The sequence below is a fragment of the Oryzias latipes genome, chromosome 14 (assembly GCF_002234675.1).
Source record: "Oryzias latipes chromosome 14, ASM223467v1".
In the NCBI taxonomy this organism is placed as follows: domain Eukaryota; kingdom Metazoa; phylum Chordata; class Actinopteri; order Beloniformes; family Adrianichthyidae; genus Oryzias; species Oryzias latipes.
This window is the reverse complement of record NC_019872.2, coordinates 10,777,652-10,849,740: the sequence shown is the minus strand read 5'-3', so window position 1 is coordinate 10,849,740 and position 72,089 is coordinate 10,777,652. Positions and strand designations below refer to the sequence as shown.

At 43.6% G+C, this 72,089-nt stretch overlaps 1 long non-coding RNA gene across 1 annotated transcript; it reads right to left on the bottom strand.

The window, feature by feature from the left end:
- Positions 1 to 27,588: 27,588 nt before the first annotated feature.
- On the bottom strand, positions 27,589 to 36,480 carry LOC111948655. The gene is made up of 3 exons (XR_002874615.1): positions 36,285 to 36,480; positions 33,650 to 33,733; positions 27,589 to 27,650 (listed from the first exon to the last, which is right to left on the bottom strand). It is a non-coding gene; the product is annotated as an uncharacterized LOC111948655 (long non-coding RNA).
- Between the last annotated feature and the right edge of the window lie 35,609 nt (positions 36,481 to 72,089).

Below are 72,089 nucleotides of genomic sequence, written 5' to 3'. Positions count from 1 at the left end.
CGCAGCCGAAGCGGGTGACACCCAGAGCGACCGGGGGCTCCGAGAGGGTTGTCCCGTCCCGTCCCAGAGCCAGGGAAGGGCCGATCCCAGCCCCAGGTGCAGATGGGCAGCCCACCCGGCGCCGCTGGGCCCCCCCCCCCCGAGCAGCGCCCCCCGCCAACCCCCCCCAGCACAGGCAAAGGGACCACCCCCCCAAGCCAAGCCAGACCACCACCCCACCCCCCCACCACGCACCCCCACACCCAAGCCCAGAGGACCACGCAGCGCCCCAGCCCGCCCCACCCAGGCACCGGACCTGACCCCCCGACCAACGGAGCCCCCCACCGCCCCCGCCGGACCGGAAGCCCCGACCCCCGCCCCAAACCACGGCAGAAGGGCAAGGAGCAGCGACGACCAAGCCCCCCACCCCCTAAGTCATGGAGTCAACCACAGGAGACCAGAGAGACTGAATTCAAAGCCCAAAGCTCAAGTTACTTGAGCTTTGGGCTGACATTTTTTCCAAGCTGATATGATCAAACAGCAGATTTCTGTGTTGACTTATGTTTATATTTTTCTTGTTTTTCCAATTTATTAAAATAGTTTTTTTGGCAATACAAAGAGTTATGAAAATGATTGATGCTAATCCAAGCACACAAAATGACGGTGAGGCCGTGATTGAAACCTTAAGCCAGACTGATAGATCGGCACATACCTGCTGCCAGAGAGCCTGGACAGGAGTGCAGAACCACAGTGCGTGCATGTAGCTGTCGGGTAGACTATTATCACAGTGCTCGCAAATGTCTGAGTTACTGAGACCCATCTTGAACATCCTCTGTCCAGTGTAGTAAATTCTGTGAAGAGTTTTGAGATGGATTAGCTGCAGATTTGGACTTTTTGTCAGTTTAAAGGTGTTTACACAGAGTTCTGACCAGAAGCTTTCATCTGTGCTGATGCTCAAATCTGCATCCCATTTTTTTGTTGGAAGTGCAATATTGTTATCTAAATTACATAAAAGTTTGTATATTTTGGAGAGAGTTCTATTCATTGAAAAATTAATCAGAGTGGTAACTACATCTGCTAGCTTTAAATCGTCGTCTTTAAATTTATGCTTTTTAGTAATACTTGATTTAAGTTGCTGATATTCCAAGAAGTTATTTATTCCATATTTGTCTTGAAGTTCCTGGGGAGTTATGAATCTTCTATCAATAATTACGTGCTCTAGTTGTTTTATGCCCCCTGCTTGCCAAGCTGGGAAGTGAATCATTTTTTTGTTAATAAGGATGTCCGGGTTGTTCCAGATGGGTGTCATTTTGCACGGTTGAATTGATGATTTTGATATTTTGAGAAATTCCCACCAGGCTGTTAAAGTGGCATTTATATTAATGCTTTTGAAACAATCCTGTTTTTTAACTGTTTGGCTAATAAATGGTAGCTGTGACAGGTTGATCTTCCCACATAACGCCTGTTCCAAGTCTAACCATGAGTTGGTTTCTGGATTATTTTTTAACCATTTTAAGATATATTGTAATCTATTTGCAAGAAAGTATTTGTGGAAGTTAGGTAATTTTAATCCTCCACAGCTTTTTGCAGATTTTAAAGTTTTTAGACTAATTCTTGCAGGTTTGTTGTTCCATAGAAAGCTTGATATGGATGAGTCTAATGTTTTGAACCATTTTAATGGCGCTTGTGTGGGAATCATTGAGAAGAGATAATTAACCTTGGGTAAGATTTTCATTTTAACCGTGGCTACCTTGCCCATAAGGGACAGAGGCAGGTTGGTCCAGCGTGTTAGATCGTCCTGTATGCTTTTCAGTAATGGGGTGTGGTTTAGCTGCACCAGTTCTGATAGTTTGGGGGAAAAGTAGATACCCAGATATTTGATATTTCCTGTTTTAACTGGAATTGTGAGTCTTTGTTCCATATTCCTGTTGAGTGGTAATAAAACAGACTTATTCCAATTAATGGAATAGTCTGATATGGAGGAGAATTCATTTATGATCATTGCTGTTTCATTTACAGAATGTAAATTCCTTAAAAACAGTAATATGTCATCCGCATAAAGACTAATTTTATGATGGCTGTGTTTGGTTTTTATTCCTATAATGCTCTCATTCTGTCTTATTGCTGCAGCTAAAGGCTCAATGAATATAGCAAAAAGAGAAGGAGAGAGTGGGCAGCCCTGTCTGGTTCCTCTTCCAAGAAAAAACCTGTTTGAAGTCTGTTTATTAGTTCTAACTGATGCATTGGGGTTGTGATATAATATTTTGATCCAATTGATGAATGCTTCTCCAAAACCAAACTTATGGAGGGCGGCAATAAGGAACTTCCAATTTACTCTGTCAAAGGCTTTTTCAGCATCAAGCGATAGTACCGTCATTTCCTGGTTTTCAATGGTGGCAAAGTCTATTATATTAACTAGTCTACGGACATTATCATCCGAGTGTCTGCCTTTGATGAATCCAGTCTAGTCGAAGTGAATTATGTGAGGAGTGATTTTTTCTATTCTCTGTGCTAGTGCTTTGCAGATAATTTTTACATCTGCATTGATTAAAGAAATAGGGTGATAGCTTGAAGGACTAGTGGGATCTTTGTCTGGTTTTAGAAGAAGAATTATGTTGGCTGAGTTCATGTTAGGTGGCATTGATTGGCTCTCATTAATAGATGTGACCGTTTTATAAAATGTTGGTGCCAGTTGTTCCCAGAATTCTTTATAAAACTCAGCAGGAAAGCCGTCAGGCCCTGGTGCTTTACCATTGGGCATAAGTAACAGAGCTTCATGAAGTTCAGACAGCGAGAGCGGAGAATCTAAGTTTGTGATTTGATCCTCATTTAGCCTGGGTAGGTTTACATTATTAAGAAATGAGTCAATACTTTGCTCTGACGGATTGATCTGCGGTGTGTACAGGTTTTTATAAAAGTTTTCAAATGCGTTATTAATCTTGACCGGGTCATGAGTGACATTTCCTGTTTGGTCCGTAATAGTGGTGATTGATGATTTTTCTCTATTAATTTTAAGCTGATTAGCCAGAAATTTGCCAGATTTATTAGAGTTTTCAAATCTTTCAAGTCGTAGCCTTTGTATTTGAAATTGTGTTCGTTTATTAATGATGTCATTTAACTGCAGCTTTAAATTTTTCAGATCTCCCAGAATGTGTTCCTGTGCAGAAGCAGCATAAGCAGTCTCCAGGGTTTTGATTTTATTTTCTAATTCTAATAAATCTGCTTTCTCTTTGCGTTTTTTGTGCGTTGAATAAGAAATGATTTTCCCTCTCATGACTGCCTTTGCTGTTTCCCAAAGAATGCACGGTGGGATGTCTGGAGTATTGTTGAAGTCTAAGAAGGTTGCCCACTCTTTTTTAAATAATTCAAGAAATTCCTGGTCCTTTAACAGAGACGTATTAAACCTCCAGGTTGTACCAGAGGGTGTGGATTTTTCCCTAGAAATATTTACAGAGACTGGTGCATGATCACTGATAATAATTGGATGGATATTGAAGCTTTGAATATTTTTTAAAAGAGAGTTACTGATTAATAAATAGTCTAAACGGGAGTGTGAATGGTGAACTGGAGAAAAAAAGGTGAACCCTTTAGTGCTTGGGTGACATGAGCGCCACGCGTCGCAGAGACCCAAATCATTCATGTACTGCTTTAGAATACTTGCAGACCGCCATGTACGCTGATTTGCTGCTGTGCTTAGTCTGTCAAGTTCAGGGTCCAAAACAAGGTTGAAGTCTCCTCCTATAATGATTGTGGAGTCAGAGTGAACTGAGAGTGAGGTGAAGAATCTGTGAAAGAAGGAAGAGTCGTCAACATTAGGGCCATAAACACTCGCTATACAAAAGTCCTTATTCTGAATGGATATATTAACGATTACAAATCTGCCTTCTGGGTCAGTAACTGTATCCTTATGAGTAAAATTAAGATTTTTATTAATTAAAACAGCAACTCCTCGTTGTTTGGAGTTGTAACTGGCAGAGTATATAACTGGAAATTGTAAGCAGCACATAAGGTGATTCAAAGAATTTGATAAATGGGTCTCCTGTAGTAGAGCTATATCTGCTTTTAGACCATCCAGGTGATTTAACACTTTCAGTCTCTTTGGGCCAAAGCCAAGTCCACGCACATTCCAGCTAACGATGTTAAGACTGTTCATAACTGCTCTAACTGAAAAGGTGTAAAGCTAAGTAGTGCTTGTGTACCAGTCCATGTGCGCGTGCCCGCATTGAGAAGCGCTGTGCGCGTGAACGTTTTCTGGCTATGTGAGCTGCGTGTCGCGTGCGTCCTATGAGAGCCTGTGTGAGGTGATTGCAGTATGTCGGCGTGTGTGTGCGGGATCGCATGTGCACGCCCCTGTGTGCGCTTGTGTGCGCGCGCGCCCGTTCCGTGCATAAATAAATACTTACCGAGGATGAGTTGCTTCCAGGTGATTTACATATGATGAAGGGGGAGAGGGGGGGAGGGGAGAGTAAAGGAAAGAAAAAAAGAGATAGAAGGGAAAACGAAAACAGCAACAAAACAACAATAGACACATGAGTGGGACTGAGGTGGAGAAGAAAAACAAATACTGTTTTCCTGAGATCGAGGTGTGGATTATTGATGATCCGGTTTTCCATTAATTGAAGTAAGTTTAGCGGGTTTCTTCTGGGCAGCGCAGATGTTCTCAGCGCGGATCTGAAAGCCTTCAGCACAGCAGGGGGTGATCTCCGGGTCCCGGAACAGCCGGCCGTCCACGTAAAGTTTGTCAACGGCCACAATCGCTCTCGAACCAGCAGCAAGATGCTTCCTCCTCAGCGGGAACAGGATCTTCCTTCTACGGAGGATTTCTGCCGGGAACTGATCATTAACGCTGTAATGCGTGCCTTTTAGTTCCCGTCCGCGGCCCTTCACCAACTCCTTCTGTTTGAAATGTTCGAATTTAGCCACAATAGGACGCGGGCGCTGGTGGTCGGACCTTCTTCCTCTGAGGCGGTGAACCCTGTGGAAAGAGATCTTCTGCACCTCCTCCTTGGGGAGCTTCAGGTGGACCTCTAAAAAGGATCTCACGGTGGCCTCGGGGTCTTCTCCTGCCTCCTCTGGAACCCCCGCGACCACTAGATTGTCCCTCATGCTCCTCGACTGAAGATCCAGGAGGGTTTCCTTAATGGATCGGTTCTCCTCGGAGAGACGGGCGGTGTCATTGCCCAAGATCTTGACGGTCTCTCTGAGGGCCTGGTTCTCCGCTGCGAGCTCCCGCACCTGCTGCTGGCTGAACTCCAGAGACTCCCGCAGACCTTGAAATTCTCTATGGAGGATCTCCAGCAAATTGAGGCGGCAATCAAAGCTGGAGAGCTTTCTGTCAATCGAATCCAGGATATCGCTCACTCCGCTGCCTGGAGAGGACACAGCCCCGGGAGAGTCCTCAGGCCATTCACGCTTGGCGGAGGGGGTGGTGGTGGCGGTTCTGGGCTTCACCATGTTGCAGGTATTAAAACACTCGTCAATGAAATTCTCCAGGTCCTCCAGGCTGACAGAAGCTTAATACTCTTAACAGGTTATGTTAGTTAGCAGGAAATATTTGAATATGGCGGAAAAATGAAACAAGATCGAAAATGTTTGTTCAAATGCTTACGCACCGCCAAGTCGACTCACCACACTCGTCTCGCTGGGTCTCGCGATACTACAGCATCACGTCATCAAAGAAGTATTATTGACATTGATTATAAGTATTTGGTGGTTTAGATCCGGACTCCCTTACAAAGAATCTCTACAATGTTTATTTTAGTTTGTCTGTTTGTTTTAATCTTTCCCAGATTACTTAGGATTGTTGTGAAGTGCACTGCTGTGAATGAGAAGCGAATGACTGGCGGTTCTGTTTGTTTGAATCATAATGAGGAGTATTTGAAAATTGTTATCAGAAATAACAGAGAATGGTAAAAGGACAAGGTAAAGAAAAGGGAAACGTGTGGTTTTTGAGGATATGGAAGGATGTGGCAATTTAGAGACAAGAAATATAAGGTAAAAAGCAGTGAAGAAAAGGAGAAATGAAATGCATGGGAAGTGATATAGAGGATCTGTGGACACGGAAAGGTATGCTAAGGTAACAGGAGGTGCAGGTTCTGGTAGAACAGAAGAAGGGGGAACATGAATGTTATTACTAGTTATAAAAGATTCATTTCAGTGAAATGGTTTATTTTGTTTATGTGTAAGGTACCTCATTTGTTGTGTTATGTCTTTTGGTGTGGTTTTGAGAAAACGGTTAAAGGTTATTGTCTGCGTATTGATTGTCTGTGTTTTAACAAACCTGTTGTGGTTTAAAGTGTGAATTGAGTTTTTGGTTAAATAAGGAAAAGCCTAGATTGTGGGATTTTGTTGCTTTTAGCACTTCTCCAAATTCTTTTTGTAGGACAGCGAGTCCTTAATGGTAAGTCAAAACAATTAGTCTTTGTTTCTTGATTAGAAGTGAATGATTAGCTGCCAGAATGCATGTAAGACAATATATTTTTCAAAGATTTTGCTCCAAGTCCGTCATATCGGTCAAAGAAAAATTTTAGGGATTTTTCCCTTTGCTAGCTTTCATCACTGATCAACTGACTCTTGCAGCCACGGCGTTGGCGACGGTGAAAACTGAACATGACACTAATACATTTTCTAAATATCTTTCCAAGCAGCACATAGCTTTAATGTCGCAGGAAAGGCGAAGAGCAGACCCCTCCCGAGACCTCATAAAACTTTACGCAGAAAAACCCCCTCTGCTTCGTGGGTGAGTGACAAAAGGCGCAGAAGTTTACCCATCCCCCACAGCTCTCTACCTTCACAGGAGGGGGCCGAGTCAGGAGTGACTGACCCTCAGCTCAGCTCCTCTAATCAATTGAAGGCATGACTGTACGCATGACAAAGAGGGAGAAGTTGAACAACCGGAAAAAAAAATTATTTACACTGCAGGAAAAATCCACTCGGGATAATAAAGGTGTTTAAAAAAACCAAAGCAAATAACATGATGAGTTTAAATACCCTCAGGACCTGCAGCAATGATGTGGCAAGTTCAGGTTTTCCTAGGCCGGGGCAGGACAAGTGGTGGAAATCCTGGGAGACGAGTGCCACCCAGGAGACCCCCAGCAGCAGTTGGAAATGGCATCTGTGGCGCTCCGAACCCTTGGGCATGTGACTGCCCACAACGAGGTACCCAACAGCAGAATGCACAGAGGGCGTGGCGGAAATGAAAAGTACCCACGACCGCTCCAAGCCCCTCCTCCACAGTGGCGAGGACCACATGGGTGGCAAGTCAGACAATACCACTTGGTGATGCAGGAGCCATGGTCCCTTTCAAGCTCAGAGGTAACTCCATGAATGGACACTGGTGCAACATGTTCCTTTATAAATTGCCAGTTACCTCCATCTGCTCTGACAAATGAACATATGACTCCTCAAAACCTGCAAAAGACCATCCGACTGACTTTGGACCAGATGATGGAACATTCATTTGTGCATTCACCAAACACGCCTGTGAATCTGTTGGGACGGGAAATTCTTGTCAAAACAGGAGCCAGCATTCTTTCAGACTGGATGCCATGCCACACATCACAGCCAACCCCCACTGCAGACATCTGCTGGATCCAGAGGCCCCTGAAACGCCAGGTGTGTTCCATGAATTTCAGGTATGGAATCCATGAATCCTGTCCTTAAAGCCACATTTTTCCACCTCTGATGACCTGCACTGCACACTCTATTATGACAGAGAGGATGATCAACTGTACCGGGAAGCATTTCATCAGGTAGAAGGCCATACGTGGCAATTAAACCACAATGACATATATTGGTCCGGTGGGTGTAACAGTTTATTTCGCATTCACACACTCACAAATGCAATGGTAAACAGCTGTACCTCACTTAGAATTAGCACTCCCCCTGGTCACGATGCTCGGCAACTCGGACCCATGACTAAAAGGGGCGATAACAACACAAACTGTAAAAATTGTGTTTTTTCAGGTGTTCACTTTTCTCCCTCAATAAAAATGTACAGGTTAACCTTGCCTCCAACGACTAACTCCCAAGTTCTACAGCATTTCTGCATTGTCAGTCATCGCAACAGAGAGAAGACAGATCATGAAGATGCAGAGGCAATGTTAAAAACGCTCTCTGATGCTTCATGGACCACAGTAGATCCCTGCGCGGGACTATTTTTCTCATCCCGCCCGCGCCCGCTGAATTTCTGACCAATCCCGCCCGCTCCCGCAATATGTATGTCTACTCCCGCCCGCACCCGCAAAACTCTGAGAATTTTGTCCCGCACAGTAATAGAGATGCATTGATTTTGTATCGTCTCCCGTCCCGCAGGGAAAAAAACACGTATTTGTATTGATGATATTAAAGAGATTCGTGTCCCTCCTCCAGCCTCATCTTTTCATGCATTCCTCTTTTGTTAAATTTGCAACTTAATTATTAAATATATTTTTACAAATCCTGTTCTGTTAAAAGTGTGCGTGTGTTCGCGCATAGACAGACGGCCTGAAGCGCTGAACCAGCTGGTAAAGATGCAGGTCAAAGTCATTTGAATTTATGGAGGAAAAAAAACATTAATGGTTCAACAGAGCTGAAAATCTATGAATTAAATTTTCCTGACAGAAAAATACTTTTTGCTTCAGCCTTTTCCAGATTTGCTGATTCGCAGATCTGAGAACCATGCGTGACTCACGATGAACCTCGTTTGAGGTTCTTTTCTGCTTCATCCATTGACATGTTCCTGCCAGGTAACCTGCTCCATCCTTATCCGCGCAGTGTTGCCAGATAGATTGACAGCTCTTTCATCCGTGTGCTGCGCTAGAGCGCCCTGACTATCGTGTTAACCTACGATGACCGTATTTTGCGCTGTCTGTGTAGAACAGACTGAGGAGCGCGGGGGAAACAACTCTCAGCTACAGAGGATATGAACAGGTGAACAGGTAGAGAGGAAAAGCAGGTAGAGAGGCGGGGGAGGGGCTTTGGCTTCAAACTCTGTCAGAGAGATGGAAACATAGGCGTCATACAGCTTTCACTGCGGGAGTTTTCGCTGGGATGATTTTATGAACTCAAACATGGAAACATGATTACCAAGTAGAACTCTTCAAAATAATAAACCTGATCTCTCCACATTCTTCGTGTCTACCATGCATTTATGCACACATCGCTCCATGCAGCGATCAGACCATAACCTCTAGCTGGTAGCTCCGCGTACACGCGGTATCAGGCTTTAAAGAACACACTAGGAGGCGGGGCGGGGCGTTGGACACCCCCAACAACAGGTTAGATGACAGAGGTATTGGGCGTCTCTACCTGGTGCCTTCACGGAGCTTCAGTACATAAGAATCCAACAGCTGCACAGCCTAACGTAGTCCGCTTGTCATGATTTCACAAGGATGAGGAACCCAGATGCTGCAACCCAGAAGGAAGACAGGTAAGTGGAGGATGAGAATGGATTTATTGTTTGCTCCAGATGTGAAGATGGCTGGTTTGAGGAGTGTCCAGGTTAGACGTGGCTGTGGCGTGGCTGGAGGGTCTTGAAGCGGTTAGCGGCTGCCGAGAGTTTCCGTGCTCCTGAGGCGTAGAATGGAAGGTCCGTGCTGCCGTCACTCGTGAGCGGTAGGATCCTGAGACAGGGAGCAAAGAATTAGTTAGAGCCAGAGACTTGGAACAAAGCTGTAACGAGGCTAGAACCAGAGCAGTCACCATAAGGGGTAACAAACTGGCGTCGAGTAGTGGCGTTGATCTCCTTTTGAATCCACAGAAGATGATCAGGAGAGTGATGGCAGCTGGTGGCAATCAGGAACATTAGGGCAGAGCTGGAGGGGGGAGGAGACCGCCAGGCACCGTGACAGTACCCCCCCCTCAACGACCGCCTCCAGGCGGTCCGGGACGCCGATCCGGGTGGGCACGGAAAAAGTCAGCAAGGAGGGCACGGTCCAGGATCAGGGAACGGGAGACCCAAGAGCGTTCCTCCGGACCGTAACCCTCCCAATCCACGAGGAACTGGTGGCCGCGACCCCGGCGGCGGACATCCAAAATCCGACTGACCGTATAAGCCGGGGCACCATCGATGAGCCGGGCGGGTGGAGGGGAGGCGGATGGCGGGCAAAGCGCGCTGTCAACGACAGGCTTGACCTGAGAGACATGAAAGGTGGGATGGACTTTGAGAGCCGCTGGGAGGCGGAGGCGGACACAGGTGGGATTGATGACCTTTTCCACAGTATAGGGACCGATGAAGCGGGGGGCGAGCTTGCGGGAGGTGGCCTGAAGAGGAATATTACGGGATGACAACCAGACTTTCTGACCAGGGTGATATGTAGGACCCACCACACGATGACGGTTGGCCGTACGGCGATTGGTCTCCTTAGTCTGGAGCAGAGCAGCCTTGGTCTGATGCCAGATGCTCTGGCATCGGCGGAGATGGTCCTGAACAGAGGGGACAGCGAGGTCTAACTCGTGGGAAGGAAACAGCGGAGGCGGGAACCCCAGAGCATCCTCGAACGGGGACAGGCCTGTGGCAGAAGAGGGGTGAGTGTTGTGTGCATATTCGGCCCAAACCAGATACCTGGACCAGTCAGAGGAGTTCCGGTCGGCGAGACAACGCAGTGATGTTTCGAGCTCCTGGTTAGCTCTTTCAGCTTGGCCGTTAGATTGGGGATGATAGCCTGAGGACAGGCTGACTGTGGCCCCCAAGGCCCCACAGAAAGCCTTCCAAACCTGGGAGACAAACTGGGGGCCCCGATCCGAGACAATGTCCACAGGAATACCATGGTGACGGAATACATGCTGGACCAGGATCTCCGTGGTTTCGGTGGCCGTGGGCAACTGTGGGAGCGGGATGAAAAGGACAAATTTAGAGAAGCGGTCTATGACGGTGAGGACGACCGTGTTTCCCTGAGAAGGAGGGAGACCGGTTATAAAGTCCAGGGCAATGTGGGACCAAGGACGCCCGGGAGTGGACAGCGGATGGAGGAGACCAGACGGTGGTGAGTTGGAGGTCTTGGAGCGGGCGCAGGTGGTACAGGCAGCCACATACTCCTTAACGTCCTTAGTCATGGAGGGCCAGAAAAAACGCCGACGGAGGAGGCAGAGAGTCCTGGTGACCCCGCCGTGACAGGCAAGACGTGAGGCGTGGGCCCACGTGATGACGTCGGACCTGAGAGATCGGGGTACATAAAGTGTTCCGTCAGGAGGTTCTGGGTGATTGGGTTCCTCACCTTGAGCTTGCATCACTTTATTCTCAATGTCCCAGGTAACGTTTCCAACGATGCAGGTGGAGGGAATGATGGGGTTCGTGGTGCCGTCCTGGTCATCAGAGGAGCAGTACTTCCGTGAGAGGGCGTCGGGCTTAATATTGCGGCTTCCTGGTCTGTAGGTTATGGTGAAATTGAAACGGTCAAAGAACAGGCACCAGCGGGCTTGACGGGAATTCAGTCTCTTGGCGGAGCGAAGATATGAAAGGTTCCTGTGATCAGTCCAGACAATAAATGGATGAACCGCACCCTCCAGCCAGTGTCGCCATTCTTCCAATGCTAATTTAATAGCGAGAAGTTCACGGTTGCCCACATCATAGTTGCGCTCAGCAGGGGTCAGTTTCTTAGAAAAGAAAGCGCAGGGCTTCAATTTGTTGGAGGACTCTTCCCGCTGAGATAATACTGCCCCGACGCCTGAGTCGGAGGCGTCAACCTCGACCACGAATTGTCTAGCTGGGTCGGGTTGTATTAGTATGGGGGCTGTTACGAAGAGGTTCTTGAGAGTGTCAAAAGCTTCTTGGGCATCCGAGTTCCATTGGTAGGCCCGAACAGTGGAAGTGAGTCGCGTGAGGGGAGCCGCGATGGAGCTGTAATTTCTAATAAACCGCCTATAGAAATTAGCGAACCCTAAAAATTGCTGAAGTTTCTTACGCGTGGTAGGGGGTTCCCACTTGGAGACAGCCTCGATTTTAGCGGGGTCGGGTCGAATGCTACCTGCCTCGAAGATGTACCCTAAGAAGGGGACGACGGTGGAATGAAACAGACATTTTTCGGCTTTGACAAAAAGCTGATTTTCAGACAATTGTTGGAGTACCTGACGAACGTGGTTTCTGTGCTGATCAGGATGTTTAGAGTAGATCAGTATGTCGTCAAGGTAGACAAAAACGAAGCGGTCGATAAAGTCCCGTAGAACGTCGTTTATGAGGCGCTGGAACACGGCAGGAGCGTTTGTTAACCCGAATGGCATGACGAGATACTCATAATGACCGAGAGGAGTTTTGAAAGCGGTTTTCCATTCATCACCCTCCTTGACCCGTACGAGATGATAAGCATTTCGTAGGTCAAGCTTGGAAAAGATACGGGTCTCCTGAATCGAGTCAAAGACAGAGCTGATGAGCGGAAGGGAATACTTGTCTTTTACCGTGATCTGATTTAGTTCTCGATAATCTACGCACGGTCGGAGGGTTTTGTCCTTCTTATCGACAAAAAAAACCCCTGCACCGACAGGGGAGGAAGAAGGACGAATGTGCCCCGAGGAAAGTGCCTCTTGAATATAAACCTCCATAGCGGCTTTCTCGGGGCCAGAGAGATTGAACAGCCTACTTTTAGGGAGAGGAGCGCCGTCCAATAAAGTGATTGAACAGTCGTAAGGCCGGTGGGGAGGTAAGGCACCAGCCTTAACTTTGCTGAAAACGGTGTGAAGATCGTGGTAGCAACTAGGCACGTTAGACAGATCGATCTCCTCAGGAGATTTAACGGAGGCAGAATTAGCGGGTGGAACAGCGGATTGCAAACAGTTAGCGAGGCAGAACTCGCTCCAACCAATAATACGACGATGGACCCAATCAAATTGCGGGTTGTGGTGACGAAGCCAAGAGTACCCCAGAATAATGGGGTTCTGGGGGGTTTGAGTTACGAAGAACCGGGCGAGTTCTCTATGATTACCAGAAGTAATTAATAACACCGGTTCCGTACGGTGAGTAATCACCGAAAGGTGTTGACCCCCCAACCCAGCGGCTCTAATAGGGGAAGGAAGGGACTCTGTAGGCAGGGACAGGCGAGTAACTAGGCTGTGATCTATAAGATTCTGTTCAGCGCCGGAGTCAATCAAAGCGTGGAGATCCAGAGTTTCAGAAACATGACTTAACTTGACAGGAATGCGGAGAAAATCTTTAGAAGATGACAAGACTTGACCCGCCCGCGGCCTGTCCTCTAGCGGGGGGTTTTGGAGTTTAAACGCAGGCTACATTGGTGTACCTGGTGTCCTGGTTTCCCGCAGTAAAAGCATGCCCCTTCGATCCGGCGTCGCTGCCTCTCCTCTGCGGAAAGCTTGGAGTGTCCAATCTGCATGGGCTCGTCGGTCTGACTGCGAGAGGTTTCAGACTGGGTTATAGGAGAAATGTGTGCCGCCGTACCTTGTGGTGGATTAGCAGGACTTCTGCGTGGAGGCTGAGGTCTTTCATGCTGTCGTTCACGTAAGCGGGTGTCCGAACGGAGAGCCGCCGTGACGAGCTCCTCAAAAGAGTGGGTTTCTGGTTGCGAACACAGGTGGTCCTTAATGACTTCATTTAAAGACTGATAGAAGACCCCTCTCAATGCTGGATCCGTCCAGCCGGCTTCCACCGCCAGGATTCTGAAGTCTATGACGTGGTCGCTCACTGAGCGACTTCGCTGCTTAAGAGCCAGAAGCTTTCGTGAGGCTTCCTCCCGCTTACGGGGTTGGTCAAAAACCAGCCTGAATTCATTAATGAAGTGCTCGTACGATAGGTGGGTGACAGGATTGGCGGCCAGGAAAGCCTGAGCCCACTGCAGCGCTTTATTGCGGAGTGAGTTTATGATCAGGGTAATCTTGCTGAGGTCGGAGTCATAATACCTCGGGGCTTGCTGGAACAGGAGACTACATTGCAGCAGGAACCCTCCACAAGCTTCGACGTCGCCGAAGAATGGTTCCGGCTGCAGTCGGTAGTTTTCAGGTGACGGACCGGAAGCGGAAACTGCGGCGATGCTGGAAGCGGGAGGTGATGGTGCGGGGGTAGCCCCCTGGACAGTTAAATTCATCAAAGTTTGCGTTAGACCATCCAGGCGCCGAAAAAGTTCCTGTTGGGCAGAGGATACTTGCGACAGAGCGTCGGCTTGGCGGCCCAGGGCGATGCCTTGCTGGCTGACGGCAAAACGAAGTCCCTCTGGATCAGCTGGGTCCGGAAGTTGGCCAGTTTGTTCTGTCATGATTTCACAAGGATGAGGAACCCAGATGCTGCAACCCAGAAGGAAGACAGGTAAGTGGAGGATGAGAATGGATTTATTGTTTGCTCCAGATGTGAAGATGGCTGGTTTGAGGAGTGTCCAGGTTAGACGTGGCTGTGGCGTGGCTGGAGGGTCTTGAAGCGGTTAGCGGCTGCCGAGAGTTTCCGTGCTCCTGAGGCGTAGAATGGAAGGTCCGTGCTGCCGTCACTCGTGAGCGGTAGGATCCTGAGACAGGGAGCAAAGAATTAGTTAGAGCCAGAGACTTGGAACAAAGCTGTAACGAGGCTAGAACCAGAGCAGTCACCATAAGGGGTAACAAACTGGCGTCGAGTAGTGGCGTTGATCTCCTTTTGAATCCACAGAAGATGATCAGGAGAGTGATGGCAGCTGGTGGCAATCAGGAACATTAGGGCAGAGCTGGAGGGGGGAGGAGACCGCCAGGCACCGTGACACCGCTAATATATATTCATGAGATATTCATGACAGCACTGATCCCGCGGGTTTTTTTTTTGCCGCCCGCTCCCGCCCGCAGCACAATTGAAACCGCCCAATCCCGCGAGATTTGGGTTGGGTCCCGCGGGACCCGGCGGGACCCAATCCCAATGCAGCCCTCTAGATCACAGGTTCATTTGATGTTGGTTCATGCTTCACCGTCCCCCCCGGTGGTGATTGAAATAACTACAGGAGCACAGGTTTTTAGATCTCAGTGCAGCTGGGAGAAGGATGCAGATGAAGGGATGAAGGAAACTCAGTTTGGGCTGTGGAACTATGGTGTCATTGAATATTTGTATTCTTCGTGGTGTACTCCTTTGAGTCCGGTTTTAAAAGCAGATGGTGAAACTTATCGAATGGCATAAGATTTAAGGGCTGTTAATGACATCACCACTATTCTAGTCCTACCCGTCCCTGACCCATATTGCATGCTGTCAACTTTAACCCCACAATGTGTGTGGTTTGCTGCTATTGATTTAGCACACGCTTTATTTTGCATTCCATTATATAAAAATAGCAGACATTTATTCGCATTTTAGTACAGAGGTGTTAATAAATTCTTCTGGCATTTTCAATCACTGTTTGAAGTCTCTCCGGCAGGATATTATGTTATAAGAAGGTTGTGTTTGGTTGATGTAGGTTGATGATCTCCTGCTAACAGCACCAACTGCTGAAATCTGCCTGCAAGTAAGTAAAGATCTTCTGTTGAAGTTGTATGACTTGGGTTTTGAAGTATCTAACAGGAAATTGCAATTTTGCAGAAGGGAAGTCGCATTTCTAGGCAGAAGTGTTTCCAGCACAGGATCTAAAATGTCTATGGAGCATAGAATGTCTAATTTGCAGCATAAACATCTGGAGATGGTTTGGACAGGTTTGTTTTCTTGGGTCTTTGTGGTTATAGTAGACATATTCTTCTTTGTTTTGTGGAACGCACTGCGCCCTTGAGGTCAATGCTTAACGACAAGAGTGCGACTGACCTCATGGCTGCAAGGCAACGACAATGAGTGGCATCATTTCTTCACGTTGTGACCTTGCCTTTCACAGGCACGTGTACGGGACGCCTGTTCACCTTACCGGTGCACCAAACTTTTTGTTGTTTTTATGTTTTTACTTTACATTTTTTCATTTTATGTGTTTGTGCCTTATCTCTGTTTAAATCTGCAAGGTTTCCCTCCACTAATGGCCTGGGGTTTCCCCCAGTCGACGAGAGGGAGGTGGACAAAAGAGGTATTAATGATGAAAATGATTGACATTGTTTTATTATTATCATCGTTTAAATGTATTTGTCTAGAGAGAATGTTTGAATAGTAACTCAGATTGACCGTTTTAACTTTTTAGAGCTTTATGTGTCTAGCTCTAAAAAGTTAAAACGGTCAATCTGAGTTACTATTCAAACATTCTCTGGTGGTCAGGATGAGCTTCCAGATGACTGGGAAACTACAGCAGAAATTATCAGGGAAACGGGTAGGAAGGTGCTAGGTGTGTCATCTGGAAAGAGGAAAGACGGTAAAGAGACTTGGTGGTGGAATGAGGAAGTACAGGAATGCGTCCAGAGGAAGAGGTTGGCTAAAAGGAAGTGGGATGTAGAAAGGACTGAGGAAGGTAGACAGGAGTACAAGGAAGCACAGCGTAGAGTGAAGAGAGAGGTGGCAAAGGCCAAACAGAAAGCTTACGATGAGCTACATGACAGGTTAGACACAAAGGAAGGAGAGAAGGACTTGTACAGGCTAGCCAGACAGAGAGACAGAGATGGGAAGGACGTGCAACAGATAAGGGTGATTAAGGACAGAGATGGAAAGTTGCTAACAACCCAAGAGAGTGTACAGAAAAGATGGAAGGAGTATTTTGAGGAGCTGATGAACGAGGAAAATGACAGGGAAATAAGGGAGGAAGATGTGGTTGTTGTAGAGCAGGAAGTAGCAGAGATTGGAAAGGATGAGGTTAGGAAGGCTCTGAAAAGGATGAAGAGCGGAAAGGCCGTTGGTCCTGATGACGTACCTGTGGAGGTATGGAAGTGCCTAGGAGAGACAGCAGTGGAATTTCTAACAAGGTTGTTCAATAGGATTTTAGAGAGTGAGAAGATGCCTGAGGAATGGAGGAGAAGCGTTCTGGTCCCGATCTTTAAGAACAAGGGTGACACGCAGAACTGCAGCAACTATAGAGGAATAAAGTTGATGAGCCACACAATGAAGCTGTGGGAAAGAGTAGTGGAAGCCAGGCTTAGGAAGAAGGTGGAGATTTGTGAGCAGCAGTATGGTTTCATGCCCCGTAAGAGCACCACTGATGCCATTTTTGCTTTGAGAATGTTGATGGAAAAGTACAGAGAAGGTCAGAAGGAGCTGCATTGTGTGTTCGTAGATTTAGAGAAGGCGTATGACAGGGTGCCGAGGGAGGAGCTGTGGTACTGTATGAGGTCGTCTGGAGTGGCAGAGAAGTATGTCAGAGTAGTTCAGGACATGTATGAGAGAAGTATGACGGTGGTGAGATGTGCTGTAGGTCAGACAGAGGAGTTCAAGGTGGAGGTGGGACTACACCAAGGATCAGCTTTGAGTCCTTTTTTGTTTGCTATGCTGATGGACAGGCTGACAGACGAGGTAAGACAGGAATCTCCCTGGACAATGATGTTTGCGGATGACATTGTAATTTGCAGTGAGAGTAGAGAGCAGGTGGAGGAACAGCTAGAGAGGTGGAGGTTTGCTCTGGAAAGAAGAGGCATGAAGGTCAGTTGTAGTAAGACAGAATACATGTGTCTGAACGAGAGGGATCAAGGTAGAAGCGTTAGGTTACAGGGGGCTGAGGTGAAGAAGGTGCAGGAGTTTAAGTACTTGGGGTCAACAGTTCAGTGTGATGGGGAGTGTGGAAAAGAGGTGAAGAGGCGAGTGCAGGCAGGTTGGAGCGGTTGGAGGAAAGTGTCAGGAGTGTTGTGTGACAGAAGAGTGCCAGCAAGACTCAAAGGAAAGGTGTACAAGACAGTGGTGAGACCAGCTCTGCTCTATGGGTTAGAGACGGTAGCAGTGAGACAGAGACAAGAGGCTGAGATGGAGGTAGCGGAGATGAAGATGTTGAGGTTCTCCTTAGGAGTGACCAGGTTAGACAGGATAAGGAACGAGTACATCAGAGGGACGGCTCATGTTGCCTGTGTCAGCGACAAAGTCAGAGAAGCCAGACTGAGATGGTTTGGACATGTTCAGAGGAGGGATAGTGGATATATTGGTAGAAGGATGTTGGAGATGGAGCTGCCTGGCAGGAGGGCAAGAGGACGGCCAAAGAGGAGATACATGGATGTCTTAACAGAGGACATGAAGTTGGCTAATGTTAGGGTAGAAGATGTCCATGATAGAGTGAGGTGGAAAAGGATGATTCGCTGTGGCAACCCCTGATGGGAAAAGCCGAAAGAGAAAGAAGAAGATGTGTCTGTTTCTGGTTCTCTCATCCACAGCAAGGATGAGTGGATTTTACGACACTGTCCTGAGGTGATAAGGAATACTGGTGGAGTTAGAATCCACCACCAAATGGGTCATTAGACGACAGCCTAATAAACTTTTCTCTTTGTCTTGAATTTGTGTCCCCCCATTTGTATTCTTCATAAAAACAACACGAGGGGAAGCAGACCTTTGAGAAGAGAAACGTGGTGGACTTTTCCATCACATTTGCTGCTCTCCCCTGTGCATGCGTAAATTGATTCTTGTTTCATTGTCTTTTGTATTTTGTTTTTTAAAGTTCCTGACCCTAATACTAACCAATATTTAGACCGACAGCAGAATCATCTTGGGGAGAAGGTACCTATGCGTGTACACTCCAAGTTCTTTTGCAGCCGTTCTGTTGTATCCCATGTGTCAGATCTCTAATTACCAGGCTTATTGAGAAGTCCATAGGAGGCCAGGTCCAAGCTTGCCAGAGCTTTTGGGACATGCAGGAGGAGGACGCGAGTGTTCGAGGCCCGGAATGACCTTTTGGATTTTGTTGCATTTTATTATTCAGGCAGAACGCATGAAAGCTTGCAGTTATGTTTGACAATTGTCTTTTTTCTTTTCGTCGTCTGTGATTTTGTTCTGCTTTAACATGTCTCAATCCCCCCCCCCCCCCCCCTTAGTTCTAGGTGATCCTTTTCCTTACAGGAAGTGCTATTTTTATTGTCTTTGTTATCTTTTACTTTTTAAAATAATTTGAATTTGTGTATTTTCTTTATTTACTAATTTATTTCTTATTTTATGTAACTCTTAATTGACGAAATTATGCTGAGATTTGATGATGCATGAGTATCTTTAGGGATGGCCGCCGAGGGGCGCGGTGCCGTCGCAAGAATTTTTCCTGTCCGACTGTTCACTAAATGTTTCTCACTGATGGTAAAGGTTTTGCCCCGACAGGTTTCGCTTGCACATTCATGGCTTGACATATCAACTTTGAAATTCTCATTTATTCGTATTGATTCTGTGTTACAGATTGTGAGGTCTTGCGACCACATTCAGGTCATGTGGACCTGCTGAAATGTTTTGTTATTGTGTGATGTGATAATGTGTTTTAATTTTTTTTGTGATCTCACTTCGTGAGGTCAAGAGAGGGAACTTAAGGTACATCCTTAAGTTGCATATGTGAGAAGGTTTTGACTGCAGCTCCAAGCTCATCCCCCTGCAGGGACACTTTGATCTTCTAAGGCCATTTGGAAGTCTGGGCTGTAGGTCTGACATGGACCATAAATCAATCATCTCTGGGACTGGTTCAATGTATGGGAACCTCTGCAGGCGCCAGCTCACATGTGGAGAACAAAGCGTTAAGACCGACTGCCTGCGGTGAAAGTTCCTGCCACCTATGGAGGACCACATGGCGGAGCAGAAAGCAGATGCTGTGATTCCAAGTACGGACTGAAGGAAGTAGGCTGCCTCCTCTGTCAGCCAATCCGAGCAGCCAGAGGCGGAGATTCGGCCGCCATCATGCTTCCGGGGGAGGAGATTCTGACGACATGGTTAAAAGTCTGCACTCAAGGAATTTTATTCCGTTCGCATTTTCTGGTCTTCATCTCCCGACTTTTTTGAGCATGCATGGAAGAAATCTCAAAGCGACAGATTTTTTCCTACAATATGTGTTAGTGTGCACAGCTTCTCTCTAAACATGGCTTTCTCCACAAATTGCGCAAATGGTTTTTAGTTTTATTTTTTTAGAATTGTCTTATAGATTTTTTTTTGTCTTATGGATTTGACCAACTATCAAATAAACCTTGGAAAAAAATCATTTTTAGCTTTTAAGAAAGAAATGTTGTTTGTTTTGGATATAATTGTAAGTAAGAACAAAAGTTATGTTCTTATTTAAAACAGGATAAAATACAGATTCCATGAGATCAAATATCATAAATAGAAAACTAAGCAAACACCATAACACAAAAAAATAAAAACATTTCAGAGAATTTTACAAAATAATAATAAATAAACAAAACACAACAAGGTAAGGCTAAAGTAGCATAAGTCTAAACATTAAGGTTTAACAATCCCATGAGGTTTAAACCACCTTATGCACCTTAAAGTACTTTTCAGCAATGTTTCCAGTCAGGTTTATGAATGATACTAATGTATAAACACAACATCTGAGAAATAATATTCTATAAATTGTCAAAGAAAAAAATGCTGTGGATGCAATCAGGAAGTATGAATTATAAAAAATGTTTTTGTTTTTTCATTCACACTTAGGAGAGAATTTCATACAAAACTTTGAACTGTGACTGACCAACACCCTACAGATTTGATCAGCTAACTGACCACAGTAGAAGGAGATTATCTTTCTAAAACACAATCCTATTGCGCACAACTAGAAATGCTCAAAAGCACATAAAAATGCACGGTTGTCATAATTCCAAATAATGAAATTAACAAAATGTTAAAGAATAGAATAGAATAGAATAGAATAGAATCTTTATTTCTATAGCACTTTTCACAGAGCAAGTCACAAAGTGCTTTACAAAGAGCATAACAGCATATCAACACACAAAAAAGAATTAAAATACAATAATAATAGTAAAATAAAACACAGTAAAACGTGGTAAAACTAGGACTAAATCAACCAAAAGCTCTCCTAAATAAAAACGTCTTGACCTGAGTTTTAAAACACTCAACGGAATCGATCTGACGCAACGACAATGGGCCTATACTATTCGATTCCTATTACCTTTGGCACACAAACGAACATTTTTTTAAAACTAAATATTTGTTTTTTCCTAAATTCTTTTTCAACCCGGAAGTAAGATGACTGGATCTCTGAGGCCCTGACTTTCAATCCTTGTGGGTGCCACCCATTTCCTGCCGTCAACCTAGAGCCGGCATCCGCAAATATTTACCAAACACTGTTAGCTTCATGGAGAAAGTGGGTGTGTGCGTTTGGCTGGGAGCGGTACTGGCAGTGCAGACTCTTCCCTGAAGGGGCAGTTCTCTATGGAGTTATTTCAGTCTCAATAATCAGAAATGCACACAACCGGTTTTACAAATACACACGCTCCGATTCACAAATGTCATTTTATGCAAACGTGAAAAATAAATTCGGAAATACATACCCTGTGTTTCACAAACACACACATTGTGTTTCACAAATGCACACTAAATGTTTTACAAATGCACAATACGTGTTTCTCACAAATGTGCACACTGTTTTTCACAAAAACATTTTAGAAATTCACAATAAATGTATCAGAAATGCACAGTAAGTGCTTCACAAACGTGATTTTTAGGTACACATGTGATGTGAACTCACAGATCATTCGAATTGCAGAATGTGCATTCAAAATCCCGTTCTCGTTTGTGAATCTCCCCGTGTGTGTGAGATTTTTCTACGGTGCATATTGAGACTCATCTGACGGAGCAGGCTGACTAATGTCACCATTGGCTAGTGAATCTGTCAATCAAACTCATCGGCAAAGCAGGCGGGTTCGCTTTTAGCCAATCGAATGGCCCCTTACACTCTTCACTCTCAACTGACGAGGGAGGGAGCTGTTCAGCACAGCAGTTGGGAGGACGCGGGCGGCAAACATGGCACAGCAGTTGGGAGGACGCGGGCGGCAAACATGGCGGAGAGGTCTTCCGAACGGGATCAGTCTCAGCCCGTAAGTAATGCACTTATTTGATTATTATTCCCTCGTTGTACGTCCTGTAATGTTATTAAATACTAAGTTGAAGCGGTCTCCTTAGCCAAGTGACATGTGTGAATGCTTTATGAACACTTCAGCCGAGTCGTTTGCAGAGTACCCCCACCGCAAATTAGCTTAGCTTAGCCTGTGCGGTCATATTTTTTATGAAAGCGGGGGAGGACTTATGATGGTTTTGTCAAGTTTTATACTTGGCATACCAGCTCTTCACACAACACGAGTAACTACAACCAACCAGGGGCCTCGAAACTAACCGGCTTTCGACTCAAATTGTGTCTGCCTGCCCTGTGAGTGTGAGTGAAGTTTAAGGCGGTGTCGGTTCAAGCTAGATATACAGCCAATGTAGGTTCTTAACATGATTCATAAGGAACTAAGGGGAAAAACATGCCGGATTTACAGCAGCACAGAAAGTTTAATAAAAAGTATTGATTTGGAGACGGGGATTTGTTTAAACACTGATGCTATGCTAACTAGCTAGTAAGTTAGCTGTTCCGTGTGCTGCCTTTATGTAAACGCGATCCGGTTTAAAGTTAGACACAATCTTTTCACAACCCAGACTTTAAGACGGGGTGGATATGTGCAACAAAGTTAATTCATATGACATTCATGAAAACGGCACTTTTTAAATATAACAGACGTGAATCCACTGTTGGATGAAAGAAGCCTCATTAAGTTTCTAACGTTAGAACCCGTATTGTGCTGAAAAGCCCTGTGAGATTGTGTCAGAGTGACAGCCACTAAATTCCCCGTATCTTTAATTCCAATGACGTAATGACAAGAATCCCAAACATTATGTTTTTAGTCTGTTTTGTAGTCGATAAGTAGTCACAGAAAGGGCGGATGGGAGAAATATGCTGTCAACATTGATTTGAGTAGAAGTTACTGTAAGTATTACACACAGGCTTCCTGTGATCAGTGTCTTGTCTCTGATTTTTTTTTTTTAAAGCTGTTCTTTACTACAAGCTCAAGTTATCATAGCAAGAGTGTTTTAAAAAATTCCCTTTTCTAATATTTGAAAATTATGTAATTTAATCTCAGACAGCTAAATGATCTAATCCATGTTTGTTGTGTTTTTATTTATTCTCTAGGAATTGCTGAAGCGTGACATCCTAAATACCTTTCTATTCTATTCTATTTCATATTTTATCATCCTATTGTATTACTGTTTTACCTGTCAATTGGGAATTTAGCATTTTTGCCCCTGTAAATATCTGTCAGTTGAAAGTATTTGTACTTGTATTCCATAGATCTTGTACCTGAAGATGGCAGACAACAACTGTGCAGACTTGGCCTTCTTCAGCGACGCTGTGAACGTGTATGGCTTTCCTCTGAGGTATTCATGTTATTCATAAAGAAATCTTTTATTCACATATCAGGCAGTATAAGCACTTGGTTATTTGTACAAAAATAAAATAACTTTTTTTAGACTCCTGAAAATAAAGGCAACTCTAAAACTCTTTCCCCTCATGAATAACATTTTACCCCCCCCTTAACAGTCTCTCTCACCTCAATTTTTTCCCCAGTGATACATGTAACCCACTCCTGCAATTTATCTAACCTAGAAATTCTACTTATTGGCATCATACATAAGAACATTACATTTTAAGTTTATGTGTACCGTATTGGAGATGCATTTGTAATTATGTGTTTGAGACATGATTTTCATGTTATTGTCAGGGTGAGAGGAGATCACGGAGGAGAAAATGTGGGCATAGCTGAGTTGATGCTCACAGTACGTAGAACTGACACAAACAGCTTCATTGCAGCAAAAGTGTACACACAATCAACAGTGAGTTGAACCTAGTTTTAGAAGCTTTAATATATACATAAAAGTGAATGATGTATTAAAAATAAATCTGACAATATAATATTTCTTGTTGCTTTTTTCCAAATACAGGATTGAGCCCCTCTGGTGTGATGTCTTCATGAGTGTTACTGGTTTATATTACAACATCCTGCACTCTCCTGAGGACCAAGACTTGCTCAATATCAGTAACATCACGTATTCTGCTGCCACTATATTTTCCTACCACACATTCAGGCCAGTTTGGATGTCTTTAGTGACGCGTGGGACAGCCATCCAATCAGGACAGAGCAAAGCATGACACCAAATCAGCTGTGGCAGTTGGGCTTGACCCAGAACCCTGTTTCTGATCCCCGGGTAAATGCTTTATTTCAGTTTGTTAAAAGTCACTTATTTGCAAATTAAAAACAGTTATGGAGATATGAGGTCTGCCTGCCAGAAACAATACAAGTCATTATTAGTGGGTCTCTGTTCCTACATAATCTAAAACATTAAAAAAAACCAGTGCTGTTCATAAACAGTATCTTTTTTTTGTCAGGGTATGCTGGTTCCAGAGATTGAATGGGAGGAGAGTCGATCCATGGCTGAACCTCATCCTGGGATCAATGTCCTGGTATGGGACAGTCCCCTTTTGGGTCCACAAATGTTGGAACTGCAAGACAACCCATTGTTTAATTCAGACCGTTTGGGAGTGGACCTACATCTTTACTGTCCCGTTTGTTTAGAACTTAATTTAGGCGACATAATTACATACAGAAGAAGAGAGACTGAGGGGAGCAAGACAGAGTTCAAATCAATACTGCTGTATTGTTCAAGGGACTTTATTGTATGTAAGGATGTTATGAAAATTAGTTCCAGTTTAAATAAAATTCAAATCAGTAGAGATCCCACATTTGCTTAAATTTTGATGTTTTAATCTGTCCATGTTTTCACTGAATTCTACTCTGCAATAAAGGGTGAATGTTTGCACTTTGTTGTTCTATGACCATTTTTTGTTGTGTAGTATTTAACCAGCTATAAAACCCAGAGAGATGAGGATCTTTTTTGCAAGGGTGACCTGGCCAAGAGGTGTATATGTATATGGTTACAATATAAAATCAATGACATTTGAGTTATTAAAAAAATAAAATTAAGGTCTGGCAAAGTGACTTTGGGCTGAGCAGGGGAGGTGTATTGGGTATCTGTGATTGACAGTGAGATGAACTTGAGGTAATGTAGTCCCACTGCGTGGTACGGAGCAAAGTGATGCCAGTTTCTCCACAGAACCTACTGTGGAAGTTAAAGATTTTTCTCCTCCACCTTCAGATGATCAAGACAGAAGGGAACCGTTTCTGAGTGTTGAAATGACGCTAGCATGAAAGCTAAGAGAATAACGGACAAACAATCCCGAGTGAAACGTTCATTGTAAATCTCATGACCAGTACAGAGTTCGATGGATTCAATGTCAACTGCATTCAACCACTGTTGCCTTGCTCCCAGGTCCACTGAAAAGTTGCGCAAGCCAGTAAATTTTGACAACCGAAGGCAAATAAACCGACAAGCCATGCTAAAGCTAACACGCTAACGACCGACTGGTCCAGAATCAAACATGGGCGGGGCTTTTGCCACCGGCAGAAAGTGTAAGGGGCCATTCGATTGGCTAAAAGCGAACCCGCCTGCTTTGCCGATGAGTTTGATTGACAGATTCACTAGCCAATGGTGACATTAGTCGACCTGCTCCGTCAGATGAGTCTCAATATTCACCGTAGAAAAATCTCTCACACACACGGGGAGATTCACAAACGAGAACGGGATTTTGAATGAACATTCTGCGATTCGAATGATCTGTGAGTTCACATCACATGTGTAACTAAAAATCACGTTTGTGAAGCACTTACTGTGCATTTCTGATACATTTATTGTGAATTTCTAAAATGTTTTTGTGAAAAACAGTGTGCACATTTGTGAGAAACACTTATTGTGCATTTGTAAAACATTTAGTGTGCATTTGTGAAACACAATGTGTGTGTTTGTGAAACACAGGGTGTGTATTTCCGAATTTATTTTTCACGTTTGCATAAAATGACATTTGTGAATCGGAGCGTGTGTATTTGTAAAACCGGTTGTGTGCATTTCTGATTCACAATATGAGAACCTGGTCATTTTCATGGGTTGGGAGGGGCTGGTACTCAGAGCACAGGTTTTTAGAGGAATACTCAGAAATGCATCAACAGATCATACACATTATAATAAACTTAAAACCTCAAAGAATTGATTGAAAGTCTAAAAAAAATTTTGGGTTTACTGTTATTTTTTTTTTAGCAAAATGTTGTTATATGTGGTAAAAACTCAAAAAGCAGCTGATTATTGGGGTCTGCTTTGGCTTGATAAAATGAGACACATTGAGGTGTGGCACATGGTGCAGTCCACTTTACTATAGAGCAGGAGTGTCAAACTCATTTTAACCGAGGGCCACATAAACATAGTGGCTGTCCTCAAAGGGCCAGATATAACTTATACATGTAACTAAATGTAATGAAAAATAAAAGTGACTACTCCTTAATGTTAAATAACTCATTATTTATTAATCATAACTTTTTAAGGTGACATTTACAGTTGCATAGAAAACATATGTTTGCTTGTTACTTTAGCATAAATCCTTTTACATTTGATTCTGTCAGGTTAGGTTATATGGACAGAGTTTAAGTCCTAATGTATAGTTGCCCAATCAATATCAAGTCCATTTCCCCAATTATGAATAAATACACAACAATTTTTTATTTATTTATTTAAGAAATTAAAAACTTTGATGCTCTCGCGGGCCACATAAAATGACATGGAGGGCCACATTTGGCCCCCAGGCCTTAAGTTTGACTTCATGCCGTCAACCAAGAGCCGGCACCCGCAATTATTTGCCAAACACTGTTAGCTTCATGGAGAAAGTGGGTGTGTGCGTTTGCCTGGGAGCGGTGCTGGCAACGCAGACTCTTCCCTGAAGGGGCAGTTCTCATTGGTCTACGTCACAATGTGAGAACCTGGTCGTTTTCATGGGTTGGGAGGGGCTGGTGCTCAGAGCGCAGGTTTTCAGAGGAATACTCAGAAATGCATCAACAGATCAAACACATTATAATACACTTAAAACCTCAAAGAATTGATTAAAATTTGAGCTCATGATCTTGAAAAGTCTGAAGAACTATCAGTCTACTGTTATTTTTTGATAGCAAAATGTTGTTAAATGTGGTAAAAAATCAGCTGATTATTGGGGTCTGCTTTGGCTTGATAAGATGAGACACATTGAGGTGTGGCACATGGTGCAGTCCACTTTACTATAGAGAGTGTGGAATTAGGCCACGTCAGGACAACTTCAGAACAGTAAAAGATGCTGTGTCGACTTCACAGCTGTAATGTATGGAAGACGCAGCTGGCAGCTTCAGTTTTTTTGAGAAAAGTTCAGGACCCCAAAAAAAAAGGGGGACAGATGAACTTAAGCAGAGTGAGGGAACGTGAATAACAAGAGCGTTTAAAGAAACCCAACAAATGGAAGCTCAACCGAATAAAACAAGTGTTATAAAGGTTGTAAACTGCAGGGTAGAATAAAACCTCCCCAAAGCAGGCGGAGAAGAAAACATGTTGACTCATGACATTGCATTTTTACTGAGACAAACTCGTCGACACAACGTTCATTCAGTGGCCGTCACAGCTTAAGTCTGAAATAAAGTTACTGATAAGTCAGCTTTAAAACCCCAATCACAAGTATGTTGCGTTAGTAGTTCAACATAAAAGATTTTTTTTATGGTTTTCATTCATGTCTGTGCATAATATTAAAGTTGACTGTGCCTATCACAAGGGATCAGAGTTAAACTTTTATTCAAATTAACTTTATATTTCCAAGAATTAACAAGTGCATTAAGGAAAGGCTCTTTTTGATGACACCTTTGACATTAGGTGTTCTGTTTGGGACACAGTTAAAAACCACAACATACTGAGACTGCTACCCAAAACATCCAGATTACCTCTCAAAAGCCGGGGCATTAGCCTCAAATCCCTTTGAGAGTTTCACACGATGGGAACCAACCTGCAGAGACACGAGTCAGAGTCCTTTTCTTTCATAAAGATGACAAAAAAGCAGGCATGGCAGATGCCCAAAACACCAAACGCTTGAAAATTAGGAGAGAAATTGGAAAAATGGAAATGGACAGATGAGCAAGGGATATTGTCCAAATAAAAAAAATGTAGAGGGAGAGACTGGATAAGTACAACGTCTGAAAGGCAGAGTGGAAAAACCTTGTTTACATAAAGGCAAAGCAGCAAAGAGATTTTCTGGTCATCTCACTAAGCCTCTTTGCCCAAACTTTATAATCTTTCTCACCACTTTAAACAAGAACCAGAGGAGAATGCATGATTACACTAGACTGCACCTACTCAGAATTAGCAACAAACGGGCACTAGGGTTTTACCAGGAAGACTGCTCTCTAATGCGGCGGGTTCCAACAAGTTCTTTGGATTCCTTCCTTCATTTTATTTCTCTTTGAAGATGTTTTTCTAAATGAGTTAGCTTTTCTTCGTTTAAGCAAAACCAAGTAAATACTAAAGCTGCACCATGTACCAATCATACTTCCCATTCCAACAATGTTTTCTTAGTCATGGTCCTGTCAACTGGTAATTGATAAGAACCATTTTTTCTGGGAGTGTTATAAAGATCAGCTCTGTGTGTTTTTAAGCTGCTCTAATGACATTTTTCTGAGGACATACATGAAGAAGTATTTCTTCCTTACGTGAATTCTTCATTCAAATCGTTGTGAATCAGGAGCAGGCCAAAAAACCCTACCATTTGTTATGTAAGAAATTACGCTCCACCCAAATCTAATGTATTCTCTTTTAGGCGACTAGATCCATGTACGTCTTTGTTTTCCTCGTCTGAGTCGACATTTGGCTCCAAACTGTATAGCCAATAGCTCAAATATTGCTCGCCATTTTTGTTGCACCGGTAATGTTAGGTTGGAGGGTGTGAGGGATTGTAAGCTAGCGGGAGAGCATGTGAACAAATATCTCTTAATTATGGGTGACAGGAAAGGGGGTGGGGCTGCTCTTTGCAAACAGTCCCGGCCACAACTCAGAGGCAAATTTCTAATTAAACTACTGCCGCTCTGCAGAAACTATGTCCTATAAAAACTAACAAGGTTTTTTGGCATTTTCATAATTGACAGACCACTGGGAACGCTTTCAAAATCGGAGTGGGAATTGAACTACTGTATTAGGCCTTAAAGTGCAGTTCATTTCAATGGGATCCGAATACCATGACTGTTTCAACTTCCTCTTGAAACTGAGAACACCTGCTCAACTACTTAAAATATGAATATTTTTAATATTTGACTGATGGGAGTGTAGCTAACTGTTCTCCTGGATAAAGCAAAATTACACATTCTGTTCAGGGACAGTATGGATGGGGGGGGGGGGGGGGGACTTACAAGCCACAGCGAGCAGAGGGACCAACAGCTACAATGGTGCTTTCGAAGCAGGCAAAGAATAGTTCTGTCTGAAAACAACCCCAAGCCCTATTACCTTGTGTTCTGACCAAACCAAAAGCCTCCTGCTCCAACTAGGTGAATTGGCTTTTAGTCATTTCACAGCACAGTGGTCCCTCATTTATTGCGGAAGTTACATTCTAAAAATAACCAGTGAGAGTTGAAAACCGCTAAGTAAAGTTATAGATGTTTTAAGGCCATAGAACCCCTCACTACACAATATACACTTTTCTCAGACAGAAATGAACATTTTTACATTTTACTCTCTTGTTTAGATCCATGGAGATTGTTTGACAAGGACAACAGGACACAGAACATAGTGCGCATTAATAAATAAAAAGCTGGCAAAATTGCACCAAAAAATCAGCAAAATAAGACCACAGCAAGGGACTACTGTAAATAAGGAAATTATGTTTTATCTGTTACGTAGCTATTCTAGCGGTTTTAGCAGATTGAATTAAGGTAAGTGGTTAGGGGTTGTTTTTAGATCAGATTCTCACCTGACCAAAGAAGTCTGGGAGCTGAAAAAAACAAACAAAAAGCCCTTTACCAACCACTACTGCTATCATTTACCCCCAACCCCCCCATAGCTAACTGAACTTCCAGGTCTGTGCAATGTTCTAGGACAAGGTCACTTCACATTCGTTACGTTGAGGAATAAAAATGAGTAATTTCTTCTCTTTCCAATGTCCAAAATGATTTCTCTGAGAGAAATATGGCTTATGGGACCTAAAAAGGCAATATTATGAATCCGTTCTCTTTGGCATTGCACAGAGGAACAGCTTAAAGCACCAACACAGACAAAGAAAAGATAAGAAACCCCCCCTGCCCTATGGAAGACAAATAAGCATGGTTACTAGAGAGGTTATTGTACCAGGTGGGGGTTCACATCCAGTCCATTAGGGGGTCGATTCTTATTAGGTGTAACAAAACACCCTTAACAGACTTTTTCTGAAAACAGCAAAAAATGTGTTAAAAAGACAAAATGCAGTGTTATGACAAGAGGTGCTTTGCTTTGCATCTGCTGCTGCATCACACACAAATCCACAAAAGTTTGTTGTGTTTTGGTTTGTTGCTGTCAAGTACCTACAGACAACGATTTAAAGCTACCAGATGTAGTTACCACTCTGATCAATTTCTCAATGAATTAAACTCTCTCCAAAATATACAAACTTTTATGTAATTTAGATAACAATATTTCACTTCCGACAACAAAATGGGATGCGGATTTGAGCATCAGCACAGATGAAAGCTTTTGGTCAGAACTTTATCTAAACACCTTTAAAATGACAAAAAGTCCAAATCTGCAGCTAATCCATTTCAAAACTCTTCACAGAATTTACTACACTGGACAGAGGATGTTCAAGATGGGTCTCAGTAACTCAGACATTTGTCAGCACTGTGACAGTAATCTACCCGACAATTACATGCATGCACTATGGTTCTGCACGCCTGTCCAGGCTCTCTGGCAGCAGGTATGTGCCGATCTATCAGTCTGGCTTAAGGTTTCAATCACAGCTTCACCGTCACTTTGTGTGCTTGGTGACATGAGTGCCATCGATGTTGAAGGAGGATTAGGCTCTATCATTTTCATAACTCTTTGCATTGCTAAAAAAACTATTTTAATAAATTGGAAAAGCAAAAAAAATCTAAATATAAGTCAACACAGAAATCTGCTGCTTGATCATATCAGCTTGGAAAAAATGTCAGCCCAAAGTTCAAGTAACATTGAAAGAATTCGGTCTCTCTGGTCTCCCATAGCTAACTCCATGACTAAGGGGGTGGGGGGGGTGGGGGGGGGCTGGTCGTCGCTGCTCCTTGCCCTTCTGCCGTGGGCCGGGGTGGGGGTCGGGGCCTCCGGTGCCTGGCGGGGGGTGGTGGGGGCTCCGTTGGTCGGGGGGGTCGGGTCCGGCGCCTGGGTGGGGCGGGCTGGGGCGCTGCGTGGTCCTCTGGGCTTGGGTGTGGGGGTGCGTGGTGGGGGGGTGGGGTGGTGGTCTGGCTTGGCTTAGGGGGGGTGGTCCCTTTGCCTGTGCTGGGGGGGGTTGGCGGGGGGCGCTGCTCAGGGGGGGGCCCAGCGGCGCTGGATGGGCTTCCCATCTACACCTGGGGCTGGGATCGGCCCTTCCCTGGCTCTCGGGCGGGACGGGACAACCCTCTTGGGGCCCCCGGTCGCTCTGGGTGTCATCCGCTTTGGCTGCGGGGTCTGGGGTGGGGTGGGGTGGGGGGTCTTGTCAGCCCTGTCCTGTGGGGGGGCATTCTGGGGGAGGGGGGGGGCACTATTGGTACGGGGCAGGGGGGGTTGACGGGTCGGGGTCTCCGCTGAGGCCATCGGCGGTTTCCCCGGCCGGTTGGCTGCCTCGGTCCCGTCGAGGCCTGACCAGAGCTCTTCTAGGGCCGGCGTTTGGGGGTGGGGGCCTGGGCTTGCTCCGGGGGGGGGCAACGCTTTCTGGCTCCTCTCTCTCTGTGTGGGGGGGGTGGTGCTGGGCCTGGGGTGTCGGCGCCTCCGGGGGTGGGGCCCCTGGTCTGGGTGGGCCTGGCCCCCTTGCTGGGGGGGGGGGGGGGGACAGCTGTTTGACCACCGGGGGACAGTTTATCAGCTGTCCCCAATTACCCCCTTCCTCATATAACCTCATAATAGGGTGAGGGGGTGGGGGGCTTAGCCTACGATGAGCCTTGGGGGGGGTTTACTAGGCAGTGGCCCCCCTCCTTTGGTTGCCGTATGGAATGGGCCCCCCCTCTTTGGGTTTTATTTGCACCTTAGACATGTAGGGCCCTTGGTATGGGGGGTGCTTGGACATCACTGCAAGCAAGCAGCAGATGTCCTCCTGGCACCCTACCCGCCAATTTTAACCGCACCTTAGACATTTAGGGCCCCTTGGTGGGGAAGGTGAGGGGATGTCACTGTGAGTAATCAGGAGATGTCCCCTTAGTGCCCTACCCGCCAATTTTAACTGCACCCCCCTTAGTACACACCCCCCTCCCCCCTCAATATATACATCCCAACATAAACACACACACATGCACACACACACCCTCTCAAAACACACATACACGCACGCACATTTTGCAAGGAAGGTGGGACCTAGGACCATCTGTCCCCTGCCTCTTCCCTGGTGGGGGGTACGGGCCCCTTTGCAACGGCGGCCGTGTCCCCGGGGTGCCGGCTTCCTGGGCCCGGCGGTGCTCTCTCCGCGCGGTGGGGGGGTTCACATTACATCTGAGCCGGGGGTGTTCATGTCCCTGGGGGGTGGGTTCTGGTCCTTGCTCCTGAGTGTTGGGCCCCGCCAAATTTCCAACTGTGGCCGAGCCTGGTCGGGCCATATTTACAACACCCCTTGTGGGCCCTCTTTTTTCCCCAGGGTTCCCCCCTCCTGGGCGGGGGCGGCTGGCCCGTGCCTCGCTCCTCCCTGGACCAGCCGTGGGCCGGGCGGATGGCTGCCTGGAGTGCGGAGCGGGTCTCCCTTGGGGGGTCCTGGCTCGTACCTGGGGTTGGGGCGGGGGGATGCCCGGAACTCCTGGGTGGTGTTGGGGTGCTCGTCTGGGGCTGTGGGTGTCCTTTTCCGGTGGGGCCCTGCGTTGGGTTCTCCCGGCGCGGCGGGGGGGCTGCTCTCCTGGTTGGGCTGGGGCGGCGCTCTCTTTCCCTCCGTGCCTCCCTGCTCTCTGGCTCTGGGGGCCTTGCGGCGGCCCTGCTGGCCCTGGCCTGGGTGGCGGGCTTGGTCGCCCGGGCGGCGGTTGTTCCCTGCCGGTTCCCGTGTGGCGTTGGGGGGATTCCGGCTGCCGCTGCTGCTGCGGTGGGGGTCTTGGGGTGGGGATGGCTGGGCACTCTCCCTCCTTCTTTTCACGTTCCACCATCCATTTTAGAAGAACATAAACACTCACCTGAGCACTGGTGTTAGCTCACCTTTGCACTAACAGTTTGCATGATTGAATGACTGAAATATTTCACACTAGTTGGTTTTAAGGCATAAGTATGCGTGTGAACACTATCTGTTTTGTGTACATGTCGACAGGTGGACATTTTTGCAGCTAGCAGGTGTGTTTATAACATTTGAGTGTGTGTGTGGACAGGCTCCGCCCTTTTTTTTTTTTTTTTACTACATTTGAACCTTACCATAATGATTAACAACCAGTAAACTTGTTGCTTTATGCTGCTTCATGGTCTTATCCCCCTTCCCCTCCTATTATCACCCCCTACCCCCCCTCTCTCTAACGTCCCTCTCTCTTCTTCCCCTCTTTCCTTTTCCGTCCGGTCCAACACCAAAGATTTTCAGACATGATTGAAATTAATAAAGTTTGGCCTCAATTACAAAAGGGGTTTATTCAGACATACCTTTGGTTTGTCTGAAGATTAATAACCCCTCTTGTTAAAGTAAAATATGTCCAACACAAGAGGCCCTCAGCTCTCATCTGTCTGCCCAGCTGTTGGACAGGACAAGTTAAAAAAAAAAAAAAAAGTACCTACTAACTGATGAAGCAAAATTGGAGTTTATTTTATAAATCAATTGAATACAAAGACTTCAACTAAATGTTCAATTAGCTGCCTGCCTACCTGTATTCCTGGCTGTTCCCAGAAAAGTGGAATGGACCCACGGATCTGTATGAAGGATGAGACTCTGTCTTCAAGGAAAATAACCTGTTGTTAAGGAAATAAATATATATTTTAAGGTTTCTTTCTTGGATTAAACTGGCGCCCTTTTAAAATGTACGAATTTGACGAATTCTTGTAAAATACGGGGGGAAAAGACTTGTGAAAATATGAATCGTAATGTTTCATATTCAAGTAAGGGCGATTAGTTTGTATATTAAAATACAGAAGAGCACTTGGCAGGAAGTAACAAATATGCAAAGCAAAAACCAAATCAGAATGTGATTTGTGTCCAGTGGCGGTTCTACCCTGAATTACTCCCCGGGCGAGACCCTCCCAGGGCGCCCCCCCCAATAGTCACAACAGAACTTTGTCTTTGTCAACTGACATGTTTTATTGTCATTGAAATTAAGAAGTGGATACAAAAGATGTCTGAACAGCATTATAATAGTTATCAGAACACAAAAAATAAAAGACCATAAGCATGGCAAAAATACAGTTAGCTAAGAAAATATTGAATCAAACTCAATATTAAATAAATAATATAAAATAAATATTTTAAAAACATTTATGAATTGGAAATTTAAATTGTCATGTTCTATATCGATCTCTACTTCAGAGAAGAAAAATTAGCTCATGTTTTCCGTCTTCAATCCTTTGATTGGAACATTTTTAGTTATGACCTGTTACATTATGTTTTGTCCCCATAGAGTTGCAGTAAATGGTAAATATTCATTTTTAAAACTACCTACAGATTTATGGAAATTCTATTGGCTAAAAATATAACCCCACATTTGTAAAACAAATAAAAAATAAACTTCATATGCAGGCTCAAAATTAACCCCTAAATCCCCAGTTAAATGTCAAAAAAACATTGGGAAAACGTTTAGGCTGCCACAAACGATTATTAAATTTAAGACCAATCTCAAATTATTTGCCCCATTAGCATCTTATGGCAGCAGCAGCAGCATGCTGTGTAACCATCACAGCTTTTAACATTATGAACTAGTATACAACAGCAAAACACAACACAACCTTTGTGTTACAGCAGAGCAGACAGACACATGAATCATAACTAATGTTACAAGTTAAGGCAGAGCAAATTTTTAAGAATAAAATCTAAAAAATAAATAAAAATGACGCTATTTGCAACATTTGAGCCTACTTCAGTGTTGGTCATCGACCAAAATAAAGTTTTCATCGGCAACGTTGTTGTAGGGCAGGTAGCATTAGAATTTAGAAAGAACATGCATCAAGCTGTGAGGACTAACCCTTTTCTTTATCTCTTTTCTTTATCTCTTTTCTCTTCTTCTTTTCTTTCTAAATTGGGCACCAGATGGCTTTGACCTTTTTTTCTCCATATTTTAGATGTTTTTGGCGTTTGTTTGGCATAAAGGTCCTAACGTCACGAAGAAGGCATCAAGTCCATCGACTGAACCAACTGTCACCTTAGTGACAGCATTGTTTTGTGTTGCCATTTTTTCATTTGGGCATTTCACACAAAATTAACCCAAAAAAGCAGAATATATTTTTTATACCTTTATTAAAATGTTGGTTATAGAATGTCACCTTATGACTGACTTATAAAAAGGTTCTATAAAATAGATTCAAAACCCCGCCCTTGTCCCCACCTAGCCACTTAATTTGGAAGCGTCCCACAATTGAACTGATTCCCCGCAGCCCCCCCCCCCCCCTTTCTTCACACATTTCCAGCAGGAGCGCGTGCAGCTACAGCCAGGGGCGCTGATTCGCTACATGACGGCGCAGTCGCAGTTTTTACTTTTATTTTTTTCATCAAGCCCGCGACCGTCGCCTCCCCTGAAAGATGAGTCAGTCAGGTTTTGCGCATGCGCAAACGCGGCGGCGCTCCGTGCTCACACCGCGCCCCCTCCCTTCTCCTTCTTCACACACATTTGTGTCTACTTCTCAAAGACAGGAGAGCGCAGCTGCGGGGCGAGGGCGGCGGCGCGGCCAGGTTCAGGCTGTTACAAACTCACAAACTGTGACATAAGTAAACCAATAGTGGTGCATATAATATTTTACAAGGGCTGAGCGGCCGGTGCCGCCCCCCTTCAGTTTTCCGCCCCAGGCCACCGCCCGGACGGCCCGTGCCTAGAACCGCTACTGTTTGTGTCAGAGGCAGACGGACTACATTCCACTTTGCTAAAAGTCAAACAGAAATCTGCTAGCACCACATAGACGGAAGAGGCGACCTATGACACCTTAAAATAGAATCAGGAGTCAGAGCAAGCATACAGTGCTATACAGTGTACCTAAAACTTAACCTGTCAAACCTGTAAAAAACACTCAAAGCACAAGGACTTCCTTTTTTTTAACAGAAAACAAATTGTTCTCCTCTGAAAAATTTTATTTACATTTTAGTAGTAAACATTAAATTACATTTATTTTAGATTGTGATAAAGCAACAAAAAAGAAAAAAGCAGTCTACGCTATAATACTTTTTAAAAGAATCAAGGCATCCACAATAGTATAAGGAAAATGGAAAAACTAACACAATTATTAAAGTTTTTTCTTTTAATTCATTTTCAAAGAATATAGAAAAAAGAGGCTCAATGAAATTATTAAATACAACACTGACCTGTTCTGTTTCCACAAAGTTGGCCACTTGCCCATCATCATTTGCTCCTCGAACATTGAACCGAGTGCCAGCTCGCTCTGAGCTGAGCCGAGAGAAGATGCAGGCCTTGGCTTGTTTATGCCCCGCATAAATGGTCCTGATCTCCACACTGCCACACATCAACCTCAGCAGCCAGTCCTCACAATTAACTCCATAGAGTTTAAGGTGCAGATGCAAAGACAGGTTCCTATTGTTGCAAACAGCAGTAAACACAGAATGTTGGCAAATCCTTAAACGTGACAATAAAACAAAACTTCTGAAAAATGTGCAGAAAACCAATATTATATAAAAAAAAAAAACATGATCAATATATTAATATGACATAAACATATGATCAATCTGACTATGTTACATGTTAAGTTCCATTGCAAGTCCTCCTTATAATCAGTGTAGGAAAAAAATCTGAGTCGGGAGATGAAGACCAGAAAACGCGAACAGATAAAATTAAGTGTTTTTATTGTCCCTAACAAAGAGCTCTAAAACAAAGTAAAACAGATCATCTGGGTTCCCAAATCCAAAGTCTGCAAAACGTAAGAAATTACATTTGCTTTACATGCAGCTGTCTGGGAACAAAGGTTTCTTCCATAGCATGGTGTCATGGTGCCTCTGTTAGCCCCACCCCTCTCTGCCCTGCTCTGGAGGTTTCCCAGCTGTTGCCACTCACCTTGTCAGCCACTCTGCTCTGGAGGATTCCCAGCTGTTGCCACTCACCTCATTTGCCCTGCTGCCTTCTTAAGGAGATCCACAGCCAGTATTTGTCGCCAGTTTGTTGCTCCTCCATGGTGCTTGTCTGGTCTCTCATGTTTATGCCAAGAAAGTTAAACCTGTTTAATAATTTCTCTACGCCTCGCTTCCAGGATTCAATCATCATGAGTGCTACCTGGGATTTCCTCCGGAACCGCCTGTTCTATCCACGCTTTCCTCACCAGCCGTTTATGCCCTCTCAGCCTCCGCAGAAGCCCTCCAGCCACGCCTCGACTTCTTGCCACCTTCCTGGAGTCTCAAGCCGAAGACATCACCTCTGGGAGATCACCTACAAGAACAAAATAAATCAAATTACTTACCTTATAACTCTCCTGTGTTCCTTCCGGGTTCCAGCATCTGGGTCTGTCTCAAAGCCTCGAATACCATGACAGAATGAACTGGCCAAACTCCTGACCCAGCTGACCCGGAAGAGCTCAGTCACTCCATCTCACAGCAAGGAATTCAACTCGACCTGCAAGCGGATGCCATAACTAAGATGTCTTCAGCGCAATACGACGATGGAAAGTATTTCACAAACTCTAAATATTTTATCTGGTCATTTTTCCAAATCCACAGCTGCTACGGCTCATCCTCCTCCCGGAAATGCCTCTGAAACCCACCTTTTACCCGGAAATGCTCAAGCGCCTCTCACAGCTCCGCCATCAGAAAACTTACATCTACAGCCAGAACCATTCTACGGTGATGTCGAAGCCTGTGGTGGTTTCCTGCTGCAGTGCCAACTCATATTTCAGCAAGCACCCAGGTATTATCAAACAGATCACAGTAGAGGGCTGCATTGGGATCGGGTCCCGCCGGGTCCCGCGGGACCCAACCCAAATCTCGCGGGATTGGGCGGTTTGAATTGTGCTGCGGGCGGGAGCGGGCGGCAAAAAAAAAACCCCGCGGGATCAGTGCTGCCATGAATATCTCATGAATATATATTAGCGGACTACGTTAGGCCGTGCGGCTGTTTGATTCTTATGTACTGAAGCTCCGTGAAGGCACCAGGTAGAGACGCCTAATGGCCTCTGTCATCTAACCTGTTGTTGGGGGTGCGCCCCGCCCCGCCTCTTACTAAGAGCGCGCTTCAGGCCGTCTGTCTGCGCGCGCACACACGCACACTTTTAACAGAACAGGATTTGTAAAAATATATTTAATAATTAAGTTGGACATTACACAGGAGGAAAGCATCAAAAGATGAGGCTGGAGGAGGACATGAGTCTCTTTAGTAATAATATCAATACAAATACGTGTTTTTTTCCTGCGGGACGGGAGACGATACAAAATCAATGCATCTCTATTACTGTGCGGGACTAAATTCTATGAGTTTTGCGGGAGCGGGCGGGAGTGTAACGCTTACGTTGCGGGAGCGGGCGGGATTGGTCAAAAATTCAGCGGGCGCGGGCGGGAGCGGGATGAAGAAAATAGTCCCGCGCAGGGCTCTAGATCACAGCAAAATAACACTCATAATTAATGCCCTGCGGAACAAAGCCTTACAATGGGCACAAGCATTTCTAGCTGCTCACCCCATTTCACATTTACCATTTGACCGCTTCTTAGGAGAATTCAGTTTAGTATTTGATAAACCACGTAAGCTGGAAGATGCAGTACGGCGATTGCTGAGCCTCAAGCAATGCAATCGACCGGTTTCAGATCACGTAATTGATTTTCGTATTTTGGCAGTTGAAGCGGGTTGGCCCGAACGCGCTCTCAAGGGCATCTTCCACCAATCTCTCAACGACCGCATTAAAGATCACCTTTGTACACAACCTGAAGCTAATTATTTTGAAGAACTTGTCACTGCAGCCCTTCGATCAGATCTTCGACTTTGTGAACGTCAAGCTGAACGGGACCACCTAAACCGACAAGTCACCCACTACACCCCGGAGGAACCTATGCAAGTGGGATATTCCAAACTCTCCACTGAAGAAAGGAGAAAACGAAGAGATGAAGGTCTGTGTTTTTACAGTGGAAATCCTGGTCACAAGGTAAATCAATGCAACCGTCATTTAAAACTCCCCGACAAGAAGGATTCTACTAGACCTGATGGTGATACCTTCTTTTTCGCCCCTGTCAAGATCTGCCACCAAGCTAAGATTCATGAATTTAAGGCTCTCATAGACTCTGGTGCTGAACAATGCCTAATCGATCAGCAATTAGTTAATCAGTATTCTCTTCCCACTGAACTCCCTGTTTTGCCCATCAAAGCCGCTGGTCTGGGAGGTCAACACCTTTCCAGAATCATTCACCGTACGAAGCCCCTCCTATTCATCACATCAGGTAATAATAGAGAATATTTACAGTTTTTCATCACCCAGACCCCCCAAACTCTCATAGTTCTGGGGTTTTCTTGGTTAAAACGTCACAATCCTCAGATCGACTGGCTTAACACACGCATCTCTCATTGGAGCACCTTTTGTTTAGCCAACTGCTTACATTCCGCTATACCCACCGTATCACCTGTAGTTCCCAATATCACTGAAACCGCTGATTTATCTAAAATACCCCCCTGTTATCATGATATCAAGTTGGTTTTCTGTAAAACCAAGGCCAGTGCCTTGCCACCTCACAGACCCTACAATTGTGCCATAAATCTCATTAACGACATCACGCTACCCAAGGGCAAATTGTACAGTCTCTCCTGTCCCGAAAAGAAGGCCATGGAAGATTACATTCACGAAGCCCTAGCTTTAGGCCACATCCGCCCCTCCTCATCTCCTGTCGGTGCTGGTTTCTTTTTCGTAGAAAAGAAAGAAAAAACCCTTCGTCCCTGTTGATTATCGGGAATTGAACCAAATCACCGTCAAGGATAAGTACTCACTACCCCTTTCTCCAAACTTGACCTGCGTAACGCATACCATTTGGTCCGTATTCGTGAGGGGGACGAGTGGAAGACGGCCTTTAAAACCCCACTCGGTCACTACGTGTTAGGATTATGAGCTCCTCCCACTCCTACCGGGGAATAATCGCCTCACCTGTGTCCAGTCTCCCCGTCAACCTTCAGCCTATTTATGGACTCCTTTATGGACTTTTTTTTTTTTTTAAAACACCTTCATTATCCAGAGTGGATTGTTCCTGCAATATAAATGACTGTTTTTCAGTTGTTCAACTTCTCCCTCTGCCCTTTTTCTTCAAATGTGCTCTGCAGTGATGAATCAGATGTATTTTAAAAAGACTCTTATCACCTTGCAGACGCTCCGATGCATTCTCCATGCATGCAGTCATGGCTTCATTTGATTAGCGGAGCTGACCTGAGGGTCAGACACTCCTAACACGGCTCCTTCCTGTGAAGCCAAAGAACTGAGAAATGCTCTTTTTGTCACTCACCCAATGAAGCAGAGGGGGTTTTCTGTGTAAAGACTTATGAGGTCTCAGGACGGCTCTGCTCTGTGCCTTTCCTGCAACATTAAAGCTATGTGCTGCTTGGAAAAAACATGTTTTTACTGCAGATGTTGTTAAAGCAGATTTGTTACTGTCATGCTTTGTTTTCACCATCGCCATCACCAACATTGTGGATGCTAAAGTCGGTTAATCAATGATGAAAATCAGGAAAGGAAAAAATCCCTAAACTTTTCTCTGAACTATATGACGGATGTGGAGCCAAATCTTTGAAAAATACATTGTCTTAGATGCATTCTGGCAGCTAATCATTCACTTTTAATCCAGAAACAAAGACAAATTGTTTTGACTTATCATTAAGGACTTGCTGTCCTACAAAAAGAATTTTGAGAAGTGCTAAAAGCAACAAAATTCCACAATTCAGGCTTTTCCTTATTTAACTAAAAACACAATTCACACTCTAACACACAACAGGTTTGTTAAAACAGAGACAATCAATATGCAGACAATAACTTTTAACCGTTTTCTCAAAACCACACCAAAAGACATAACACAACAAATTAGGTACCTTACACATAAACAAAATAAACCATTTCACTGAAATGAATCGTTTATCACTAGCATTAACATTCATGTTCCCCCTTTTTCTGTTCTACTAGAACCAGCACCTTACCTTACCATACCTTTCTGTGTCCACAGACCCTCTATCACTTCCAATGCCGTTCATTTCTCCTTCAGTTCACTGCTTTGTCCTTTCCCCATTCTGTACAACATCCACTTACACTGTTTTCAAACTATAATTACAGCAAAACATGGGATCTGCTTCAACTTTCATCTTTAAACAGCAATATATCCTTTAACACCAACACTAAGTAATCTGTGAAATATCAAAACAAACATACAAACTAAATTAAACATTGCAAACATTCTTTTTAAGGGAGTCCGGATCTAAACAAACAAATACTTACAATTAGTGTCAATAGCATTACTTTTTTTTTTAGCAAAACTTAACTAAATCATGGTAATTAAATTAGGAATTACAAATAAAGTAGAAACATGATGTATTCAAAATAAGAAAACCGAAATAATTGCAAAATCATTTTACACAAAATATATTGGACCGATATTACCTTACTGTGTTTTAGAAAGATTTGCCCAACTTTAGGCAAATTCCCGAGAAAGTTATTTTCGTTCGAACAGAGGCAGAACAGAGACTGTTGCTGCAGGCTGTAGCTGTAGTCAAGCTGCTGTTGTGGCTTAAACTTCCGTCAGAAGCACTGCTCATAGACGCCTTTCTACTTAAAAATCTTTTTCGTCGAACCAAGACCACTGAAATTTGTTTTTATCGACGTCTTACAACCGAGGTCATGACCACGCTCAATAACTACGATGTCAGTTGTTATTTTACCACAAATTAGTTCGCAAACTCTTAAGCTTTGTTCCGTGAAAGTTTAGCGCAGGTTGAACATTTCGGTCTGCATGGACGCCGTCACGCCGACCACATGGTACAAACAAAGCCAACCAGAGCTGTCGACGCATTTGAAAGAAACTAAAACGTCCCGTTATTGGCTAAATCGAAACAAGATGGCCACGTCCATAGAGAAAACATTTCACACAGAAACATGGAAAATAAAGCTAAAATTCGCTGATTTCAAACAGTTTTTATCCCATACTTTCCAAAATCTCATGCATACATTTCATTCATAAACAGTCACGTCTCCAAAATCTCATACATTCAGTCCGTTCATCAGCGATTACGTCTGTATTGTGTACAGTCAGTCTTCAAGTCATGTTGTTGTCGTTGTTGTCCTGACAAAATGCACAATTTTCCTCATCTGTCAAATTCACCTTTCATGATTATTTTGAATCCTTCTTTGGTTTCTCTCCGCGTATAAAAAAATAATTTGTAGAGGCCGAAGCCTCCTTGGTGTTTCCGAAAATCCTAGACGCGCAAAATTAATTCCTATAATAACTCTGTTTTTGTAAGGGATTTCTTAACAGGTTGAACAGACGCAAACCTAGTCAATTTACTGCTTTCCAAATATCACAAGCTCCCAATTTGCCAACGTTCAATTTTTACAGGCCGAACAGACGAAAAACCTGCATAATTTATAATTGTCCAATTTTTCAAAATTTACTGCCGTCCAAAGTTTATATTTTGCCACCGTTCAATCCGCTGTTCTAGGGAGGGTGAACCCAAAACTTATTTATTCGGGTGCGCTCGCCCGTTCGTATAGGGTACATTCCTACACCCATACAATCGACTTCTCCTCTTAATTTGAGTTAATCAATACGCAGACTTTACAAAAGGCTCTGCTTACCATGATTATGAATGAGGCCTCTGAAGAAGTCGACCGCATGGCAAAGGAAGCATCCCCAGACTTTTCGTCGAAAGTCTCAGAAATCTCGTAATAAGCCACTATGTGTGGTCCAACCGGTCTGGTCCGCTTTCTTCCGCCCCCGACTTCACGTCTCGAGGTCACCAAAATTGTAGGAAAGAAATCTTCCGTTTTTCAGTTTTTTCCATCCATGCGTGTTCGATAGTCGAGAGTGGTAAAACAAACAAGGATTCAACCGGTTTAAAAATACACGGAGTTTATTTCCCTGACAATAGTTCTAAAGCACAGTTTAAAACATTAATGCAGATATATCTGGATTCTCAAGTAAAGATCTACTGACGCACAAGTTACATGCGAATTATTCATAGATTTTCCCAAGAACAATGGAATAGTTTGAAACCAGTCTTTTTAAGATGTGTTTGAATCCCCGCCTTCCGGAAAGATCATGGTCGCTGGATCTCCGCCCCTGGTCGCTCTGATTCGTCAGCTGATAGCCCGCCTGCTTCCTCTGGCCAATAGCTGACGTTTGCCAACTTCAGATCCGCTCCGCCTCTCGGGGGCCCGTTTCACCGGCGCACACCCAGTCCGATGATCAAAAGAGTCCCCATCTGGTCAGAGTAAATCATTCCTGGACAACTCAAGCTTCCTTTTACCGGTATCCAGAGCAAAGGTCAGCTCCAACCTCCACATGAGAACACGAATCTTCACACTTTCCCAGGGGAAGAATCTTCAAACCAGATGGTACGGATATAGTCCATGGCATATTTATTGCACCTATGGAAAACACCTAACTTTGCACAAAGAACATCCTATTTCTTCACAGGATGCTGCAACCATAAAGCAAAAAGGAATGTCAGACGGCCATAAATCTGGATAGTTCAAAATAAGTTCACTTCACACTAAAGATAAAAGCTGTAACATAATAAAGAACAAGATATTAAAACATACATTTTCTACAGGGCCCACATATCACTTCCCAGGTTTGGAAAGCATTCTGCAACTGTCTTGGCGCCACGGTCAGTCTAACCTCTGGCTACCATCCACAATCTAACTGTCAGGCGGAGAGGGCAAACCAGAAATTGGAGGCGGCACTCCATTGCCTGACCGCTCAGAACAGCACGGATTGGTCCAAGTTTCTGGTTTGGGTGGAGTATGCTCACAACAATCATCCCTCCTCTGCTACAGGGATGTCTCCCTTCGAGGCCTGCCTTGGGTGTTCACCACCTCTGTTTCCGTCACAGGAACTCGATTTGGCAGTGCCCTCGGTCCAGCTCCATCTCTAGCGGTGCCAGCAGATTTGGCACCAGACCAGGGCAGCTCTCCTCCGCACCAAGGAGAGCAACTGCCAGATTGCAAATCACCACAGGGTGGTGGGACCCACCTACCATCCTGGTCAAAGGGTCTGGCTCTCATCGAGAAACATCTCCATTCAGGCTACCTCCCGCAAACTTGCTCCCCGATTTATTGGACCCTACACCATTGACCGGATAATCAACCCCACCTGTGTCCGCCTCAAGCTGCCTTCGGCTCTCAAGGTACATCCAACGTTTCACATTTCACAGATGAAGCCCGTCGATGAGAGCCCTCTGTGCCCGCCGTCCGCTTCCCCACCTCCCGCCCGGGTCATCGATGGCGCTCCGGCATTCACGGTCAGTCGGATTTTGGACGTCCGGTGCCGCGGCCTGGCTACCAGTTCTTGGTGGATTGGGAGGGATATGGTCCAGAGGAACGTTCGTGGATCTCCCGTTCCATGATTCTGGACCATTCCCTAAACTCGGATTTCTATCGTGCCCACCCGGACCGGCGTCCTGGAATGCCCGGTGGCGGTCGTTGAGGGAGGGAGTACTGTCATGGTGCCTCTGTCAGCCCCGCCCCTCTCTGCTCTGGAGGTTTCCCAGCTGTTGCCACTCACCTTGTCAGCCACTCTGCTCTGCTCTGGAGGATTCCCAGCTGTTGCCACTCCCCTCATTTGCCCTGCTGCCTTCTTAAGGAGATCCACAGCCAGTATTTGTCGCCAGTTCGTTGCTCCTCCATGGTGCTTGTCTGGTCTCTCATGATTATGCCAAGAAAGTTGAACATGTTTAGTAATTTGTCTACACCTCGCTTCCAGGACTCAATCATCACGAGTGCTACCTGGGATTTCCTCCGGAACCGCCTGTTCTATCCACGCTTTCCTCACCAGCCGTTTATGCCCTCTCAGCCTCCGCAGAAGCCCTCCAGCCACGCCTCGACTTCTTGCCACCTTCCTGGAGTCTCAAGCCGAAGACATCACCTCTGGGAGATCACCTACAAGAACAAAATAAATCAAATTACTTACCTTATAACTCTCCTGTGTTCCTTCCGGGTTCCAGCATCTGGGTCTGTCTCAAAGCCTCGAATACCATGACACATGGTCCTTTTAACATGTGTTCCGAGTCCCTCCTCCTGTAAACAACATGGCGGCCAAACTCCTCCTCTGGACGTTCGGATTGGCTGGCAGAGAAGCCTGCCTACTTCCTTCAGTCCATATTTGGAAGCACAGCATCTGCTTTCCGCTCCGCCTGTCCGGGGGGGTCATTTCACAGACGGACACGGTACGGCAATGAAATGAATCCCCATGTGGTCCACCATAGGCGGCAGGAACTTCACCGCAGGCAGTAGGTCATAAAGCTTTGTTCTCCACACGTGAGCGGACGCCTGAAGAGGTTCCCATAGCTTGAATCAGTCCCAGAGATGGTTAATTTATGGTCCTTGACAGAATCACAGCCCAGTCTTCCAAATGGCCTTAGAAGATCAAATTCTCTCCTCCCCCTGAAGGGGGATGAGCTTGGAGCTGCAGTCATAAAAACCTCCTCACATATGCAACTCCAGGATGTTCCTTCAAAGTTGAAAGGACGGGAACAACACACACTAATAAAACTAAACTTCAGTGAGACAGAAAAACGTAATAAAATGAAGACACCAAATATATATTCCTTCAATTCCCTCTCTTGACCTCACGAAGTGAGATCACACAAAAAATAAAAACACATTATCACATCACACAATAACAAAACATTTCAGCAGGTCCACATGACGTGACAGCTGTGGTCGCAAGCCTTCACAATCTGTAACACAGAATCAATAGGAATAAATGAGAATTTCAAAGGTGATATGTCAAGCCATGAGTGTGCAAGCGATACCTGTTGAGGCAAAACTTTTACCATCAGTGAGAAACATTCATTGAACAGTCGGACACGATAAATTGTTGCGACGGCACTGCACCCCTCGGCAGCCATCCTAAAGGATACTCATGCATCACCAAATCTCAGCACAATTTCGTCAATAAAGAGTTACATAAAACAAGAAATAAAGTAGTAAATAAAGAAAATACACAAATACAATTTCAAATTATTTTAAAAAGTAAAAGATAAAGACTATAAAAATAGCACTTCCTGTAAGGAAAAGGAACACCTAGAATTTAGGGGGAAATTGAGACATGTTAAGGCAGAACAAAATCACACAGACGACGAAAAGAAAAACTAGAATTGTCAAACATAACAGCAAGCTTTCCTGCGTTCTGCCTAAATAAGAATAGCAATATCCTGTTAAGTAAAATGCAACAAAATCCAAAAGGTCATTCCGGGCCTCGAAAACTCGCGTCCTCCTCCTGCATGTCCCACAAGCTCTGGCAAGCTTGGACCTTGCCTCCTATGGACTTCTCAATAAGCCTTATAATTAGAGATCTGACACATGTGTTGATTTAACAGAACGGCTGCAAAAGAGCTTGGGGTGTCCACGCATAGGTACCTTCGCCCCAAGATGATTCTGGTGTGGGTCTAAATATTGGTTAGTGTTAAGGTCAGGAACTTAAAAAACAAAACACAAAATACAATGAGACATGAATCAATTTACGGATGCACAGGGGAGAGCAGCAAATGTGATGGAAAAAAATCCACCACGTTTCTCTTCTCAAAGGTCTGCTTCCCCTCGTGCTGTTTTTATAAAGCATACAAATGGGGGAACACAAATTCAAGAAAGAGAAAAGTTTATCATTTGGTGGATTCTAACTCCACCAGTATTCCTTATCACCTCAGGACAGTGTCGTAAACCCCATTCATCCTTGCTGTGGATGAGAGAACCAGATGAAAAGACACACAAAGCTCTAAAAAGTTAAAACGGTCAATCTGAGTTACCATTTAAAAATTCTTTCTAGACAAATACATTTAAACGATGATAATAATAAAACAATGTCCTTCACATTGTCCCTCTTTTCATCTTTAAGACCTCTTTGTCCACCTCCCTCTCTTGGACTGGGGAAACCCCAGGCCACTAGTGGAGGGAAACCTTGCAGATTTAAACAGAGATAAGGCACAAACACATAAAATGAAAAAATGTAAAGTAAAAACATAAAAACAACAAACAGTTTGGTGCACCGGTAAGGTGAACAGGCATCCCGTCCACGTTCCTGTGAAAGGCAAGGTCAGAACGTGAAGAAGAAATGATACCACTGATTGTCGTTGCCTTGCAGCCGTGAGGTCAGTCGCACCCTTGTTGTTAAATATTGACCTCAGGGGGGCAGTGCGTTTCACAAAACAAAGAAGAAAATGTCTACTATAACCACAAAGACCCAAGAAAACCAACATGTCCAAACCATCTCCGGATGTTTATGCTGCAAATTAGACATTCTATCCTCCATAGACATTTTAGATCCTGTGCTGGAAACAGTTCTACCAAGAAATGCGACTTCCCTTTGCAAAATTGCAATTTCCTGTTAGATACTTCAAAACCAAAGTCATACAACTTCAACAGAAGATCTTTCATTATTTGCAGGCAGATTTCAGCAGTTGGTGTTGTTAGCAGGAGATCATCAACCTACATCAACAAAACACAACCTTCTTATAGCATAATATCCTGTCGGACAGACTTCAAACAGTGATTGAAAATGCCAGAAGAATTTATTTACACCTCTGTACTAAAATGCGAATAAATGTCTGCTATTTTCATGTAATGGAATGCATAAGAAAGCGTGTGCTAAATCAATGGCAGTGAACCACACACATTGTGGGGTTAAAGTTGACAGCATGCAATATGGGTCAGGGACGGGTAGGACTAGAGTAATGGTGAGCATCAGAGAGCGTGTTTAACATCACCTCTGCATCTTCATGATCTGTCTTCTCTCTGCTGCGATGACCGACAATGCAGAAACGCTCTAGGACTCAGGAGTTAGTCGTTGAAGGCAAAGTTGTCCTGTACATTTTTATTGAGGGAGAAAAGTGAACACCTGAAAAAGCACAATTTTGCCAGTTTGTGTTAACTTCCCGCTTAGTCATGGGTCAGAGTTGCCGAGCCTCATGACCAGGGGGAGTGCTAATTCTATGTGCGGTACAGTTGTGTCTTACATCCAGTACTGTTGCATTTGTGAGTGTGTGAATGCACAATAAACCGTTACACCCTCTGGACCAATATACATGTCAGTGTAGTTTAAATGCCACGCATGGCCTTCTACCTGATGAAATGCTTCTTGGTACAGTTGATCATCCTCTCTGTCATAATAGAGTGTGCAGTTCAGGTCATCGAAGGTGGAAAAATGTGGCTTCAAGGACAGGATTCATGGATTCCATACCTGAAATTCATGGAACAAACCTGGCTTGTCAGGGGCCTCTGGATCCAGCAGATGTCTGCAGTGGGGGTTGGCTGTGGTGTGTGGCATGGCATCGAGAGAAGGCTGGCTCCTGTTTTGACAAGAATGTCCCGTCCCAACAGAGTCACAGGCGTGTGTGGTGAATACACAAATGACTGTTCCACCATCTGGTCAAAAGTCAGTCGGATGGTCTTTTGCAGGTTTTGAGGAGTCATATGTTCATTTGTCAGAGCAGATGGAGGTAACTGGCAGTTTATAGAGGAACACGTTGCACCAGTGTCCATTAGACTCATCATGGAGTTAGCTCTGAGCTTGAAAGGGTCCATGGCTCCTGCATCACCAAGTGGTATTGTCCGACTTGCCACCCCTGTGGTCCTTGCCACGGTGGAGGAGGGGCTTGGAGTGGTCGTGGGTACTGTTCATTTGCGCCACGCCCTCTGCCCCTGGTATGTGCATTCTGCTGTTGGGTACCTCGTTGTGGGCAGTCACATGCCCAAGGGTTCGGAGCGCCACAGATGTCATTTCCAACAGCTGCTGGGGGTCTCCTGGGTGGCTCACGTTTCCCAGGATTTCTACCACTTCTCCTGCCCCGACCTACGACAGCCTTAACTTGCCACATCATTGCTGCAGGTCCTGAGGGTATTTTAACTTATCATGTTATTTGCTTTTTTAAACACCTTTATTATAAATAATTGTTTTTCAGTAATTCAACCTCTCCCTCTGCCCTTTCATTTTTTTTCAAATGTGCTTCTGCAGTGATGAATCAGATGTATGTTAAATCGACTCTTATCACCTGCCAGACGCTCCAATGCATTCTTCATGCGTACAGTCATGCCTTCAATTGATTTGAGGAGGTGACCTGAGGGTCAGTCACTCCTGACTCGGCCCCCTCCTGTGAAGGTAGAGAGCTGTGGGGGATGGGTAAACTTCTGCGCCTTTTGTCACTCACCCACGAAGCAAATGGGGTTTTTCTGCGTAAAGATTTATGAGGTCTCGGGGGGGGGGGGGGGGGGGGGGGGTCTGCTCTTCGCCTTTCTTGCGAAATTAAAGCTATGTGCTGCTTGGAAAGATATTTAGAAAATTTATTAGTGTCATGTTCAGTTTTCACCGTCGCCAACGCCGTGGCTGCAAGAGTCAGTTGATCAGTGATAAAAGCCAGACAAGGAAAAAAATCCCTAAACTTTTCTTTGAACGATATGACGGACGTGGAGCAAAATCTTTGAAAAATACAAAGTCTTACATGCATTCTGGTACATTCTGGCAGCTAGTTATTCACTTTTTAATCAAGAAACAAAAACTAATTGGAGCATCATGATTTAAAATTCATACCCCTAGTTTGACTTACCATTAAGGACTTGCTGTTTCTAAAAAAGAATTTGGAGAATTGCTAAAAGCAACAAAATCCCAAAATCTAGGCTTTTCCTTATTTAACGAAAAGCACAATTCACACTCTTTACCACAACAGGTTTGTTAAAACGCAGACAATCAAGACGCAGACAATAACTTTTAACCGTTTTCTTAAAACCATACCAAAGACATTACACAACAAATTAGGTACCTTACACATAAACAAAATAAACCATTTCACTGAAATGAATCTTTTATAACTAGTATTAACATTCACGTTCCCCCTTCTTCTGTTTTACCAGAACCTGCACCTCCTGTTACCTTAGCGAACCTTTCTGTGTCCACAGATCCTCTATACACTTCCTATGCATTTTTTTTTCCTTTTCTTCACTGCTTCGTCCTTTTCCCATTCTCAGTTTTTTCTGATAACAATTTTCAAATACAGAACCGCCAGTCATTCGCTTCTCATTCACACATTCACAGCGGTGCACTTCACAACAATCCTATGTAATCTGGGAAATATCAAAACAAACATAAAAACCAAATTAAACATCGCAGATGTTGTGGCTTCATATGATGTTGCTCCGAGTTACTTTAGCGTGGGTGTTATCAATGGGTCTCTTAATTAGGACAGACGACAGGGACACAGCTTTTTACTCTGTAACTCCTCATGGCATATACAGGCCGACAGCACCATCTATTGGTTGCGGTGGTTATCACTGCTGTCTATCACAATATACCACATCCCTCTTTTCCCAAGACATTTTAGTCATAACATTTTAAACAGTTGTTTAAACACAAAAGCACCCTCTAAAGAATTTGAACATTAGACAGTCTTATGCTCCTAACATAATGGCTAGGCAAATTCAGATTGTAAAAAACCTTACATTTAACAATGTGCATCTTGTGCAGTAGTCTGAAACACAGACATACAAACATTTAACTTATTTCTTAAAGTGTTTCAAAATGAACATACTCTTTACTTATACGAAACCATTAAAAAATCAAAACAACAGTATGAACACAAAACTGTCACATTAACTAGTCTCTGTATCTGGCAGGACGTATTACTGCTCGACCACTGCGTGTGAAGTACGGTGCTATGTTTTCCATACTTTCAGAAGATGATTTCTGTGGGGAATCACATGCTGGTGGATCAACTGACTCTGGGTTTTGAGAGAATAGTCCATCCGAGTCCAAATTCAGAGTTGGGTCCTTAAACAAACTTGAGTGTGTTTTCCTCAGATGCCTTCTGTTCCTCCTGAGAGTATTACTTGATGGTGTTTGCACGGTGTAGGAGCGTGGTTCCTCTCTTTGGTGAACGATGACTGCTGGCTCCCAACCCCGGCGGGTTTGCATATGCACAGTGTCACCAGGAGATAGAACTGGTAGTGTTCTTGCACGCTTGTCAAAGTGTAACTTTTGTTTTGATTGCATGTCTAGTACTTTTTCTGGAGTGTTTTGTGGAGTTGACTGTCTCAACACATTACTAGAAAATGGTAGTGTGCTGCGCAGGACTCTTCCCATCAACATTTGTGCGGGTTCAATCCAGTAACTGGAGTGCTTCTCAGTGATAACATCACTAGATGTGGATCAGTGCCGGTCTGGATTGCTTTCTTTAGTGCATGTTTAACAGTCTTAATGGCTCGCTCCGCCATTCCGTTTGAAGAGGGAAAACCAGGGCTGGAATAAGTGAGCTTAATCTCCCAAGCATCTGCAAATGATTTCATCTCATAGCTGGCAAATGGAACATGGAACATGGAACGCTCACTATTTCTTTGGGAATCCCGTGTCTTGCAAACACTAATTTCATCTTTTGAATGACAGAGTAAGCTGTTTTGTCTGGCAAGTTGAGAACCTCTGGGTATTTGGTCAGGTAATCAATTAACAACAGATAGTTTAGTTTATTTAGTTTATTTTTCCACAATGTGTCAAAAGCAACAAATCCCCTCACAGTACAGAATGTGGAAAAAATGGACATCCCCGAAGCAGCTGCTTATTATTAGGGGTCCAGCATTTTATACAAGCATAAAAGTACAGAAGATGAGTGGCGGAAGGAAAAGAAAAGAAAAAGAAAAGAAAATAATTACATAAATAAAATACAATAATAGTATGACAAAATGATGGTAATATAGTGGAAAGTGTTGGACAATAGGGACAATGAATTTGAACAAGATAAACTCAGGCGTGTGGCCATATAAGTTTCAACAAACAGAAAGAAATCACAAACACGTTAATAGGTGGTTTCGGTCGGAGCAACATTTGTACAGTATGTTGACAGTAATAGCAATTTCAGTTTCCTTTTAAACACGATTGACCATTCAGCTCGAAAATATCTGCTCCAATTTTCATCCATGGCAGCTCTGGAATCATGTGTGGAACAAGTGGCTCCGCCTGATTCTTTGGTTGGATTTGCTGGCACTGTTCACATTTTTGAATCATAGTTTCTATATCACTGGACATGCCAGGCCAGTAGAGCACTTTTCTTGCTTTAGCTTTTGTGCCTTGATGAGCCATGTGCAGCTTTTCCAGGATAGTTTGTCGGAAGTTCTGTGGTATCACGATCTTGTCTCCTACCATGACTATGCCTTTATGAATGCTGATGTTGTGTCGCATGGGCTAATAGAAATATAGTGCTCTGTCTAAACTTTTACGTTTAGCTGGCCACCCATGAATGTGTTTTTCACACACAGCTTGTAGCTCACTGTCTGCTGCAACTGCTGTTCTCAGTCTATTAAGTGTGTCTTCACTCAGTGCCTCTGTAGCCTCTAATGGATACACAACTCAGCCATTTTCACTTGTGGTGTCATTGTCACAGGTTGCTGTAGCACGTGAGAGGGCATCGGCTATGAACATGTGTTTGCCGGGTGTGTATGTGACAGTGAGTTCATACCTTTGCAGCTGTAACAGCATTCCTTGCAGTCTGGCTGGTGCTTTGGACAGCGGTTTGCGCATGATCGCTTCAAGAGGCGTGTGATCAGACTGCACAGTCACTGGTCTTCCATAGACATACTGGTGGAATCTTTTTGTAGCAAACACAATGGCAAGCAACTCTTTTTCAATTTGTGCATATCTCTTTTCTGTGTCTGTGAGTGCTCCTGACGCATAACATACAGGTTGTCCCTCCTGTAGCAGGCACGCACCCAGTCCATCTTTTGAAGAGTCTGCTTGTAGAGTCAAAGATTTAGTTTGGTCATAAAATCTCAAAACTGGAGCTTGAGTGAGCGCCATCTTCAGTGTGCTTAACGCTCCTGTGTGGTGTGGTTGCCACTGCCACACAGTGTCCTTTAGTAACCGACGCTTCATTTGGGATGTACTGTGCCAAGAATTTTACCATTCCCAGAAGACGCTGAAGACTTTGTTTATCCTCCAGAGTTGGCATGTCAATAATGGCTTTGATCTTTGTGTCGTCTGCTTTCTGGCCTGCTGCAGTTTTGATGTGACCCATGTATTTCACTGTGTCTACTTTGAATTGAATTTTGTCCTTGTTAAACTTCACGTTTGCTGTTTTCGCTCTTTCCATTACCTTTTGCAGGATTTCATCATGCTCGCGCTCTGAAGTTGCTGCTTTGATCATGTCATCTGCGATGATAAACACACCAGGGATGTCACCAAAAGTCTCACAGTTCTTTTGTTGAAAAACCTCGCTGGCAGACTTAATGTCAAATGGGAGCCGGAGGAAACGAAACTGGCACCAAGGTGCAGAGCTTAGAAGATGGCTCATCCAGTTTGATGGCCAGTAACCATCTTTTTCATCTAGAATGGTGAAGATTGATTTTCCTGCCAGTTTACTACGAACATCCTCATGTGTGGGGATAGAACAGTGCTGGCGTTTCACTGCTTGGTTCAGGTCACAAGGGTCCAAACACACCTTTAGTGTTCCGTTCTTTTTTGTGTTGCAACCAGACTATTGACCGAACCTGTGGGCTCCTTGACTGGCTTTATTGTGTTTCTGTCTTGTAAGTCTTTCAGTGTCTTTTTCAGTGGCTCCATTATGAACAGCGGAACATTTCTGCATGCATGAATCACAGGTGTGACGTTTGGGTCATGTGTATGTGGTGAACTCCAGGAAACTCACCCAGGCCTGAGAAGACCTCTGCGTACTTCTCAATTAGCTCTGCCTTGGTTGCTGGTGGTTTGGTTGGCTGTGGAGACTTTGCTACTGCGATTGTCTCAATTCGTTTCATCAGGTGCAGCTGTTCGCAAGCTTTTCCACCTAGGATCGACTTATCTGCATGGCTAGACACCAGACAGTCACACAGGAAGGACCTATGCCGGAGAACGTCCTGCTCCAACCAGGAAACGGGGTAGGACTTAGAATGGGGGCGGCGGTGATGTCGACGACCCCCTCTTACGGCCAGGCGACTCCCCTTTAAGTCTGTGTAGATCTGGGAAGAGCCAGGGGTCCACCAGAGACAGGTCCCCTCTGCTGGGTACTGGTAAGGCTGGTCCATAATGTGACGGGGGAGAAGGGAAGCACCCAGGCGCAGAGAGGAGAGGAGGCAGGATGGTGCAGGGAATGGGGGGTTTAATAACAAAACTACAAAAACCAAAACCACTGCTTAAGCAGGCTCGAATACTCGAAAAACAAAAGGCTCAAAAACAGGGAACAGCACAATTACAAACTATGGACCAGCACAGGAGGAGGGGAAAGACAAGACTTAAATACATACAGACAAACGAGACACAGGTGAACACAATCAGGCAGGATGGGGAACCAAAGTAAAACTCACAACAAAAACGAAACAGGAAACCCTACAAAATAAAACAGGAAGTGAACTGAAACATCACAGAACAAAAAGGAAACAAACCACTAGGGCAAAGAAACAGAAACCGTAACATCTTTTACATGGAGTAATAAATCTAGAACAGCCCTTTCTCGTTAGACTTTTGGTTAGTTTCTAGGGATTTACAAGATAAGGATATTTCAGTGAACATATTACCGTGTCCACTAAGTGACCATCAAGCTGTCCGTATAGATATTGTTATATGTCCCTCACAAAATGTCAGTAAATCTCATTATTGGAAATTAAACAACTCACTCCTCAAAATGACAGGAGTGCAAACGAAAATAAACAATCTTTTAAAAATTTTTAATAAACCCAAATTGGAGAACTCTTTCTCAGTTAACTGGGAGTTGTTCTAATATGAATCGGCCATGTTTTTAAGAATATTTGATGGCAACTTAGATAAACTAAGGCAGCAACAAGAGCATGACCTGTTCAAATATGAATTGGCCATGTTTTTAAGAATATTTGGTGGCAACTTAGATAAACTAAGGCAGCAACAAGAGCATGACCTGATCACAGGCATCTCTGTACTATCACAAAAACCTCCGGACAGCCTGTCAGATGGGCAGAAACTACAAATGATCAAACTACAGGAGGACTTGTATCAAATTTGTAAAAGAAAAGCAGAAGGAGCCTTTATTAGATCCAGACAGCAATGGCTCGAGCAAGGAGAACAAAACTCCTCTTATTTTTTTAAAATGGAAAAAGATCAAGGACAAATAAACACTATTAACGAGTTAAAAATTAATGATATAAACTGTAGTGATGCTAAAATAATCTCCAACTATTCATCATTTTATAAAAATCTGTATTCATCACAATATTCTGAAATAGAATCTGAAATCTTTCTGAACTCTTTAAACAATACCAGAACAATTAAAGACTCTGAAAAAGAACTTTGTGATGATCCAGTAAGTCTTGGAGAAGTCTGTGACTGCATCAAGGTGTTAAAACCGAATAAATCTCCAGGAACTGATGGTTTAACTTCTGAATTTTATACTTTATTCCACCAATAAATGGCGCCCTTTTTACTGGAAGTTTACAATGAAAGTATTGCCAATGACACCCTACCCTATATGGAAGCGATTCTGTAGCATTAATAAAAAGCAAAGTCAAAACCAGAAATGCTTTTTCATTTTCAAAATAAAGCTGCATTTTTTGACTCAAAAATAAAATGAAAAAGCAATCCACCAAAATACTTTTTCATTTCCTTCCTCAACACAGCTTATTCTGTCACTTAATTAAAATTAAAATGAAAATGGTATTTGACATTTCATTTTCAAGACGTTCTCTGGTAAATGTGTAGCATAATTCATTTAGAAATGTCTAATTTGACATTTAAAATGGATTAATAGAAATGCTTTTTAATTTTCAAAATGAAGCTGCATTTTTTGACTCAAAATTAAAAAGAAAAAGCAATACAGTAAACCCTTGTTTTTATTGAATTTTATTTGAATTTCTATTGTAATTTTCGTTTGATCTTTTTTGTTTGTTTCACTGCTGATCGATCAAACCGGTGTTCGTGTAGGCTGTTAATTGTAAAACTTGCTTTGTGAAGTCTTCATGTTATTTATGAGAGGCAGTATTGTCATTTTCACTTTCACGTGTTTCTTCCATCTGCCGACGGTGTCGCCGTTTCTCATTTCACCCGTTTTTGTGTGTACGCCTGAGTCAGAGCTTGCGTGGAGGACCGCACATTTTCCCGTCAAGTTTGCTTTTTATAAATATCAACTATTGCGTAGAGAGTGGCGTACGCCTTCTTTTGTGCGTACGCAAGGTTTATAAATGAGGCCCCAGGTCTCTCAGCGACAGCGGCTGTACACACAGAGAAAGCAGTGACGTCATCGCCCCGCCTCCCCTCTGCTAATGCGTTTAAGAAATGAATATTGCTCCAAGTTTTGTAGGGTGGATGTGAAAATGCAAATGCAATCCCCTCTTTGCATTTTCGTTTTAATTATGACACAGAATAAGCGGTTTTAAGTATAAAATGAAAAAGCATTTTGAAATATTGCTTTTTCATTTGAATTTTGAGGCATTTGATGCAGCTTCATTTTGAAAATTAAAAAGCATTTCTGTTAATTCATTTTAATCGTCAAATTAGACATTTCTAAATGAATTTTGCTACACATTTACCAGAGACCTTTTTTAAAATGAAATGTCAAATAACATTTCCTTTATCATTTTAATTAAGTGACAGAATAAGCCATGTTGAGGAAGGAAATAATAAAGCATTTTGAAGTATTGCTTTTTCTTTTTAATTTTGAGTTATTTCATGCAGCTTCATTTTGAAAATTAAAAAGCATTTCTATTAATCCATTTTAAATGTCAAATTAAACACTAAAAAATGAATTATGCTACACATTTACCAGAGAACGTCTTGAAAAGGAAATGTCAAATACTATTTTCATTTTAATTTTAATTAAGTGACAGAATAAGCTGTGTTGAGGAAGGAAAAGAAAAAGCATTTTGGCGGATTGCTTTTTCATTTTATTTTTGAGTCAAAAAATGCAGCATTTCTGGTTTTGACTTTGCTTTTTATTAATGCTACAGAATTGCTTCCATAACCCTGGAGTATGACCCGGGGACTTATTACCCTTATCCCAAAACCACACAAAAATTTACTCTATATTGATCATTGGAGACCCATCTGTCTTCTTAATAATGATTATAAAATTTTAGCTTTAGTTTTTGCAAAAAGAATTAAATCTGTTCTTAATTCAGTAATAGATGAATCCAAATCAGGTTTTTTACCCAACAGACATATCACAAACAATATTCGTTTAGTTTTGGACATACTCGATTACTCTTATCTAATTGCGGATGACTCTTTTATGTTATTTCTGGACTTTTTTAAGGCCTTTGATACAGTAGAACATAACTTCCTGTATCGCTCCTGACAAAAATTTGATTTTGGTGACTACTTCTGCAAAGTCATTAAAACTCTTTACAACAATGCCACCTGCTCTATTAAACTTAAACACGGTTCATCACCTAGGTTTGATATAAAACGTGAAATTAGACAGCGTTGTCCCATATCTCCATACCTATTTCTTCTTGTAGCTCAGCTTCTCTGTGACCACATTAAATCCAGTCCATTACGAGGGATCTCCATCGCTGGTAGATCTATTGTCGTAAGTCAGCTCGCTGATGATACAACTCTCTTTCTCAAAGACAGCTCACAAATTCCATTAGCAATAAATATAATTAAGTCTTTTTCCAAAGCATCCGGTCTTTTGTTAAATTTGAAAAAATGTGAACTTCTCCCAATTAAATCTTGTGATTCGGATTCACTCTTCAATATTCCTGTAAAGACATCAGTCACATATCTTGGTATAATAATATCAAAAACTGAAAATGATAGAGGTAATACTAACTTTTTTCCAATTATTGATAAAATGAAAAAGAGGTTTAACCTCTGGCTCTTACGTGACCTTTCCATTAAAGGTCGAATTCTCCTCTCCAAGGCTGAAGGGCTCTCCAGAGTCATTTATGCCGCTCAGTCTCTTTATGTCAGCAACATCATTAGCAAAACTGTTTATAAACTGCTATGCGACTTTGTCAGGAAAAACCGAACTCGGTTCTGATGAATGATTATACTAGTGGGGGGCTGAACTTCCAGGATTTCAGTACCTTAAATATGACTTTTAAAATTAATTGGATAAGAAAGTTTCTGAAAAATCCAAATTCTCTGTGGAACTTCATTCCCAATTATATTTTCTCCCAGGTTGGTGGCCTCGACTTTTTACTGCTCTGCTCATACAAGCCCGACAAAGTGCCCATCAAACTGTCCTCATTTCATAAACAGATGTTGCTTGCTTAGTCCATGATTTATAAACATAACTTTTCTCCTCACAGGTTTTACATTTGGAACAATATATATATTCTTTACAAAAACAAAACTATCTTTATCCAACAGTGGTTTGATAATAATATCAGACTAGTAAGTCAATTATTCAATCAACAATGTCAACTTTATACTTACACCGAATTCCTTCAGTTCTTCCAGATCCCTGTTTCTGTGAAGGACTTTTCAGTTGTTTTTGATGCCGTTTCCCTCAACCTCACCTGTCTTTATAAAGGAACTCCTACTCCATCTGCTCCCCAACCACAGCTTCACGTGACGGACACTGCTGTCGGAAAACTCTGCTTCTCTGCTTTGACAAATCAAAACAAAGCCATCCGAAGACTGTTCCAGCAGGAACTAAAAACGGAATCCCCGGCCATAACATTTTGGACTTCACTTCATGGTCAAGTTTGTTGGGAAAAGGTTTGGCTTCTGCCAAACAAATTTCTTATTAACAACAAAGTGAAAGAGGTTTCATTCAAGATCATTCATAGTTTTTATCCAACAAATCAGTATATGCAAAGGCTAAAATGGGATATTGATAAAAACTGTTCTTTCTGTTCTCAGTTTGAGGAAACATTGGTGCATTTCTTTTGGATCTGCAAGTACACTGAAAAAATATGGGACAAATTAACAAACTTGATAAAAGCTCAAATGTATCCACATTTTACCTTAACATGGAAAAACATCTTATTTGGTTACGTTAATTATGATAATACATTTTGTTCTCAATTTTATTTAATAAATCTTCTGATTTTATAAACCAAGGATTATATTCACAAATCTAAATTCAGCAATAAAGCTCCTAATTTTATTGATTTACTAGCCCAAATTAGATGTTACTTACATTCCATTTCCCCCAGTACAAACAAAAAAGCAATTAAAACGTATCACCTTGCTGAGCTTTATAATTTAATATAAGTTTATTTTCTTGCTTGTATATCCCCTGGCATTTACTTTGAACTTTTGATGTACAGTTTATTGTTCCTTGTTCTTTTGTTGTATGTCACCTTGGTTGTACGGAAGAGGATAAGGGCCATGGAGAAAAAAAAAAAAAAAAGGTCATAGAAAATTCTAACTTTATTCTCAGAAATCTGACTTTAATCTCAGAATTCTGACTTTTTTCTCAGAATTCTGACTTTTTTCTCAGAATTCTGACTTTAAACTCAGAATTCTGACTTTAATCTCAGAATCATGCGCTACAAGTGTGAGACCGCGGTCAAGTGAGCCGACATCTGTGGAAGTGCGGTCTCGCTAGTGCGTTTACATCATAGTTTACGGTACACACGTCCAGCGAGCTGGAAAGACGGTATAAAGCGCTAATATCACCCATGTCACAGTTATCCATTATCAAATAACATATACTGTACTCTGAATTAAATGACTTATTCCAAGCCCTGTATTGTTGTTTGATGTATAAATGTATTCATTTAGATTGCATGTCTGTTCATTCCATAATAAACTACCAGAAATAACGTGTTTTGTCTGAAATATAATCAATCAGACAGATTCTATAAGTGAGATTTAACATTGACAAGAGTGTTTTGTGGGTTGTTGAGCATGACATAGAATGGAATCAAACAGAAATGAAGAACCTCCATGTAAAATCACATCTGGTCGTGTCAACTCTTTCTAAAGTTGCTTCATTTAAGGTGACGCAAAAATTACACTGGATTATTGTTGGTAATGTAGCTCATGATCATCTCAGCAGGTTTGAAGAAAATTGACTGGAGAGAAGTAAAGATATTGACATTACAGACTAATTTAGGCTCCTTCATACATAGTTAGAGAATAACATGTGAACCATTCCAAATACCACTTTTTTTAAAGGTGACACAAAACTTTCACTGGATTATGGTTGGCGATGATGTTCACTAACATCCCAGCAAGTTTGATGAAAAATGACTGGAGAATATTAGAGAAATTATAGTTATAGACCAATTCGGGCCTCCTCATTCACAGACAAGAGTGTAATATGTAAACCTTACAAAATGCTACTTTTTTCAAAAGGTGACGGAAAACTTTCAGTTGATTATTGTTGGTATTGATGTTCATGATCATCACATCAAGTTTGAAGAAATTTGACTGGCGAAATTAACAGATATTGACATTATAGTACACCTAAGCATCCTGCCTTTATAGTTAAATTAAAACATTTGAACCATCCAAAATACCACTTTATCAAAAGGTGACGGAAAACTTTCACTGGATTATGGTTGATAATGATGTTCACTAACATCCCAGCAAGTTTGGAGAAAAATGACTGGAGAAAATTAGAGATATTAAAGTTATAGTTCTCCTAAGCATCCTACCTTTATAGTTAAAGTAAAACATTTGAACCATCCAAAATAACACTTTACCAAAAGATGACACAAAATCTTCACTGGATTACTGTTGGTAATGATGATCACTAACTTAACAGCAAGTTTAATGAAAAATGACTGGAGAATATTAGAGGTCATAGCATAACATGTGAACTATCCAACATACCACTTTATCAAAAGGTGACGGAAAACTTTCACTGGATTATGGTTGGTGATAATGTTCATGATCATATCAGCAAGTTTGATGAAAATTGACTGGAGAATATTAGAGAAATTATAGTTATAGACCAATTCGGGCCTCCTCATTCACAGACAGAGTGTAATATGTAAACCTTACAAAATGCTACTTTTTTCAAAGGTGACGCAAAACTTTCACTGGAATATTGTTGGTATTGATGTTCATGATCATCACAGCAAGTTTGAAAAAATTTGACTGAAGAAATTTACAGATATTGACATTATAATACACCTAAGCATCCTGCCTTTATAGTTAAAGTAAAACATGTGAACCATTCAAAAGGGCACTTTATCAAAAGGTGACGGAAAACTTTCACTGGATTATGGTTGATAATGATGTTCATGATCATCACAGCAAGGTTGATGAAAATTGACTGGAGAAAGGTAAAGATATTGACATAATAGACCAATTAAGGCTTCCTCATACATAGTCATAGTGTGACATTTAAACCATCCAAAATACCACTTTTTTCAAAGGTGACGCAAACATTTCACTGGATTATGGTTGATATTGATGTTCACTAACATCACAGCACGTTTGAAGAAAAATGACTGCAAAGAAATACTGTAACCGTTTATTTACCTAATATGGAGGTTTATAAACATGTTATACTCTGACTATGAATGAGGAGGCCAGAATTGGTCTATAATGTCAATATCTGTATTTTTCTACAGTCATTCCTCTTCAAATTTGCTGTGATGATCATGAAAAACATTACTAACATTAATCAAGTGAAAGTTTTGTGTCACCTTTTGATAAATGTGCATTTTGAATAGGTAATACGTAATACTTTAACCATACAGGCAGTAACTTAGGAGAACTATAACTTTAATTTCTCTCATTTTCATCAGTCAATTTTCTTCAAACCTGCTGACATGATCATGAACATCATTAATAACTATAATTATTACTTATTACTTAAGGTTTTGTGTCACCTTTGAAAAAAGTAGCATTTTGTAAGGTTTACATGTTACACTCTTGTCTGTGAATGAGGAGGCCCGAATTGGTCTATAACTACAATTTCTCTAATATTCTCCAGTCATTTTTCTTCAAACGTGCTGTGATGTTAGTGAACATCATCGCCAACCGTAATCCAGTGAAAGTTTTGTGTCACCTTTAAAAAAAGTGGTATTTGGGATGGTTCACATGTTATTCTCTAACTATGTATGAAGGAGCCTAAATTAGTCTGTAATGTCAATATCTTTACTTCTCTCCAGTCAATTTTCTTCAAACCTACTGAGATGATCATGAGCAACATTACCAACAATAATCCAGTGTAATTTTTGCGTCACCTTAAATGAAGCAACTTTAGAAATAGTTGACACGACCAGATGTGATTTTACATGGAGGTTCTTCATTTCTGTTTGATTCCATTCCATGTCATGCTCAACAACCCACAAAACACTCTTGTCAATGTTAAATCTCACTTATAGAATCTGTCTGATTGATTATATTTCAGACAAAACACGTTATTTCTGGTAGTTTATTATGGAATGAACAGATATGTTAATGTTAACCTAATTTATACATCAAGCTCCACGCTCATCCTCCATCAGGGGAAAGAAAGGGATTCTTTGATCTTCTGAGGCCATTTGGTTGTAGGTCTGACATGGGCCATAAATTAACTATCTCTGGGACTGATGTATCTATGAGAACCACTTCAGACGTGTGGAGAACAAAAGCTTTATGATCTACTGAATGCATGCTGGGAAGTTCCGGCCGCCTGTGGAGGACCACATGGGAAGCAGAGACCAGATGCTGTGATTTCAAGTATGGACTGAAGGAAGTAGGCAGGCTCCTCTGTCAGCCAATCTCTAGCGACCAGAGGCAGAGATTCAGCGGCCATAATGCTGCAGGAGGAGGGACTCTGACCACATGTTTAAAAGGGCAATGCTTTGGAAAAAGCTTTGTCTCCAGACAAGCTGCATGTGATTTGGATTGTAATGTCTTACGTATTGCAGGCCTTGATTTTGGACACCCAGATCGATCTGTTTTTTATTTTGTTTAGAGCTCTTTTTTAGGGACAATAAAACCTCTTAATTTTATTCCGTTCACATTTTCTGGTCATTCTCCCGACTTACGAACACGCATGGAAGAAATCTCAAAGCGACTGATTTCTCATTTTCTTCATCTTGGTGACCTAGATGTGGGATCGTAGGATCGGAATGCGGAATGGACCGGTTGGACCGGATCATAGTGGTTTGTTACGAGAATTCTGAGACTTTCGGCGTAAAGTCTGGGGATGCTTCCTGCCATGCGGTCAACTTCTTCAGAGGCCTCATAATAGGAAGGTGAGCAGAGCCTTTTGTAAAGTCTGCATATTGATTAACTCAAATTAAAGGAGAAGTCAATTGTGTGGGTGGCGGAGTGTACCCCGTATATGGTGGGACCATATAAAAAACAGAGTTTGAAAAGAAAAATTGGGCGGCATAGCGCACCCGTCCCAAATAAGTTTTGTGGTTCACCCTCCCTGGAACAGCGAATTGGGCAAAAGCAAATTATGAACATTGGTCGGCAGCAAATTATGAAATATTGGACAACGGCAAATTATGCAGGTTTTGCGTCTGTTCAGCCTGTGGAAATTGAATAACAGCAAATTGGGAGCTTGTGACAATTGAGTAACGGCAAATTGAGTAGGTTTGCGTCTGTTCAGCCTGTACAAAAACCCGTACAAAAAACAATGTTACTATAGGAACTAATTTTGCGCGTTTTGGGATTTTCGGAAACACGAAGAAGGTGGCGACCTTTATAAATTATTTTTTTAGATGGAGACATGACCAAAGAAGGATCCGCAACTAACACGGAAGGTGAATTTGGGGTAATATCAGGTATGTGATGCATTTTGTCCTGACAATGTACGACTGGAAACAAGAGACAATACGACGACAGACGACGCTGACGACTTGACTTGACAACAGCGGTGAAAATGACTTGAATGAGGATGAATGGAATGAAATGTGTGCGATTTTGGAAAGAATGGGATGAAAAAGTGTTTGAAATCTGTGAATTTTAACTTTATTTTCCACATTTCCCTGTGTATTGTTTTCTCTATGGACGCAGCCATCTTGTTCATCATGTTTACGTCGAATATACCAATGACGGGACGTTTTAGTTGCTTTCGAATGTGTCGACGACTCTGATTGGTTTTGTCTGTACCACGTGGTAAGCGTGACGGAGTCCTGGCCAAAATGGCGTAGACGGCTATGATTGGCTTTGATGGTACCATGTGGTCGGCGATACGCGTCCCTAGTGACCAATATGGCGGAACACGCTAAACTTTTACGCAAACAAATTTGAAGAGTTTGGGATGTAATTTGCGGTAAAATCATGGCGGGGATCGTCGTTATCGAGCGTAGTCATGACCTCCGTTCTAAGACGTCGTTTAGAAACAAATTTCAGTGGGTTTTCGGTTCGCCGAAAAAGGTTTTTAAGTAGTGCAGCGCCTCCGACTGAAGCCTCTGCCACAACGGCGAGATGACTTCATGCATGGCTGCAGCAGCTGTCTCTGTTCGAACGAAAACAACTTTCTTGGGAGGTTCCCCAAATCTTTTCAAAAAACATGGTAAGGTAGTGAATGGTTAGCTGCCAGAATGCATGTAAGACAATACATTTTTCAAAGATTTTGCTCCACGTCCCTCATTTCGGACAAAGAAAATTTTAGGGATTTTTCCCTTTGCTCGCTTTCATTACTGATCAACTGACGGCGTTGGAGACGGTGAAGACTGAACATGACTAATACATTTCTAAATCTCTTTCCAAGCAGAAGAGCAGACCTCTCCTGAGACCTCATAAAACTTTAGGCAGAAAACCCCCCTATGCTTCGTGGGTGAGTGACAAAAGGCGCACAAGTGTACCATCCTCCGCAGCTCACTACCTTCACAGGAGGGGGCCGAGTCAGGAGGACTGACCCTCAGGTCAGCTCTCCTAGTCAATTGAAGGCATGATTTTGCGCATGAAGAATGCATTGGAACATCTGGCAGGTGATAAGAGTCGATTTTAACATGCATCTGATTCATCACTGCAGAGCACATTACAGGGCAGAGGGAGAAGTTGATCAACTGAAAAAATTGTTGACACTGCAGGCAAAATCCACTCAGGATAATAAAGGTGTTTAAAAAAAACCCAAAGCAAATAACATGATGAGTTTAAATACCCTCAGGACCTGCAGCAATGTTCAGGTATCGGAGGCCGGGACAGGAGGACAGGTGCATATCCTTTGAGACGTGAGCCACCCAGGGGAACCCCCCCCCAGCAGCAGCTGGAAATGGCATCTGTGGCGCTCACAACGAGGTACCCAACAGCAAAATGCACAGAGGGTGTGGCGGAGCGAACAGTACCCACACCCGCTCCAAGCCCCTCCTCCACCGTGGCGAGGACCACAGGGGTGGCAAGTCGGACAATACCACTTGGTGATGCAGGAGCCATGGTCCCTTTCCAGCTCAGAGGTAACTCCATGAATGGACACTAGTGCAACGTGTTACTCTATAAACTGCCAGTTGCCTCCATCTGCTCTGACAAATGAACACAAGACTCCTCAAAACCGGCAAAAGACCATCCAACTGACTTTTGACCAGATGATGTAATATTCATATGTGCATTTACCACACACCCCTGTGAATCTGTTGGGACGGGACATTCTTGTCAAAACAGGAGCCAGCATTCTTTCAGACTGGATGCCATGCCACAAGCCACAGCCAACCCCCACTGCAGACATCCAGGGGCCCCTGACACGCCAGGTGTGTACATGAATTTCAGATATATAAGCCACGAACCCTGTCCTTGAAGCATTTTCCGCCTCCGATGACCTGAACTGCACGCTCTATTATGACAAGAGGATGATCAGGAAGAAATTCAGGAAATTCAGGAAGAAATATTTTTGGCACAAACGGAACCTCATATAGATAGTGACGGCTAATGTGACGGCTAGCGAGACCGCACTTCAACAGATGTCAGCTCACTTGACCGCGGTCATGTGTTCATGTGAGCCATATCCTTTAGCTCTGCAGAGTCCAAGGAGCTGCAGGTGTGAAACCAACCAAAATTTCAAGATTCAAGATTCAAGTTTTATTGCCGTTTGCACATGCGGTACATCGGAATTTTTCTTAGGCATCTCTCATGTCAGGATAAGTTAAAAAAGGACAAAAGAAAAATTTGAAGAAGAAATAATAAAGAAAATAAAAATAAATAGAATAAAGTTAAAAGTCAAAATTAGACAACAAATTTACATGGTGTATAAAAATATAAATATCAGTAAAATATGATAATGAATATTGCAGAGACCCAATCTGTACAGAAGCATTATTGCACATAGAATTATTGCACATATTATTGTTTATTGCACTTAGTAATTTAGTCCAGTCTTCCCTCTCTGATGTCCTTTGCCAGCATTCTGATTGCTGTTGGGAAGAAGCTGTTGTGGAAGCGTGTGGTGTGTGCGTGGATGCTTTCAGGCCTGCGACGCCTGAGGTTGTGGCCTGAGTCCACGCATTGGATCAGTCCATGAGCAGGGTGGTGTCTGTCTCTGATGATCTTAGTCACTCTCCTCCTGCAGCGCTGTTTGTAGATGGTGTCCATGGATGGAAGGTTGCAACCTATAATTTTTCCAGCTGTATTAATGACCCTCTGCAGCATCTTCTTCTCTTTTAAGGTGGTCTTACCGAACCAGGCTGTTAGTCCGCTTGTGAGGATGCTTTCCACAAGCCCCCTGTAGGCTTGGGTGAGGGTCCGGCGCTTGAGACCGGCCTTCTTCAGCAGCCTGATGAAGTACAGCCTCTGCTGGGCTTTCTTCACTGTGGCAACAGTGTTTCTTTCCCAGCTGAGGCTGTTTGTGATCTGCAGACCAAGGAACCGGTGGCAGTCGGTCCGCTCCACCACAGTCCCGTTGATGATGAGCGGTTGATGTGGCGGTGCTTTCCTTCTGTAGTCCACGATTATCTCTTTTGTTTTCTCTACGTTGAGAACAAGGTCGTTGTCCTCTCCGTAGATGGTGATCCTGTGCACGAGGTCTCTGTATGCAGACTCATCCCCTCCTCTGATGAGGCCGAGGACGGTTGTGTCGTCTGCATACTTAATGATGATGTTGTTGGAGTCGGGGGAGGTGCAGTCGTGGGTGTAAAGTGAGAAGAGCTTTGGACTGAGGCAGCACCCCTGTGGTGTACCGGTACTAACTGTCAGCTCAGCAGAAACCTTCTTTCCCATCCTCACCACCTGTGGTCGGTCAGTGAGAAAGTCAAGGATCCAGTTTCTGGTGGGTGTTGGTATTCCCAGTTCTGCGAATTTATCAGTCAGCTTCAGGGGCCTGATGGTGTTGAAGGCAGAGCTGTAGTCCAGGAACAGAATCCGGGCGTACGTGTTCTTGGTGTCCAGATGTTGCAGGGTGGAGTGAAGTGCCAGTGCCACCGCATCTTCTGCTGATCTGTTGGGGCGGTAGGCGAACTGGTGGGGGTCTACTGATTCGTCGACCAGGGAGTTGATGTGGGACAGAACCAGCTTTTCCAGACATTTCATTGCTGCAGGGGTGAGAGCCACGGGTCTAAGGTCGTTCATCGCTGCGACGTGTGTTTTCTTCGGGACCGGCACGATCACAGAGGACTTGAAGATACGGGGCACTGTTTCCTGCGATAGCGAGAGGTTGAAGATGTCTGTATACACCTCTGCTAGCTGCTCCGCACAGGCTTTCAGAACCCTTGGTGAAACGTGGTCCGGTCCCGTCGCCTTGTGTGGGTTCACCTGCTTCAGGGCCCTGAGGACCTGTTTGTGAGACACCTGCAGCGCAGCCTCTTCTGGGGCCCAGGAGGTCTTTTGGGGGACCTCTTTGTTGTTCTGGTCGCACCTTGCGTAGAAGCTGTTAAGGCTGTCTGGTAGGATGTTACTCTGGAACTCTGATCTGCTGGTGTTTGTCTTGTAGTTGGTGATGGATTTGATCCCCTGCCACAGGCCTCTTGTGTTGGTTTCCCTGTGGCAGCTTTCAATTTTCTGACTGTAGTTCCTTTTGGCAGCTTTGATGGACTTCTGGAGGTCATAGCGGGCGTGTTTGTATGCTGTGCTGTCTCCAGATTTGAAGGCTGCACGCCGTTTGTATATTTTTGTTCGCACATCTGTGTTGAACCAGGGCTTTGGTTAGGGAAGATGCGGATGGTCCGAGTTGGAATGCAAATGGAGGTGCACCAGTCTATGTAGCTGCTTACTGTGTCCGTGTATTCATCAATGTTTGGTGAAGCTGCTTTGAAGATGCTCATGTCTGTGGCCTCCAAGCAGCCTTTCAGTTGTTCCACAGCTTTGTCAGTCCAAGTCATTACAGTCCTGGTTGTGACTGGATCTGCTTTAAGCCTCCTTGTGTATGTGGGCTTCAGCAGGATGGCTAAGTGATCGCTCTTTCCGAGGTGAGGCTCGGCGGTGGCAGCATATGAATTTTTGATGTTGCTGTAACATTTATCCAGAATGTTTTTTCCCCTGGTGGGGAAATCAATAAATTGGTGGAATTTTGGAAGACTTTTCCGGAGATCACAGTGATTGAAATCTCCTAGGATCACAAATGCAGCATCAGGGTAGTTGTTCTCATGCCTGCTGATCATGTTGTGCAGCTCCTGGAGTGCAGCTGCCTCGTTAGCTGAGGGGGGAATGTAAACAGTGCTCACAATGATGCACTGCAGCTCCCTCGGTAGGTAGAATGGCCTACACTTAACAGTCAGATATAATTTATGTCTGTAAGTGTCTTTTTGTACGCTCAAGGCTTACCAGAGTATGTCATTTTGCTAATGGAAGAACAGAGGGTAAGTAAAAAATAAATTGTTTTAAATTGGTTCTTGTAAATGAACGGGCAGCATGCTATGCTTAGCATTTTGGATCAGCCATGCAGGGCTTTGCATAGCTGGTGCAAAAAAGGCTTTGTGATATGTTTAGCACCCCCCAAACAACTACCTTATAATTTCATGTTTTTTTTATAGCCTTCAGAAAATACTCTCTACATATGTCTATCAGATTGTCATGTTTCACTATGCATAACCCACCGATCTTTTTGTTTACTCTCCAATACAATAACTTTTACATTCAGTTTTCAGCCTTCTCTTTACGTGACACTGTTGTGTTATTTAAACTGAAGGAAGCAAATAAGGGTCCAACTGTTTGCTTGTTAGTGCGCTTTATTCGAACATTCGTTAGACAGCCTTCAACATGTGTCTCCCGGTCTAGCCACGCTTCCCCGCTGCCCTCACACCGCTGTGACGTCAGAACAATGCGACCCCGTAGTTCTTTAACAGAATTATGTTTAACCAATGGCATAACACCACATCTCCCCTTTTTGAAATAGAACAAACAATCATTAGACTATCATTGTTTAACAACCCTTACAAAGAACTCTGCATTAAGGTTGAAGAGTGTTTCTACAGAAAGTAGTTATTAAAAAGAACACAACTACAAAACATTCTTTTTCTCCAACATCCCTGAAAATGTTTCATATTCAAACAATCTATAAGTCCAGTCTGGTTGGTTTTATAACAGCTCTCCCAGACCTGGTTCTGGGGGTAGATGTCAGTCCAGATGAGTTCTGGATCAGCGACTCTGGTGGTTGTTGTTCTGGAGCACAACCTGAAACCAGTTGCTCTGTGTCGCTCTGGCTCTGTTCGGGTAAAGTCTTCATGGCAACAAGGTGACGTCGATTTCTCCTTACTGTTCCATGAGGTGCTTCAACCATGTATGAGCGAGGGGTTGTGTGTCTGCTCACCACAGCTCCACTTGATCCTAAATCTGGTATCCACACTTATTGTCCTGGAACAAGTTGGTGAAGGTTCCGTGCTCGATGGCGCTGATTGAAAAGCTGTGCATCTTTCATCCTCTTCTCGTTCTCCTTATGTGAAACAGCCTCCATGTCGGGAAGAGCAGGTTGTAAAAGAGCTGGAAATGTCGGCACTGTGGTGCGAAGCCTCCTCCCCATGAGAAGCTGAGCAGGGCTGTATCCGTTCTGCAGGAGTAGCTCTGTATGCGAGCAGTGCAAGATAGGGATCAGCAGCTTTCTTCAGGAGTTCTTTTATGGTCTTGACTGCTCTCTCAGCCTCACCATTACTCTGAGGATGTTTGGGACTGCTGGTGATGTGATGGAATCCATATGATTGTGCAAACTCTGCAAAAACAGCTCCAGAGAATTGAGGTCCATTATCTGTCACCAGCTGCTCTGGAATGCCGTGGCGTGCAAAGATAGATTTTAAACGGATAATCACGTTTGCAGACTTTGTGGTCGAAAGCAAAGCGATTTCCACAAAACTGGATGCATAATCCACTACTAGCAGGTAAGTTTTAGCTCCCAGCATGAACAAATCTGCTCCCAGTTTTTGCCACGGTCTTCCTGGGTACTGGGTTGGCAACAATGGCTCTGCAGGATTACGCCTCTCTTTACTGCAGATCCGGCAGTAGAGAACTAACTCATTTATCTGCTGGCTTAATCCAGGCCACCACACCGACTGCCGTGCACGTTCCCTGTATTTCACGACTCCTTGGTGACCTTCATGCAGTGTTGTGAGCACCCCATTTCTCAGTGAAGAAGGGATAACAAGCCTGTCACCCTTAAGCAGCAGTCCATCATGTACTGAGAGTGATGCTCGTTCCGCCCTGTAGGGTCTGATTGCTGGTTCACCGTTGTAGTGAGTCGGCCATCCTTGCTCACAGAGTTGCATCACACGAGCACACACACTGTCCTGTTGCAGCTCTTGTTTCAGGTGATCCAAATAGAAGGTGCTTGCTGGTAAGTTCTCCCTTATCCTGTCCACATATATATTTGTGTCCTCCTGCAACTCCTTGTCATCCGGTGTTTCATTATTCAACAGGGGAGCACGTGATAGCATGTCTGCCGTCCACAAGCTCTTTCCTGGCACATGCGATATGGAGCAGGAATAATGCATAAGGCGCATTTTAAACCGTTGAATGCGTGGAGGAAGGGCATCCAGTTGCTGGGACCCTAACAAACTCAGGAGAGGTTTGTGGTCAGTCTCCATCTGGAAGTGCTTGCCTATAAGGAAGTTTCTGAACCTTTCACAAGCCCAAGTGAGTGCTAAGGCTTCTTATTCTATTTGGGCGTATCTCTGCTCTGTTGGCGTGAGAGAGGGTGAGATATAAGCCACAGGACGCCAATCGCTGCCCCATTTTTGGAGTAGGACGCTCCCTAGTCCATACAACGATGCATCTGCTGAGACTTTACTGTCCCGATTTGGATCATACATGGCCAACACTGGAGGTGAAGCCAAAGAGTCTTTTAAATCTTGAAATGCTTGAGCCTGGTCAACCCCCCACACCCAGTGGTTCTTTTTAGAAAGAAGATCTCTCAGGGGTTTGTCTCTTTCTGCCAGCGGAGGGATGAATTTTCCAAGCTGAATAACTGTTCCAAGAAAACTCCTCAGTTCAGAAACATTTGTTGGTTCTCTCATTTGTTTCACGACTTCTGTCTTGCTTGGATCAGGACTAATGCCATTGCCTGAGATGACATGTCCTAAGAAGATCACTTCCTGCTTTGACAGCTCACATTTTTCCACATTCAGTGAAATGCCTGCCTCCTGCAGCCTTTTAAGCACAACGTGTAGGCGAGTGTAGTCTTCCTGTGTTCTGCCCCAAACCAACACATCGTCCATGTGGCAAACCACACCTTCCAGACTGTTTATGACTTCTGACATTCTGTTCTGGAAATGTTCAGGAACAGAAGCAATGCCAAAAGGTAGCCGCCTAAAATAGTAACGGCCAAAAGGTGTAATAAAGGTGGTGTATTTGGCTGACTCTTCTGTAAGGGGAATTTGCCAAAATCCCATATTAGCCTCCAGTTTGCTAAAAATTCTGGCTCCAGCCAATTTGCCTTGTGTCTCTTCCACTGATGGCAAGATGTATTTTTCTCGACACACAGAAAGATTGAGGTGTGTGAGATCAACACAAATACGCACCTTGTCTGTTTTCTTTTTGGGTCCCCCGTCACCATGCCAGAACACCAGTCTGTTGGCTCCTCTATTTTGGTTATCACACCTAAGTCTTCCATGCGGGACAGTTCCTGCTCACTTTGTCCATGAGCGGCAATGGAACTCTCCGAGGTGTCTTTAATGAGAAGGGCTGAGCATCTGGCCTTAACTTGATGTTGTATGGCTGCTTCACTTCACCAAGACCGCTGCACAGTTTTGAGTAGTTGACTTTTAGTGTCTCGATGCTGAGAGTGTCTATTCGAGTAAC